The 72,089-nt window shown below is 38.5% G+C and overlaps 2 protein-coding genes across 6 annotated transcripts; one reads left to right on the forward strand and one right to left on the reverse strand.

The window, feature by feature from the left end:
- Window positions 1–5,051: 5,051 nt before the first annotated feature.
- On the forward strand, window positions 5,052–9,093 carry LOC122023890 (pentatricopeptide repeat-containing protein At2g19280-like). 5 transcript variants are annotated; one of them, XM_042582308.1, is made up of 5 exons: window positions 5,052–7,311; window positions 7,376–7,479; window positions 7,683–7,908; window positions 8,562–8,622; window positions 8,739–9,093. In XM_042582308.1, exon 1 carries the CDS (start codon window positions 5,142–5,144, stop codon window positions 7,215–7,217), a length of 2,076 nt encoding a protein of 691 aa, XP_042438242.1. In that variant the 5' UTR covers window positions 5,052–5,141; the 3' UTR covers window positions 7,218–7,311; window positions 7,376–7,479; window positions 7,683–7,908; window positions 8,562–8,622; window positions 8,739–9,093. The 5 variants fall into 5 exon arrangements, with proteins under 5 accessions (XP_042438242.1, XP_042438245.1, XP_042438246.1 ...); XM_042582311.1 differs by having other exon boundaries at window positions 7,691–7,908; XM_042582312.1 differs by having other exon boundaries at window positions 5,052–6,223; window positions 6,311–7,479.
- A 523-nt stretch (window positions 9,094–9,616) lies between these two features.
- Window positions 9,617–19,437, reverse strand: LOC122023692 (sterol 3-beta-glucosyltransferase UGT80A2-like). The gene is made up of 14 exons (XM_042581953.1): window positions 19,175–19,437; window positions 17,407–17,588; window positions 16,586–16,828; window positions 14,605–14,716; window positions 14,338–14,508; window positions 13,083–13,146; window positions 12,887–12,944; window positions 11,743–11,920; window positions 11,447–11,577; window positions 10,655–10,757; window positions 10,492–10,568; window positions 10,291–10,338; window positions 10,058–10,207; window positions 9,617–9,984 (listed from the first exon to the last, which is right to left on the reverse strand). The coding sequence occupies exons 1-14, from the start codon at window positions 19,248–19,250 to the stop codon at window positions 9,805–9,807; spliced, it is 1,773 nt and encodes a 590-aa protein (XP_042437887.1). The 5' UTR covers window positions 19,251–19,437; the 3' UTR covers window positions 9,617–9,804.
- Window positions 19,438–72,089: the final 52,652 nt, after the last annotated feature.

Here is a 72,089-nt window from a genome sequence, read left to right on the forward strand (position 1 = left end):
GAGTGAAGCTAGGCAGATGAAAGTCCTAGTAAGTAAAGCCAGACATTTGAAAGTCCAAGTGGGTCAAGGCTAATTAGACACTTGGCACGAGAAGAAAAGTCCAGAATGGTCAATGGTTAATTAGACATCTGGTGATTGGAAAGTCAAAATGGATCAAAGAATTGACCGGACACTTGACATGAGGAGAAAAGTCTGTTGGAGCAATCCCAATGGTCCGTGCGACCATGTGTTTTGGTGTTTGGGCAAAGGGTTTAAGTTAGGTTCACCCTTGTATTTGATATGTGTATTTGAGTTGTGCAGGTTTGCAGGATACACATATGACTCAGGTTGATGGCTTCGGGTCTGGTGAAGGATGGAACATCTGAGGGACCGTGGACAAGGCAGCGAGGACAAGGGCCGAGGGAAGCGACTTCGAGGCATACGCGAAGGATGACATTGGGGACGAGCCGCGGGCTTGAATGCATCCGAGGGACGAGAGCCAAAGGAAGTAGGCTTGAAGGTAAAAGGTCAAAGCTGCAAAGGAAGCATCAAGTGAGTCATAAGGGTGAGGGTACGAGTGCACGAGAGATTGTACTCGGAGTAAAATCCTAGTTTTTAGGGTTTTACTGTAGCAGTACTGTAGCGCTACTGTAGCAGTACTGTAGCGCTACTGTAGCAGTCGACTGCATGTTTTAGCAGTCGACTGGTGCAGTCGACTGATACAGTAACGGTCGAATTTCCACAGAGGGCAGTCGACTGCATGTTTTAGCATGTTTTAGCAGTCGACTGGTAGGCGGGGTTTTCCAACCCGTGGCCTATAAAACCAAAGCTTGGAAGCTTGGTTTGAGTTGACGAAATAGAGGTGGTTAATCTCTATTAGTAGTCTACCTGTGCCCTAGCGTCAAAAGAGCTCTTGTGAGGGTTGTGGTGAGGTTTCTCCACCCACAAGGAGGTTTGAGCTAGCCGGAAGTTTTCCAGGGAATAATCCACCGAAGGATCGGGATCGTCCACCTTACGGACACGCCGTGGAGTAGGAGCTTTATCTCCGAACCACGTAAATGATCGTGTAGCTTGGTTTGCATTCTTTCCTTTAGTATTTAGCTTTCTACTTGTTTTGTTTGCATTTCCGCTTGCGCGCTAACGTTGTAGAAAGAAGCGAGTATTTGAGGGTGTCGTCTATCCAACCCCCCTTCAAGCCGGCCGTCCGATCCCCAACAAAGTCCAAGTGAATTAAAGGATTGACCAAACACTTGGCATGAGGAGAAAAGTCTATGTAAATCAAAGGATTGACCGGCACTTGGCACGAGGAGAAAAGACCAAGAGGGTTAAATGATTGATCGGACACTTAGTGATGAAGTCCCAACAGGTCAAGGTTGGCCGGATACTAGGTAAGGAGGAGTTTCAATAGGTCACGATTGACCAGATATTGGGCAAGGGAACCCTAGAGTTGAGTTGAGCAAGTTAGGGTTGGTCAATCGATCGATCAATCGATTAAACTAGGTCTCAGATGATCAATTATGAGAGTGCTACGAGCAAAGGCAGCCCAATCAATCAGTTGATCGATTGGGGGGGATCACGAAGCATAATGTGCTCCCCAATCGATTAGGGTACTCCAATGGATCAGTCGATCGATTGGAGCGAGTTTTCTCATGAAGACGTAAGGGAGTTCAAATCGATTGGTCAATTGATTCCGGGGCTTCTGCGAGAGCACAGAGGCATTTTGAATCGATTAGTTGATTGATTGAAAGTTTCCCCAATCGATTGGTCAATCGATTGAGATATGATTGTTGCACAGGTTGTGAGCTTTGGACGTATGTGATCGCTAGGATCTGACGTGACAATCGATTAGAAGCAGATCCAATCGATTGGGAGCCCTAAAAGTGATATAAAGGCGATAGCGAGTTCAAACGCAGGTGCTCTTCTCCGCAACTCTTCACTGAATCTTCTTTGCCAGTTCTTTAAAGCTTAAGGCTGAGGTGCTGCTGCATTTCCAAACTTACAAGAGAAATCTACAAACTACAATAGATTAAGCAAGAAGAGGTTTTCATTTGTATTCTTGTACATTTACTTCTTGTTTTGAGTTGTATTCTTGTGTAAGCTTGTACAAGATTTTTCCACCTCTAGATTGTTCCGAAAAGGAGTGTTTTCATAGTTGAGAGTGTGTTCGGGTGTGGATCTTTATATTAGCCACCTCATCTTGAGGTGGATACCAAGTAAATCTTTTGTATTAGCATTGAAGAGTTCGCTTCAAAGTTATCATCCGCTGCAAAAGATCATCATCGATGCCCCCCCCCCCCCCCCTCTAGCTCTGAAGTGTCCCAACAAAGAAGATTTGATGGGGAAGAAAGTTTATGTGGAAAAAGAATATGAGTTGATGTATATATAGTTTATTTTGAAAAAACTTGTTTAACTTTTAAGAATATTAGACTTGTATAATTTCTTAGAGTGTTGGAATTGTATAACTTCTTGGAGTGTTGGACTTGTATAACTTCTTGGAGTCTTGAAGAAGAAAGTTCTTGTATAACTTTTTGAGAATTTATATTATTGTAGAATTGATTTCAAATATTAATAGATGTGTATATATATGTTAAATAGGATGCGATAATGTTAATTAGGATGTGTTGAATGTTTATGATGTATTATTTACATAGGTTTATATATGTATTTGATTGGATTAAATTGCAGAAACAAACTTGTTTTGGCTAATTTTTTGAGATTTAGAGATAAATTTGGTGATAAAAAAAATTTATCATCAAATTACTGTGTATCGATAATTTTACAACAAATTAATTTTTGTCCCAGTTTTAGGGCAAATCAATGGATTTGTCCCAGAATCCGGGATGAAAATTAATTTATCGCAAATCATAATTTTTTAAAAAATTATTATTTTTGTCGTCAAATTCGTTGTAAATTCTGTAACAAAAATAATATTCGTCACAAAAGTTATTTTTGTCACAAAGTTAGTTATGACAATTTTGTGATGAATATTATTTTGTTACAGATTTGGCGACGAATTTGGTGACGAAATTATAATTCATTGTCAATTTTGTCACTGAATTCGTCTCCAATTTTGTAACAAAAATAATATTCGTCGTAAAAATAGTTTTTGTGAATTTTGGGACGAAAATTTTTTTTGTCCAGAATTCATCCCAAAAAAATTTATGATAATTTTTTTTATATAAATTTATCCCAAAACACTACATTTTTTTTGTAGTGACATCGTTTTATCCCATTACTGCTCATTATACTCCATATGAGAAATGCTTTTTTCAAATTACCATCTCTAGCACAACCATGGATTAAATTGTTATAGGTGATTCTATTAGGAGTAAAACCTCTCCTAACATGCTCATTAAAAATTTATCTTGTTTGCAGGATGACCTCTCTCAACGAGACCATACAATTAGGACGTATTTGGCTCGGGATTATCACGTATAACCTTAGGCATCCATCTATAATTATCCATGATAACTATGTTTGGTTTAAGGTTTTTTTGGATTCCGAAGTTTTTCTCGATTCTTACACGTCATCAATTTGGGCATCTGATCTGAAATCTGAAAACCTTCGTCGGCCTTGATTTTTCTTAATTCCGGAGGTTAAGCAAAAGGTATTCTGAAATTAACCTCTGAACAGAGCACGATCGGAGCGAGTAGAGGTGCGGTCGTCGAGCTGGGCGATGGCAGGTAGTGGGAGTGAGAGCGGGCGGCGAGCAACGTGAGTGGGAACGGAGTCGAAGCGACCGATGAGAGCAAGCAAAATCTGTGGAGGATGATGATGAAGAATTTTTTTTAACTTTATTATTTTAATTAAAATCTTAATAAATTAAATCAATCAACTCTTAATCTAAACAAATTTCTAAAATAATAATAAAAAATTAAATATTATCCAATTTTATTTATTTATATATATTACTATTAATAAAACATTATCATTATTAAACTAAAGATAATATGATAAAATATCATACTAGTTAGCTATGTACTAAAACCTCTCAATAAATAATGTTTTATATTTCATTCTATATAATCAAAGTTTATGTGATTATCTGATAATTATATAATCAAAGTTATACGTGATAATTTGAACAAATGCATCCTTATAATAAAAGGTAATTTCACTCATCTCTCTCATAGTCCATGTCCTCCAGTTATGTGAAAAGAAATAAATAATAGGGTCAATTTATATTTGACCGTTAAGAGGTAGAGATAATATGGTAAGTGATGACATCAATTAGACCATCTTTTTCAGTCCTGTCCTTCAACTCGTATGTCTTCTACATATATTCCTCGTTGTTTTAACCATTGTGTTATATGCGACAATATCCAATTGAATGCCCTTAAGTTTCATCAGACTAGTTATTGCTCTCTGAGCCGGAAAGATCATGCTGCGACAATACTCTTCTAGCAATGTTGTATACGTCACAATAGTTGGCCTAATCCCTCTTGTTAGTATAAGGGCAAACATCATCCTTCACATCATACACTTTACTTAAAAGTTAAATCATCAATAATAATCCTATAATTGGACACAACTTGAGAGCTTCTGTCATATTACCATTAAAAAGCTATTTACATGAAAGCATCAGTACCTCCATTTAAGTAAGTCCAAAGATTGTGAGCTTTATTCTCGGGGCAATAAGACAATGGCATATAGTTAGATGGATTTCCCTAGTAATAAGGATTTAAAATTCATCCGGAGCATATTACACTTGAGAAATTTAAATTATTTGTGACGTAAATCTCCTGTCATGATTTATATATATATTTTAATTTATCTTGATATTTGGTAAATTTTTTATAGAATTAAATTGATCATCTTAAAAATTAGTTGATTCAAAAATTAATGACTAAATTAATGAAAAAAAAGATAGTTAGCTTTTGTAACCTTCTAGTTTTGAGTTAACTTTCAATTATCAAACCGACTGAAGTTCCATTCAGTTATTTTAAAATTTTATTTTTTTTAAATATAAATATTAATTATTTTAATTAATTCAGATTGATTTTAATGCTAAAATTCATAATTTAATTAAACCAAACAAATCTAATAAACGGAATAAGCGGATAAAACCCCTGATCCCTAATCCATAATTCCAATAGTCTTCGAGGTCCCGAACCCCGACTCCGGCGCCGCCGCCGTCGCCGCCTCCGTCGCGGCCGACGCCGATGCTGTGTTTCCCACTGAGGTTCACCGTGCGGCAGTCCTCCTATGTCTCCCTCCCTCTCCTCCCCCGCCGATGCCGTGCCTTTCCCTCCCCGTCCCTCCTTTCAGACGACAGCGATTCTTCCTCCTCGTACCCTGACGACCACCGGGACCGCCGCCCCTGCCTCCGCAGAGTCATCCAAAAGGTCAGATATCCCCCTCTCCATCTCTCGGATTCCCTCAAAATGGACTCCTTTGCTCGACAATGGTTCTCCGTAAACGAATTGAGGGAAAGGATGCGCGCCTGCCTCTTGCTCCGGGGTTGGGATCTGGAATCCTCCAGCATCGAGCTTGACGAGCGCAATGTTGTCGACATTCTCAACGACTTGTTCGATGCGAGCTCCGACGCGGCGTTGGCTTTCTACTTCTTCGGGTTATCGAAGAGGTGTAATGGCCGCAAGCATGGCATCCTCGCAGTTAGCACTATGGTGCACATTGCCGTATTAGGTAATATGAATCACATCGCTGTGACTCTTCTCATGAGGACCGTTAGCGATTCGGAAGATCACTGCAGTGATGAGATGCAAAAGTTACTTTTTGATTCGTTGAGAGAAACTAGCAGGAGTAGGGAAGTTCTTGAAATCGTATATAGTATGCTTGTTAAGTGTTATGCAGATAAAAAGATGACAAAGGTGATGGTTAAGTCAGTGGACGATATGAGGAACCTCGGTCTGTTCCTGCCCATGGAGGTGTATAATTCTCTCATGAGGGTTCTACTTGAGTTCAAAGACTTCAACTTGGCATGGGAAGTGTTCACCAATATACCAAGTAGATTCATTGGCACAAAACGGTCCATTCTAAGCTTATTTATATCTGAACTAGCTGTTCATAGTCACTTCGAATGTGCCTATAAATTGCTATTCGAGATGCAGAAATACTGCGGCCAAGCTGATGTTGCTGTGTATACAATAGTGATTCATTCTTTGTGCAAGTGGGGGTTCCTCAAAGAGGCAACCGTGCTTTTTCATAAAATGCTGCAGTTAGGGATTCCTCATGACAATGTTTTGGTTAATTCGATAATTGAAGGTTACCGCAAAGCTGGACGGTTAGTAGAAGCTGACCATCTCTTGAACTACTTAAATGGAGCTCCTGATGTTTTCCTGTATAATAGTTTTTTAATGGAGTGTTGCAGGAATGGTAATATGGCAAAAGCTCTCAAACTGTTCGACCAGATGTTTCAAGTGGGGTTGGCTCCTGACTGCTCCAATTATACGACTATTATTTGTGGTTTTTGTAAAGTGTGTAATCTGGAGCATGCATCGATGATATTTGCTCTTATGCTGAAAAGAGGGATTAAGCCGACTATTATGACATATACAACATTGCTAGAAGGCTATTGTCGCAAACATGATCTTCCCGGCGCAGAGACCATACTTAGTCTGATGAAAATGGAGGGTATTCAACCGGATGTTGTCGCTTATAACACGTTGATCAATGGTTACAGCAACTATGGCCATATGCAGAAAGCATGCGAGTTGAAGGATAGGATGGAAAAAGATGGTGTAACTGCAGATCTTGCCACTTACAACCTTATCTTGCATGGACTTGTTGAGACAGGGGCCATCATGCAATCAAGAGAAATTTTTAAGGAGCTTGTTAGGAGAGGGCTTACTCCTAATAGAATCACCTATACCAATTTAATCGCCGGTTGTTCTAGAGATGGTAATTTGGAAGAAGCATTTCTCATATGGAGTAGCATGAACAATAATGGGATAAAACCTGACGTTGTCACCTGCAGTGCTCTCCTTAAATGTTTTTGCAAAAGAAGACTCATGTTCGATGCGAATGCTCTATTTCACAAGATGTTGGATGCTGGCTTGGAGCCTGACCTGAGACTTTACAACATGCTCATTTGTGGATTCTGTAAAGAGGGAAATATTAGAGAAGCTCGTAGTTTATTGGCCATGATGAAAGCAAATGGTATTTTTCCTAATTACAAGACAATGGAGGTTCTTGTTTGCTGCCTTCAGAAAATTGGAACGAAAAGTGCAGCTGAAAGTGTTGCCATGGAGCTTGTGAAATCCATCTTTGGATCATAGAAAGAAAATTAAAGATGCATGGTGTTTGCTAAAACTTAAAATAAGAGTTCATCAAATGCCTGAGATGAGATAGGAGAAGTCAAATGCTAATGATGTTGGTACCTTGATTCATTTTTTTTTAAGTCCATTGTGATCACTAATAGACAACCTCTGTGCAGCTAAAAAGAATTCAGGAAGTCTGGACAATGACTGAAAGAAAGGCTCGTTTTGTGATGCAGCATGATCGGCGCTGTTACTTTGCAAATCTCCTTTTACAAATGAGGTAAATATGTTTATAAATCATGACTGTCAAAGGTATAGTTCTATCTCTAATGTTGAATTAGCGTCGAGCTCATTTCATCCCAAACTGACTAGTGAAGTCTTCTGGCATATAATAACGGATAATACTTATTGGAGTGTTCTAGCTTCGAAATAAGAGGATTTACTTCGCTAGTTATTACTGTAACTAAAGTTTCTTTTTTTTAGTTATGCAGTCCCCTCTGTAACTTCTGGGCAAATTGGATGGCTGAGTGAGTTGCACAGACAAGGCAAAATGAACAGGTTGAACTAGCAAGATAGACCAAACAAACAAAACCAACCAACAAACAAGATGGAGGCCAAGTGAGTTGGCCAGCCAAACTAGCAGATAGAAGTAAATGGGCAATGCAGGCTAAGGGTTCAACTGTAATAAACGATTCCAACAATTCGTCAGGTAAGTCATTGACAACATCTTCCAAAGCCTGCAAGGGGAAATTACTATTTTCATTGCTTAGTTATAAGGGAAAATCCTCGATTGATTGAAAAATTCAATTTGCCACATTCAACAACCCAAAGAATCATTTATATTTGTAAAGGAGATGTGCATATACAAGACTCATATGTTTTCTCATTTCAGTTGTCCTCCTATTTCTCGTTGCACTATTTTTGTAATTACGAAATATGACATGCTGGTGAATCTCATATCTTCAGCTCTTGAGGTTGTTCAATTGGGAAACTTTAAGCACAGCTTTTGTTGTTGAGTTAAATGGGCATGCATGTTTGGCATACATATATATTAAGAATTAAGACCTATTAGTTGGAAGCCTTTCATTGTCTGACCTTCTTTAGTCATAATAGTGATATACAATACTGGAATTATCCTGTGTATCACTAGTGTTTGTTAAACTTTCCTTCTTATGATATCCATTACTTGGAAATTGAATTTGATCTGTGGTCATCAATTTAGGACTGGGTAATATGGCCACAGGAGTCCCACATAAATGGTTGCATATATTGTATCTTGATCTTAATTTCTGAATGATGTATTTCCTTTCTGGTTTGTGAAATGATTGTGTATGTCCTTTATCTTTTCTTGTCTTAATGCAGAATCTCACTCTAACCAACAGTGTTGATGTAAACCATTGAATCAGGAACCCTGCTCACATTGGTAATTTGCTATTATTCACCAATATTTCATTAAAAAAAAGAGATAATGAGGGGTTCAAATTTATGGTTACTACTAAAGCATGTTCCATGGTGAAAGATTTGATATGATGTTTACAGGTCAAGTGATGGATTCAAGAATCCTCCAAAAGATGTGTTCTCATAGGGAGCTGATGTCTGTTTCTTTATCACTTCCACTCGTGTTTGTTCTGCAATGTCTTGGATAGCAACAAAAAATCTGGAAGTAATTTGTGAAGCTTCTGAAGGTGCACATCACTAATGCTGACAGAATTAAGATGCAATTTTTGTACAACTGGGAGACTTCTGCTTGAAACTTTTTCCAGCAACTATGCGTTAGTTGTTTTTGAGTGCAATGTATATTTTTTTGTACAGTGAATGATACTTTATTATGGACAATGTAAGCCCGTATTCAATTTGTATAAGATCAGTTTTGCTCCAACAAAATTTCCTCATTAGCATGCTATAAAAATTACAGCATGGGATTGTCTCCTAGAAATATTAGAAAGGATGATGTTGTATATGAAATTCAAAAGGGTAATTTAGTTTTGCTTTTTTACCATCCCAGGTTGATTTGCTTCAGAGCTGTTTGCCTGAGAGTTTGTCTGATCGTTGTAATTGTACCGCTCAATGGAAAATTTCTCATGATTTTGCTCATACAACATAGTCTAGCTCATACAAAAATATAAATTGACTGATCCTTTTATGAGATACATCAGCTCACAAGTTATTTCTTTTCGATATGTTGTTTGTGATCAGTTCAGTTAAGATCAAGTACTCATTAGTTGAGTTAACTATTGTAACTTCATCTTTCACTTTCACTGCAGGCTGAGGGTTCAGCTGCAATAAACGATTCCAACTATTCGTCAGATGAGTCGTTGGCAACATCTTCCAACGCCCTCAAGGGAAAAATTATTCTTTTCATTGCATAGAGAAATGTAAAAAATCTTCGTTCATTAATCATAAGGGAAAATCCATGATTGATAAAGAAAATTGATAAGCACTAGGGTTTAGAACAAGAGTTCGATCAGTGCTTTATATCAAGCATTATGAATAATAACCTTGTGATAGGAAATAAAGAGGATGATACAACCATAACCTTATACATACAAAATTACATAACCGAGGGAGACCAATTTATACACGAACTGGGAGAGAACATGAAGATTTAGGAACAACCAAAACATCTTCTAAAAGGGCCAAGCAAAGGACCGAATATGCCCGGTGCTTCAACTGCAGCCTGGGGCGACTTCTTTTTGGGAAGATGTTTTAAGAATGCTTTCACTGCTCCTGAAACACCATCTTCTGTTTCCATAGCCTTAGCCAGTTCTACTGCATTTTCCTTCACCTACATTTTTTTTCTTTCCAGCATGGAGTTCAACGTAGTAAAGAAAAACACTTAAGTTCAAGCTTGCACGCACCTTTGGGTCCATCATGAACCTTATAGAATCCACCAACTTTTGCAGCGAAAATTGATCAACGGGGATGGGTGGTGGTCCAAGCCCTCTAGCATGCACTCGATCGCCCCAGAAAGGTTGATCGCCGAAGAATGGTACAATAGTAGTTGGGCACTACAAAACCAACATTAATATTAGGCGAAATGTTATTGTAGACTGCTATTACACAAAGAAGAAGAGAGGTGTAGAGGAAGTACAGCAGCCTTAAGCCCAGCAGCTGTTGTTCCAGCTCCACCATGGTGCACCTGAGCACACAAAACACAGCAACTTGTTAAAAATAAAGTAAAAGATTGCCGATCAAGTAGTTATATATTTTCGGCTTGCTAGGACACATTCATGGATCCAATGCGCAAGCCAAAATTAGAGACCACATGAAAATGGCATATCAAAAAGCGTACCACTGCCTTGCACTGCAGGAACAACCAATCATGAGGAACATTATCCAGTAGATAAACGTAGTCCTTTGGTTCTGCCACTAATAAAAAACAAAGTTTTAAAAAACATTAAAAAAAAACTGTTTAAGAAAAAAACAAATAAATCAGTCATGCAAAATAAGCTTACAGTTCCCAAGTCCTCCCCATCCCTTGTTAATGATGCCTCTTTGTCCAGTTATTTTCAATGCTTCCACAATTATCTCGGTCATTTTTTGCGGTTCTTGAACAGGCTATACTTGCAGAAAACATTCAAATAAAAGAATCCATGAAATTTCCCAAAAAAACAAAGGACTACGATCATATTCATGAAACTTCATATAAGACTGAATGTAAATAAAAAGGAAGAGTTTGCATAACAGGAGAGGATTCATAAAGAAACTAATAACTGTCCTAAATGTCAAACATGGACTCCTCATAATTGAGAAAAATAAAACATACATTCAAAGGTTATATATACATAGAGTTGAAAATCCTTTTTATGAAATAAAGGCACACATAGCTAAAGTTAATTTAAAAAATCTTGAGTACTAGATTTTTACAACATTATAGAAGTCTTGCTTATCTAGGGGTCTTTTAGTTTTATGTTTTTAACAAACATATCTGATCAAAGAGTCATTTAGATAAAATAAAGATGTGCATTAACTGATGTTAAATTTGATTAAATAGACAACTATGTGCTAAAGTGGATATTCTAGGGGAGAAAATCGGGGTACATGTAGTGTCACTAAACCACATGACACATTGGGTGTACATATATTTTCTGAGTCAGAGAATACCAACCATATGGCGGGATAAAATGCAAAATAAAATCAATGGAGATGTTTACAATGGACATGTTAGAAAAACAAAATTTTATAAGAGAGCAAGTATAGTGATTTAAGAGATACTAAAGCATTTAATAATAACAAAATGAACATACAAGACTACCAAACCCAATATAGATAGGCTTTTCACCAGCTCCAAGCCATTCCACAAGTTCTTTAGGAGGTTCATACGTGGATGCAAGGTCAAGGAAGCAAAACCCAACCACGTCAATTTTAGGGCCCCAATCTGAAAATGAGTAACCACAATCATGAATCATCACACTGAAGCCAGCCATATCAAACACATTGCTGATGATGACTGGGTGAATTTACTATAATAAAATTTATCCACTATACATGTGTTTAGAGCATTCAGGCCAAAAGATTGAACTGATGTTAAAGACAGAGAGACCTTTTGGTTTTGGAACAAGATGGGGGCTCCAGATATACCCATGAGGTATGTCAGAAGTAGAAGCTTGTGAACCACTCAAGTAAGTCACAGGTCGCAGTTTCAATCTTTTTTTCCTGAATTCATTTATCATATCCCGTATTCCAAGCCAAATCATTGAATCGACAATTTGATATGATAGCTGCACAAAACAAAATTCATAAATCATGAATAGGTATATTTTTATGACCTGGATATTCAAAAAAGGAATAAGGCTAATTAGGGAAAAAACGATAACAACTCCAAAATGACGCATGGAATATAAACTTCAACATACAGACTAAAAGAGAACACTGGCAGATTGCTAAGGGATTATACAATATGATAATAAAAATGCAATTATGTAACTCTATTTCAATATCAGATGTCAAATTGCAACACAGAAGAATGCCAGCTTCGCCGGCTTCATGTGGTAAGGTCAATAAATGCAATCATGGGTTTGGAGTCATTAAAAAATAATTTAATTATTAAGAATTTAATCAAAATAAACTGTCATAAGAAAAGGTAACACACACATAAAGATACAAAATACACGTGGCTTGAGTTTTTAACACTTAAAAATAAACAAATCATGCAGTGCTTATGCAAAAAAACTACATCAGCTGATGTGCAGAAATTGCCAAACAATATGCTTTAGGAAGCATAGTTATCTTGGATTCAATGAAATCATCATATCCCTCTTTAGGAAGCAAAAGTGAAACTGGGGACTTTTCATGGAGATAACTCATTAGTTCTTGGGAAAATTTTACCTTCTTATTCAATTGATTCTTTATATTTATATTAAAGAAAAGATAATCCAAAATTTTCATTTTCTGGTCTAATTTATTGTATAGATGGGACTAAATTGGGTCAAACTAATAAGTCAGTTTGATATTGGGGGTTCAATTGAAGATTAAAGCACTATATAGTTGCATTTGCATATGCAGGCAATGAGATTAAGCATGCACATGCTCGTGTCTTTATAGACAACTTTCTAGAACAATGGCATGCAATGTAGACTGCTTTTTAGAACAATGACACGTTATTGATTTAGGTAATTAGGTTACATATGCAAACATATAGAAAAACAATAACAGACCAGATTAAAGTGCCAGTTGATTTCTCTTACCCTATATCCAGCAGGTTGCTTGACACGGGAAAGAGGATGTGGAAATTCACTAGTTGGCCTGAAATCAGGAAACAGAAAAGCATTAAACAGGTCTCATCTAAAGAGGTTGTGCATATACTGCCATTAGAGAATTACTATTTCTAAAGTATCAGCATACTGAAACAGTATCAGAGAGAAAAGGAAGATAATATCTCACGTCCATGGCATTGTGAAAAATATGTGAATCGGTATGTTCAATGCCTCAGCCACATGTGTATGTCCTGATCAATCATCCATCGAGATTGATAGTTAGAGGAAATTTCAACTTGAAAAACTAGCAAATCACTAACTTATGAAACATAAACTACAAAAACCAATACAGATGAGGGCGAGATGGCACATTAGAAAATCACAGGAATAATTAATGCAAGTAACCAACCCATTGAGAACAAATTATAGCAACTAAATGAGACCAGAAAAGACACAAAAAAACAATGGGCGTTAATCATGTGAAGTTCAGTAACAAGATAGTTGTTTTTTTGTTGTAGCTTGAAATGGTTAAGAATATGGATATGTGATTAGAGTAAGATGATGGTTGTTATTGTCTGCTGTGAATGGTTCAACACTGATGTTTTCAACCTTCCAACATCTTTGACATTGCTTTATCAAATTACAAATGTCTCAACCAAGCAATTTAGAAGAAGATGATTTTAAACCGTCCAATCAAGAAGGACAAGATTTTGATATTGCTTTATCAAAGTGCAAATTAGTCTCAAGCGATTTACAAGAAGATGATGATGGATTGTTGCCATCGGCACTGATCAGGGAAGAACATGATGTTGGAAGAAGAAGATGAAGATGGTGATGATGATGCTGAGAATACCACGCTCTGGCATGTTCTGGTTGGCCTTCAAGTTTTTTTTTTTCAGAATACCACTCTCTGGCATGTTCTGGTTGGCCTTGAAGACAATCAGTTATATGAATTAAGTTAGGTGTTGCAATCTGCAATCTAATTCCATTGCTAATTAATTGCACACTGAAATTACTGTCCCTTGGGAATAGCCATTTCTCATTTGAATTGCCCACATGACTCATTATCCTTGTTCCATTTTTGTCTTAGGAAAGTAAAACATTTACTTTGCAAAAATGAACATGAAATGTATTTATCATAATCTCGTCGAACATTTGCAATATATATTCAATTATGACAGCCTGAACTAGAAACATGGTTCTGTGCTTCCTAACAGTGGATTTGAGATACGACAGCAGGTGCTTATTCTGTCATCGGCTATAATATCACAAGGCAACTGTCAACAGATCAGTATTAGACTGCATGCACAAAGAACATAAATACTTTTTATTCATTACTAAAAATTAATAAGTAAACTTGGTGCAAGATATCAATGGCCGAGAGAAGAAAAACAGAAAAGTTACTTTCAGCTGATTGCATTGAGATTCAGATGAAATCTAACCATAAGCAGGTGGATTTGCAATTATAGCATCTGCTTTGAAAGGGATACCAGTGTCAACATCAGGATCCTTGCATGCTGGGAGCAAAGAAAAGATAATTTCCCGAATCTGTTTACGTTGGATAGATATTTCCGAAGGTGCAGAAGGTAAGAAACCTTTATTCTTCACCATATCTGGAAAGTTGGCAATCCATAAACAAAGAAAAGATGAGAAACTATAGGAATACATGCACAATCAATGTCGATGACAGCAACAGTTCGTGTTCATACATTCAGCAAGAATCTTAGGGTCTCCACCTAGAGGATAAAATTCCAGGCCAGCAGTCAATACAAACTCCTTGAAATTTGCATGAGTTGCTAGTCTAACACGATGTCCATAATCCTGAAATGAGTTTAATCCATTGGAGTGATGCTGATGTAAACAAGAGATCAGATACTAAAATATTATATGTTATTACTTCTCCTTGAAAAATTAAATAATGAGCTAATGAACCTGACACTGAATCTAACAAAAAAAATGGAAATCTTTTCACAGAGAGAAAAATAGTTTCTGATAAATTTATTCTAATATAATCTAACTGGAATGAAAAAGAAAATTTGATTTCCTCCATTTTTCCAAATTACAATTGAAACACAGACCACACATTTTTCTGACTTCAGAAATGGCCCGATCGTGTAAACAAATCACCTCCACCAATAATTCTATAAATGAAGGGCGGAAAACTTGGTCCTTGAATATTCTTTATTTGAAGTATAGACACTGATTGCTGTCCCGTGGGGTATAATTTATATGTGGCTACTGCAAAAGCTATTCAAATGAGGATTGCAGTAATGCATGAAGTAGTAAAATAACTTTCTATTACCAGCATGCATTAGAACCTTTCGAGATCAAAGGTTTACCAAAATACATCGGCAAACTGTTACATTGAATAAACTAGCTCAGCCCCAGACACTTCTTTGTCATTTATTAACTCATGGAACTTTGTAGTTAGGATGTATTTGGCCATCTTGTTAGAATACAAGAAAAACATGTTAGCAACCAATCTGACATTGCTGAAGAAAAGGAAAGAATATGAGAAGAAGAAGAAACAATAGCAGCACTGCAGTGAGCTAAAAAGAGAGGGGAAAGATAGATAAGTGTACTCAACCTATTGACCTAACAGAAAGAGCTTCAGGATCAATGAATCCCGCTTCTTTGAACGTAAGTGTGTCCATTTTTTATTTTAAATTTTTGAAACAAAAAAAAGTTTTAGATGCCACTATGTGACAATATTTTGGTTATTTACTGTAATATCTTTCTTTGTTGGAACTACAAATTAAATAACTTTGGCAGCAACACTCGATAAGACCTCATATTCTACATAAATTTAGTTTTAGATTTGTAATATAGACATCCTTCTTTCCTTTTGGCCAATGGCATCATAATTCTTTTGAATGGCAGTCCACTACCTAGTTGGTAAAGATGTTTCCAACTACTGACTTGATAAATGTGTGACCTACTCCATACTATCCTCTTTTGACTTATTTATTTAGCCTCCCTTGGTTTTCTTTTTGGGTCAAACACTTCTCTAATTGCTATCACAAATGGAAATAAGAGCTTTGAATAGATGAAACCTAATAAAAGCTAAAATGATCTGGTACACACGTGGCCTTGTGCTAAAAACACAGTATGTGCCATTAGCATAATGTTTGTTGTACTGCATACATCAGAAACAATGCTCGACACCATAGTGTTAAATGACTTTCTGTTAATTGTGGAGGCACAAACAGCATTGCTGAGAAAGAAATCTTAAAAGGATTCCCAAAGCCGTCATGTTACTTTTCATCGTGCTCTGAAATGACAAGTTTCCATTGAAGTTCACAAAATTGCCAAGGAAGAAACTGTCATGAAAAGAAATAGAAAGGATGTTAAGTGACAGGTAATAAAACACTGTCAGAAAAAGTTTCTTGGAACCTTGGCAAAGAAGCATAGAAAAATATTGAAATGGTCAATGGTTTGATTCATCTAACAGTCTGAGATCCTAGTGGAAACTCCAGGAGCGAAATTTGAGGTGATTATGTGGGTGTTGGGCAACAGGAGTACTGGAGTTAATTGTGCATGTGAAACTCACAAGTGTTAAAAACAAATAAACCTAAGTATCACTATTGAGTGCTTCTAAAAGTTCAAATTCAATCATATAGTGGATTGGGTTGAATTGAGCCGCCTTGCTGACGAAAATGAATCCTGAGACTAAATATTGAGATAGCTAACCTGCAAGCATTTTCCAATAGCGACAAATGGTTGTACATCACCTCGTGTACCAACAATAAGGATGACTATCTGCATAGGAGGTCGGTATTGGGTATCTATCAAATCAAATGGCTCATCATCAGGCGCTTCACCATTTCGATTCTCTGACCCCAATTCTGAGTGTGCAGTTTCAAGATTGCTAGGAACCTCAACAACAACAGTTCCATCATCTTTGACGGTAGCTATTCGATTTAGTACCCTGATCTGTGCCAAGCAAGATAATAGATGAAAATAAATTTATAAAAAAATAAATTGCCTTGGAAAGGCAACATGAAGCAACCTTTAAGAAAAGGAAAAATGGGAGAAGAAAAACACAAGTATACCTAGACAAAAGAACAGTTATTAAGAATTTAAGAAAAAATTGACAAAATCCAAATGATGATGATAAATATGTGGTAAGTTTTTAATTTCCCCTTTTTATGACATCTAAAGTTATTCCAAAAGCTAAATGATGTAGAAGCTAAACATAGTTCAAAAAAGTTGAAGATGGACAATCTACAATCAAACATTAATAACATAGTTCATATCTGATATTTGCTTTAACGTTTTACATCTCACATCCCTAGAAAATTGTGTTCTGATTGATCATGCTGAAAAATGCAAAGATAGCAAACAATAAGTCCTGACTCTTGGTTACTAAGTCAAGAGAAATATATATAATCAAGACAGCACTAAATGGTGTTGTAGGCTTGCAGCATTACAAAAACAACAGTCACAGTCTCACATCAACCAAATGCTATGACAAAGATAAATTCACAAGAAGAGTGAAAGAAAAACCAAACCTTTTCTTTATCAGGAACCTTATCACTGAACAATTTAGCCGTTGGGTCTTCATGGGGATTCTGTCTACGTTTCTCAGTTCTTGACCTTTCTAGGTTCTCTTTTTGTAAAGGAGCTTCTGATTTTTCAGCACATTCTGTTATTCCACCAGGCATAGTATTTGCCCTAGGAAGTCCTCTATCGACTGAAACAACAAATAGAAAATACTGGTGTATATCATTGTAATACATCAAATATTTGATTTAAAACAAAATTCAGATATTTGCACTTCCCATTTGTGGATGTCTATAATTATAATAGTAATTCTGCATCTGTTATCTGACCACAACCAGTATTATCCAATTCATTATCTGAGTCCATTCATTATCCAATTCTCTCTCTCTCTCTCTCTCTCTCTCTCTCTCTATATATATATATATATATATATATATATATTTCCATCTTCATTTCCTCTGTGCATACAAATGTCCTCCTAAACTTCTAGAAGCCCAGTTACCATATAAGATAGCAGGAAATGTGTAGTGGTAACATTTCACAATCTAAGTAGGACACTGGCACTAATAATCTTCTCATATAGGGTAGCCTGGTGCACGAAACTCCCGCTATGCGGGGTCCCGGGGAAGAATCCATTGTACGCAGCCTTACCCTGCTTTTTGCAAGTTGTTTCTAGGATTCGAGCCCATGACCTTTTAGTCACAAAGCAACAACTTTACTGTTGAGCCAAGGCTCCCCTTCAATAATCTTCATATAGCATGTATGATTTATTATCAGCGCTTAAATTTTCTGTTATTTGATCATATAACAGCGCTCATTTAGTGGGTCCACACTCCACAGGTCAATTAGTACAAAATTGTATAACAAGTACAGTGTGTATCTACATCAACTAGTCAGCATCCTTAAAAATGGAGAATAGTTGCAAATAAATAAGAAATAAACAACATGCCAACAACCAAAAGCCAAAGTATTGAGGAGCGTTAATACACCCATTAAGTATAGTAGCCATGAAGATTTTTTCATGTTTTAATCAGCATGCCTACTGGAGTAACTGCTTGACTGTATTGATAAGAAAGGAAACAACACTGCAGCATCAACACTAACAATAAATCACTATCGCCTGCTTGGTAAGAAGGGAATAACAACCTTGTAAAGAGACATGACACAAAAGGGTTCATTTAATAACTAGTCCGCTATCGCCTGCTTGATAAGTTAATCACTTTGAACATAGGAAAGAGACATGATGACAAAAGGGGTTATTGATTCATTGATTAACTATTTCTCTATCGTCTGCTTGATAACTTCTACTCCCAATGGTTTTCCATATCAACAATATTTGATAGATCAATGAACTAGCAGTAGACCTTGAAAAAAATAGTTGGTGCAACATCGAGCAACAGTATCACAACGTAAAACCAGCGGAATCAGTATTTAAAAAAAAAAAGTTTGAACTGACAGGCTTCACGAGAGCCCGACGCTAAGAAGAATTACATGCATCCTTATGGGACCAAATCCACTCAGTTACTTGCCCGATGATTAATGCAATAACCATCCAGCAAACAACGATTCTTCAGAATCCACTCGGTCATTTGCCCCATCATCAATGCCAAATTAAAAGTTTCCTTTCACACGAAAACCTATCAATAGAATCGCCACACACGACCAATCCACTAGATCTCCAAAACACTGCTCACAAAAAAATTCCAGCCGCCAATACGAAGCCAGAGGACCAGTATCCAAACCACAAAAATAGGAAGCAAAAACCGCGACGATTACCCTGGGGGGAGTCCGCCAATCTGTCGCTTTCCCCGTTCCCCTCGCTCTCCTCCACGCTGGTTCCGTTCTCCGCCATTTTTGGCCGAGGAAGTAGACGGTGAGGAGGCGAGGAACGAATCTGATGCTTCGCTGTAAGAAGAGACGGATTTAAGGACCTGCAAGTTGCAACGATCGTTACCGTGCAAGTCTGCAAGAATCGTGTGCCCCCGGTTTACAGTCTGTTCGTCGAAGGACACGTAACGGTGCCAGCACCGACTCCACTGCCCAAAGTGCGAAAAGGTTAAGCGATGCAACCGGTTTCTTAACACGCGGCCCACTGCGAACCTGTAGATATGTGAATGGTCCATCTGGTCCAAACTCAATCGATTCGATTCGACGAATTCAACAAAATAGGAATTTGTACATTGTTTTTTTTTTAAATATATGACTTGAAATTGAATTAGTTTACAGTTTTGATTTTTATATGTTTAATTGTATTAATTTAAAAAATAAATACTCTTATATCACAGCTACTTTTAAATGAAAGGATATTATTATACTATTTAAGTAGAAAGCTAGTTAATAATTATTATTATGTATGTTATATATTTAATATATACCATAATATACAAATTCAGGGAGTGATATGCTCTCCGAGTCATTGTCCATCCCGCTCATTCGTGATTGAGTAATTTGTCTCGTTCATCTGTGATTGGGTAGTCAGGGCATTTGGAAGAAATATGGACCTTTCGAATGCATTCACTTTAGAACGTTCGGATCACTTTCGCATGCTCCGATCACTTAGTCATGAACAAGCGAGACGAACGATGAGTCAAAAGCACATCAACTCCCTACGAACATAATCTAAATGTGGTACCACCACACTAGTGACCGCCTCATGATCGTCTCACGCCATTAAGAGGGAGTTCAACAGAAATCGAAATTAGCAAGTGCATGGGTGAGGTCCATAGAGGTGATGAAATCCTCTGTCGAATCTAAAATATAATCTAAGAACTATATTTATGTTGAGTTATCAATTTGAATGGATCGAATCGAGTTGAAAATAAAATTTATAAAAAATATTAACCCGAACTCAAATACGAAACTCCTAAATCCGAATTCGAACTCGACCAATTCGTATCGAACCCTAATGACCCAATTAAAATAACTTTTTTTAATTATTTTTTCTATAATTTTTTATTTTTATCTTAATATTTTATTATTATCAAAGTAAGATTGATATTGAGTATCTTAATTTTAAATTAAAATTTGATTTAATCCTAAAATCTACTAAATCTAAATTTGAGTCAACCCGAATTAACTCGAGTCAACCCAAATTAATCTGAATCAGATTCAAAAGTCTTCCACATGAAAATCCTCCAATTTAAATCCAACCTAAATCCAAAAATTTCTAATCTAAATTTGATATTTTTCACATCCAATCGGATCGTGATTTATTTTTGACATCCTATTTATACGTGGCATTTAGACGATAAAATATTGATGATTGCTTGGCGACATAGATTTTATGGGATATACATTCTTAATATAAAATTATACATACTGTTTTGCATTAATGGTAGTGTGTGTGGTAAGGTAAAATTGTAATTCTTGAGATCTACCTTATAATGTTTCAAATGCAATTATTGTGAAATAACTTTTCTTGTTTATCTCATTTAAAAAAAAAATTGCACAAATATTTTATGAACTTCAAGTTGTCATTAAAAATAGTTATATAGTATTGTGCGTCCATATAAAATACATCGAGTGATGCGGTATTATTGAAAGACATAACAACTCTACTTTGTATAAATATTTTTTCCTAAATATTACAAACTCTAAAAATGCACGCTCACAATAAATGACCTTTTTATTTCCCATAATATAAATTTTTTATGATAAATTTGTAGATCTAGAAGGACGGTGACAATGAGATTTCAATTGACTAATCGTTGAACACTAACGAATCAAATAGTATAAAAATATTAATTGATCCGAAGCATGATCAATAAATACCATATAAATAAGATAATATTGAAAAAAAAATTATTGAGGTAGTTCCAACAAAGAAACTTTCGGGCCTCCCGACCTTAACTTTCGGGTTGTTCGGATCTTCGGCTTCTTAGATTCTTAATTCTCGGATCTCTCGGTTCCTTAGCATCTCCACTCTCGACTCTTGGGGCATTGTTCCTTTGATTTCCGACCTCTTGGTGGCATAGAACGTAGAACCATTTTAAAAAAAAAAAATCATCATGTGAATCTTAGATTATTTCGGGAAAGAATAATCATCACGTAAATTTCAGATTATTTAAAAAAAAAAAACAATGGCGAGAAGTATTATTTAAGAAATTAAATAATAACAACGTGGAAAAAGGAATAGAAGGAAACAGTCTCTGACTCCTTATAAAAGTAATCCTTTTTTTGTATCTAGGTATATATGCACACCTAAGTACATCGAAACCCTAATACTCATTTTCTTCATCCTCTAACTTGAGCGTCAAAGTGGCTGCGCCAGGGAACCCCTAACCATTATGTTGGATCGTAGAGACACTAGGGGGGTTTGAATAGCGTTTGTCTAAAATAGTAATTTAAAACAAGTTACGCAATGGAATAAAGAAAATAAAAACACACATTAACACAAGTAATATTTTACTTGGTTTGAAGCCTTCGACGACTCCTACTCCAAGGTCCGCACTCGTCGAATACTTTCGTTGGATAATCACTAATAGTTCAAAAGAATTATAATGAAAAGTTATCGACAACAAAGAAAACTAAGTAAAGCTTGATGTCCGATTGTCGGTGGAGTGTTACAACGTCGTAGGAGCTTTTTCGAAGTAGCGCACAGGAATGAAAGTTGTAGTAGTTGTCCTTCTGAAGCTGTCGGTCAAAGACCTTTATATAAGCACATTCCAGGCACCTGGACTGTTGTTGACGTGACGATCTCTTGTTGAAACTTGATCTGTCAAGTTTATCCGCCTCTGGGCACCCGGACCCCCTCCGGATGCCTGGACCATTGACATGGGTTCGACTAGTCGTCGCACTCCAACTTAACTTTAGGATGAAATTTCTGGTCTAGACGCCTAGACCAACTCCAAGTGCACGAACCGCCTAGGTGCTTGGAAGGCCACCCTGGTGAGGTTGGTCCGAGCGCCCGGAGCTTTCGGGCGTCCAGACACTCTTCCCTGCAAAAAAGAGTTAGTCCTGGACAACAAAAATATGTTTATTCTATAAAATAAAGTTAGCATAATACAGTAAAATAGGAGTAGTAATTAGATCTTGTCTCTTCAAGACCAGGATCTAGTCAAGGTCTCAACTCCTACACACTTGATAAAGTAATTAGACCACAAACACTATAACTTTAATTCACTTGTTATTCATTAAAATCTGAGTTAGATCATTAGTGCAAATTTCACCAACATATTATTCTAATCCTCTTCTTCTTGTTTATGTTCATCTAGCCTCCTAACCACATCATTATCCTCTTTGTTACTCAACGATTTACAATTAAGTTAGCAACAGAGCCAACTCATCGATAATTCACTCATCGACGTTCATTGGAAGGATCAAAATTGGTGTCATTTGTGGGAATATTGAGTTAAGACCTGAACCAAAATGTGAAGATGGATTATGCCGAAGACCTAATTATTGGCGCAGATCAAATATGAGTTTTGATAAATGATAAGTGAATTAAAGTTAGATGTGTTGTTGATCTAACCCTGTTATGGAATGCGCAAGTTGACTAACTTGACGGGTCAAGAGGATCAGACACTAGACAAGAAGTCTAGTCGGGATGTGCGATTCCTGATTGGCGAAGTCCAAATATGGGATCCTAGTAGGAGGTCGGGATGTTTGATTCCCAATGGGTTGAAGTCCGGATGTGCGATTCTGGTAGGAAAAGATGTTCGATTCTCTATTGGCGAAGTCCAGATGTGTGATTTTGCCAAGAAGACCTGGTGGGTCAAATTGGACGTTGAGAAAGTAATTTGATATTTGGTAAGTGGAGGTAAGTCACTGGAGGAGAGTAACTTAGTGAGGACATAGGCGTTGGTCCAATTTAGGTCCATTTTGAAAAACCTAAATTGAGACCATGACTAAATCTGGGTCTAGATGACAGAATCTAATTAATACTATTTTTATTATGCTAACTTTGTTTTACAAGTTATACTTTATTTTATTGGACTAACACTTTTTACAGAGCGAAAAGAGTACAAATTACCTCAGGTGAACAGTACCCGAGGCACCTTCCATGCGATAGAAGGCGCCTTGGGTTGGGCAATGGAAGGCACCTTCGGGAGCTTGAAAGGTGCCTTCAGTCGGATAAAATTAGACTTCATCAACTATAGGAAACGAGCTGTTTGAGATAAAAGTTTGCTTATGGAAGGCGCCTTCAGTGCTTTGGAAAAGCACCTTCAACCCTCTTTAAAAGTGTTACTCGACCAAAGCTTTAACACAACTCAAGTGCAACTCTTCTACAAGCTTCTACGCATTCATTCGACATTCCAACTGCTCTGACTTCGTGTAGGTCCCCAGGCGGCCGAAAAAAGGGGGTGAATTACCTGAAATTAAAAAAAAACCTTTCTTAATCTTTGAATTAAGTTAAACAAACACTTGTTAAACAATATAAAGTAGATGCATAAAAGTAAAGAAAGAGACAAGAATATTTACTTGATTTGCAATAAGAAGATTGCTAATCTAAAGTAAGAATATGTACCTACTGGATTAATTAGAAATTTTGTTGAAATGTACTTCTTTGTTACTTTTCTGATTTGACCCTTGTGGAATCTATAACATCAATTTAATCATTGATAATTTCTAAAATTTGAAGTAGCAAAATTTGAACTTATAATTTTTTAAAAAAATTTCTATTTGTTCTTTCAACTTAGCATTTTCAATTTTAAATTTAGCAAAATCTTCTATTAAACATGATTTTGCAAAGATTAATTTTATTTCTAAATTATTATTTTTTAATTTTTATTTTCAATTTACACATTGACTTAGGTATGGATTTTATACCAAAATACAATTGATCAGGAGGTAAGAGATATACCTCACTTACCCTATCAAATATGAAGCTAGATTTCCCCCCTACATTGTTGTATTCATTTAATGTGGCTCCCCCTTCATCAATGCTAGCTTCTGAGTTATTTGATTCTTCATGACTAGCCATCACTGCTAACCAAGCATATGCTTCTATTTCAGACTTGAATGACGAACTCTCATCCCAAGTGGCCTTGAGATTTTTGTTCTTGATTCGCTTTACCCCTTTGTCTTTCACCTTCTTGAGCTCTGGATAATCTTTCTTTATATGTCCTTTTTGGTAACGGTAGTATCAGACATTTCTCTTATTTTTTGGATTTTTTTCTGGTATGCATTTCTTTAAATTTGTTAGATTTAAAATACTTTTCCAATTTTCTTACCATATAAGCTTCTTGGTCTGCATCAATATCTGAGTCTAACTCAGGTTCATCCTTCTTGGTGGCTCTTAGTGTCAGGTTTTGGCTTGACTCTTTACTTGTCCCTACACATTTGGATTTATGTAATTCTAAAGTCGAAAAAAGTTCTTCTAAAGTACTTACCTCCAAGTCCTTAGAGATGTAGTAGGCGTCTATGATCGAAATCCATTCTGGGGTCCTAGGAAAGGCATTGAGCGCGTAGCATACCAAGTCCCGATTGGTTACCATTTTACTGAGGTTGACCAGTCTGGTGATTAGCTCCATGATCTTCGCGTGTAGTTGGGCTACCTTCTCACCTTTTTCCATACAGATATTTGTTAGTTGGTTCTGAAGATTATCTCATCATGTGAGCTTTGCTTCAAATGTGTCTTCATGGAGATCTAGGAATTTTTCCCAGAGTTCTTTGGCTGAGGAGTAACTTCTGATACGGTTGACTTCTTGAGACAGTAATACACTTAGCAAGTGGTATTCTGCTCTGCTGTTTGCTACAAAATCACTTTGTTCATTCTTTGTCCATTGATTTCCTTTTTTCTCTTCTCCTTGTTGATTCTTAGGAACTACAAAATCATACTTTATTACTAAAAGAATTTTGAAATCAGTTCGTAGGAATACATCCATTCAGCGTTTCTAGTGTACGGACTCTCCCTCAAACTTTGGTGGGTTGAGGCTTGGTCTAACCATTGATTTCTTTGCTTCAATCGGTGGTTAGTCCTTCTAAATCATCCCTTCTCTGATACCAATTGTAGATCCCCGGGATGCCAAAAAGAGGGGGTGAATTGCTTAAAATTAAAAGAATACCCTTTCTCGATCTTTGGACTAAGTTAGGCAAACATTTGTTAAGAAACAGAAAGTTAAATGCATAAAAGTAAAGAAAAAGGCAAGAATATTTACTTGGTTTGTAATCAGAAGATTGTTAATCTAAGACAAATATAGCTTACTAAAATCTCTTTCCAAAGGTGGTGTAGCCTCTTACAATGTTGAAAGCTCAGAAAAGTAAAGAATAGAACTAGAAACTGAAGTACATAACTCGTTTACAAGTGTTGTTCTGAACTATCGAGAGCAGAACTCTATTTATAGTCTTCTAGTCAAATCTAACTATTTATTGACATGGCAGCTCCAGGCATCTGGATCGGGTCTGAATGTCTGGACGTGTATAAAACTTTATCCACACCAACAATGGTTCACAAAGGATAAACTTATTCTGGTCTGGGCGCCCAGACCAGTCCAGGCACCCGAACGTGGTTGACGTGCCCTCGCTTAGCATCGCGTCGAGGAGGCACCCCTGGGGGTGCCCGGGGGTCCGGGCGCTCGGACGGTCTGGGTGCCTAGACTTGGTGCAGACGCCCACACAATCAACAACAAGTTTACTATCCAGTTTCTCCTCTGTCCTGGCTTCATTTACTTGGGTGATTTCGGCCATCTGGAATTGGATTCACCCGAACCCATCTTTCGACATTCTCCTTGAGAAATCTTCCGCTCTTGCTTCTTATCCCTCGGAAACACCACGCGCTTCCTTCTCATCTGTCGACATACTCTTCCATAGCACCTCATCCCTTGGATGCACCGAGCCCATCTACTTTCTCTCATGTCATCCTTCTTACTAGTTGTGTCTTTCGCTCGACTTCTTGTGCTCCTAAGTTCCTGCACACTTAGACACAAGGCATCAAACATACACAGGACCTAACTTAACTTGGTTGATCACATCAAAATCATCACAGGGTACTTACACTTCATGCTACTGCTCTGCTACGATACTACAATGCCTGACTACCGTTGAGAACCCGTCTAACATTGAGCTTGATCCGTTAAAGCTACAAGTGTTGGGTAATGAAGTTTCATTTTGTACTTAAGTTTTGCATAAACGAAAGTGTAGCTTGGTATACTTTTCCTATTTTTTTTATTGTACTCGATCCCCTCTTCCGACAGTTTCGGAAGAGGTCTTTCGTGGATTACCCATCGATAAGTCCGCGAGACCTGAGTCTCGGAGTATGAGTCACTGAAGGCTTTGAACTAAGTAAAATCAACCGAGTTTGCGTACTTATGTTTTTGCTTTCTATTTATGTGTTTAATTCCACTGCATACTTTTGATTTCAAAGAAAAAAAAATAAGTTTTCTAAAACCACGTGATTCACCCTCTCTCACGTGTGTAACAATCCAAGAAGTGGTATCAAAGCACTGCTAGCTCTAAATTAGTGTAACCAACAATTAAGGCGGGGGAATTGTTCTAGTTTTTTTCGAAATTTAGTTTTTCATATTGTATTTGAACTGGTAAAATTTACCACTTCAAATAATTTTTCTCATTCAGTTTTTACTCGAAGTTGGTGCAACACCACTAAGTTATCAATATATTTTTTTTACTTCAAACTCTGTTAATCCAAGACATAGTCTTAGAATATTTTTTATTTGTTTTTATAAGATAATTCAAATGGTCTAACTCGAAAGGTACAGTACCGCTCGCCCTCCTCTCTTTAATGGAAATGACTTTCCGTATTAGAAGTGTAACGACCCACCTTCCACTACTAGGCTGTAAGGCGAATCGCTATGGTTACTGTGCTAAGCTGCGCGGAAAAACTGATCTAATTTGAGTTTTTATGCTACTGATATCTGACCTAATATATGTTATTGGTTCTACCTATGCTAAGGGAGATGATCTAAGGGATACCTGGTGTATCCTACATCCCCTACGGTCAAGGAGCTGGACTGATAAGTTTTTTGGACGAAACCTGAGCTTCCCAATCGATCCGAGCTGGACTGGATCGATTGCTCTTGGTTGGATCGGCCCGTGGATCGATCGGAGCTGGGGAACGTTCTGTTCACGACTGGATCGGTCGGCAGACCGATCCAGGTGTGGCTGGATCGGTCGGCTGACCGATCCAGGCACCTGTAATCTCCTGGGACGCTATTGTATCGTGCTGGATCGGTCGGCTGAACGATCCAGGAGGATACAGTGGCATACTGTATCTGGCTGGATCGGTCGGCTGACCGATCTAGTGACACAGCCAGGCCCTGATCGGTCGGGAGACCGATCAGAGTCTGATTTCACCCGGGGACTCGGATTTCAGCACTTTGGCGTGCCAAAACCCCACTTAACACCTAACTAATGCATCATAACTATTCTAACAACATATAATAACATTCCAACGACATAAACTAGTAATCTGACTTAACATAGGGCATAGTTCAGGAATTCATGGCAACACATAACCAAAAGTGCCTAGAACATGGAAACCAAAACCAATAAATAAAATGCTAAAGTAAATGCTAAAGAGTCTAATGCTCAATTTGCTACGTCCCCTAAGGACCTTTGATTCCAGTTCCATACACACACATCCTCATCTGCATTGACCTCCAGCCTCCACTGCTAGTCCACTTTTCCTTTACCTTTATCTGCAGTATAAGAAAAGTAGTATCTGTAAGCTAACAAGCTTAGTAAGAAACCATCTACCTCACAAAAACATGCATTCGGTGCAATATGGTTTTTAAAGCATGCTATTTGAAAATATGCACTGAACTTGCTAAGTCATGGTATACTGAAATCATAAAGCATAACACATAAGCATGGCATGAGCACTGAATCATATCGTAGCAAGCAATAAAACACTGAGCTGAACATAAGCTAAACTAACTGAAACTAAATCTGTAACTGGAAACAACTCAACTAGCATAATTGATTTTGAGTTTTGAAATCTAATACATAATAGGTGAAAATACTAAACATGCTGTTGGGCCCGGCAACTGTACTTGCTGTGCGCGCATCCCTACTAGACCCGGGGTTGCAAGTCCCGAATTTAGCAGGGTTGTCTAGGCTATCTGAACCTAGGGACGACTGTGGGAGTCCAACCCAATGGATATCTAATCCAGTACAGTGCCACTGAAAATAAAATACTGAATATAGCTAACTGTTTTAACTTGCTGTTTCTAGGTTATCTGAACCTAGAGCTAGGTTATCTGAACCTAGAGGCGACTGTGGGAGCCCACCCATTGGACCGCAGTCCCATAAAATTGAACTAAACTAATGTGCTGGTTTAAATGCTTCTAATGCATTTAACTGAGCTATTAAACATAACTGAGGTGGTATTTAGCTACACTAACATTTTACCGAACACTTGGTGTGCTCCAACTCTCTCCTCTAATAGGGAGATCACCTCTAGGCACCCGACAACGTCTAGAATCTCCAACTAAAGGAGAACAACGTGTCCGGCCCGTCTAGAGGTGTTCAACTAGATCCCTAAATCCTCGAGGAGGGTTTAAACATACCCTATGTGCCGGAAAAACCTGCATATAGCTAAAACTAATGCGTAGGAAACCAACCGGAGCTATTATACCGCAGGTGAGGGGTTTCTTACCTCGTACGCTAAATCCCTTACAATTCTATTCGCTAGAATTCCGGTGGAGATGACCTTCTCGACGACCCGCTCACGTCTTCGCGTTCCTCTCGCGGAGAAGAACCTCTTTCGTGTTGGAGTCGTTGCCGGAAGATGAGCCGAGAGTCCTTGGGTTTGGGCGCCGAGAGAGGAGGAGGAGGAGGAGGTGGCGTCGGCGTTGAGGGTTTGGAGAGGGAGGAGTTTGCCGAACCAAGCAAAATAAACCAAACCCACTTAACCCTTCTATTTATATTAAGTGGTAACTCCGGTCAACTCTAACATAAATATAGATGTTTCTCCTTTCTCTCAGCATGGCCCTGCTGGGTTCACTGGTTACTAACGTTATCCCTTAAACCATAGGTCTCGGGTTCGATTCCCGCTTAGGCCGTTTTCGTTTATATTTATTTTTGCTACTTCCGCTACTCGGAAAATTCCGGAAAAATATCTAAAAATTCCAGAAAAATCATACTATATTTCTAAAACAGTTTTGAGAATTTTCGGGCGTTACAAGAAGAATAGAATAGAAATCTACATGAAGACTGACATCGAGTAGTGGTTCTCAATCCGATGTGAGTACCAGGCATTGGTTGATGAAGCAACCAAAACACCTATCGACCCGGAGGATTAGAACCCGAATATGAAGAAAAAGGCCCAAACTAAAAACAAGGCACTTAATACCCTCCAATGTAGGCTCTAAGGAAGAGCTAAACAAAGTCAGACCATTCAACAATGCAAAGGAGCTATGGAACAAACTGGTCGAACTACATGAGGGAACGACCGACTCAAGGGTAATGAAATGTGACCTCCTATTAAATTCTTTATTTAATATCAAAATACAAGATGGAAAAATCATAAGTCAACTACACACGAGGATCAAGGATATCCTCAATGACCTACATATGATTGAACATCAACTCGAGGACTGCAACATCATTAGGTATGCTCTAAATTTATTTCCTCAAATTGCACTGTGGGCATTGATCATAGATGCCTATAAAGTTTCGAAAAACCTTTCAAAGTTAAAATTAGACAAGCTATTTTGTGAATTGGAATTGCACGAACAAACTAACGCCACAAAGGTCGAGAAAGGGATAGCTTTTCTTACAGATACTTGAAAGGAAGCCAAAGCATGAACTCGAGCCAATCCTAAGCTGGAGACGGAGTCCAACTCGAAGTCTGACGAAGAAGAGAAGCTAGTGAACATGGTAAGAAAAATGTTCACTAGACGCAAGAGAAACTTCTCCAGGCATGACATGAAGAAGTTATTCAAGTCCACATCTAACAACCCAAAGGCAAATGTCACGTGCTACAGTTGCAACAAGAAGGGACACTTTAAACACTAATGCCTGAACGAAGACAAGACAAAGAAGACAAAGCAAAAGAAGGCATTTCAAGCGACGTGTGACAAGTCTTCCTAAGATGGATCAAAAGTCGACAAACCAAATCAAGCAAGTTACCTCACATTGATGGCAGTCAGAGGTGAATCGGATCAAGAAGACAAGTCAGAATATGAGTCGAGCAATAGATCTACATCTGATTTAGATGAACCAAATGGAGGAAATTTTAATTATACTGCAAAGTTTTTCAAGATAATTTCTTGCTTGAACAAAAATAGAGGAACATACTAAACTCCTCCTTAAGGAAAATAACACCCTTAAGGAACAACTGAACTTAACCTCTTTAACTAATCAAGTTCAAGATAGAAATTCAACTCAAGTTACAAGACTTGAGGAAGAAAACTCTATTTTAAAAAGTCAAGTCAAATAACTAAAAGATCAATTGGAAAAGTTTACCTCGAGAACCAAGTATCTAAATATGATACTTAGATCCCAAAGAACTGTGTATAATAAATCTGGACTCGGATATAAGTCTAACTCTAACCTTAAATCATTTCTAGCCCTAACTCAAAATAAAAAATTGACTAAAGCTTGGGTTCCTAAAACTTATTTAACCAACAATGTAGGATAAAATCAATATTATGTACCTAAAGATAAAATTCATATTATTAAAAATAAAACCTAAAATAATTTAAATCAACCAAGAAAATTAAAAAAATCAAAACATAAATCCAATCAAAATTAAAAAACCCACAAACAAAACTATAATCAAGCTTACTATAACTATAAACCTAAATAAAAACTTAAAAGAAAAATCTATGATTCAAGGGGAGGCTCCAAATTAGTTGGCATCTCAAAAACATAAACCTTACCTATTAAGGGTAATTAGGACTAAAATAATTAGGGATAAAATTTAACTTGACAAATAATACTAGAGAAGTTTAGGATGATAGTGTTAGGATCCTTTGTACGGCTAGAGAGGGGGGTGTGAATAGCCGACCCCAAATCGCTCGCGTTTCTTCCTACAATTCGTTAGCGCAGCGGAAAAATAAACTAGAAACGAAAGGAAGAATATCAAAACCTTAACACAGCGATGTACGAGGTTCGGAGATGATGCTCCTACTCCTCGGCGTGTCCGTAAGGTGGACGAACCCAATCAATCCGTCGGTGGATGAGTCCCCGGAAACCCGGCTAATAGATACTCCTTGTGGGTGGAGAAACCTCACCACAATCTTTGCAACAGCAATAGGAGTACAAATAGGAACAAGAAAACAAGAACAGAAATGTAAACAAAACTTGCTTGCCTTCTTGAAGTCAGCAGGAACCCTGGTGAAGCAGCAGCTTCTCGGATCCAAGCCTAGCTAGAAAACCAGCAACAGGAAGAAGCTCACGCGAAGCTTTAGCACCCAACGAGCTCAACAAAGCTCAGCAGGAAGAAGAAGCAGAAGCTTCTGGCAGGAGAGAACTTCCAGAAGGAAGAAGAAGTAGCTTCAGAGAGAGAGTCTCACCGAAGTCCTGTAGCCCTCTTTTATACCTGCGAAGAAGAAGAGCAGAGAACTAGCCGTTGCGTCGCAACGGCTAGATTCCTGATCGGTCCACAGACCGATCAGGCTTCGGTCCCTCGTCTGATCGGCGTCTCCTGATCGGTCTTGTGGACCGATCAGGGAACATCCTGATCGGTCCATAGACCGATCAGGCTTCGGTTCTTCCGCCACTGATCTATGCCTGATCGGTCTGCCGGACCGATCAGGCCATGGGTGGATCGGTCAGCAGACCGATCCACGGCTTTCTTCTCGCGAGGTTGCGTTGCCTCCTGATCGGTCTCCAGACCGATCAGATTACAATCAGTGAGCCACTGATCTGATTCTGATCGGTCACCAGACCGATCAGGGCAAACGCAGTATCACTGGATCGGTCACCAGACCGATCCAACCTTCTCAGCCCTAAACCTAAGGCTTCCACACCAACATCCGGTCAACCTTGACCTGTTGGTACATCATCCCTAGCATCTGGTCACTCCCTTGACCTGCTTGGACTTTCCAACACCAGAAGTCCGATCATCCCTGATCCATCTGGATTTTCCCTTGCCTGGTTTCACTCACCGGGACTCTCCAACTGCCTAACGTCCCAGTTAGGACTTTCCACACTGCCTAACATCCCAGTTAGGACTTTCCCACTGCCTGGCTTAACTCACCAGGGCTTTCCAACTGCCTAACATCCCAGTTAGGACTTTCCCATTGCCTGGCTTCACTCACCAGGACTTTCCAACTGCCTAACATACCAGTTAGGACTTTCCCTCGTGCCAAGCTCCCTGTTTGGACTTTTCCAGTGCCAAGTCTCCATACTTGGACTTTTCGCGTGCCAAGCTCCCTGCTTGGACTTTTCCAGTGCCAAGTCTCCATACTTGGACTTTTCCAGTGCCAAGCTCCCTGCTTGGACTTTTCAGGTCAACCAGGTCAACCTTGACCTACGGTTGCACCAACAATCTCCCAAGTTCGTATTCTTGTCAACACATCATAATACAACTTTTCTACTCTCGTCAAACATTGTCAAACATCAAAATACAACTCGAGTCAGGTCACCCTTGACCAACTCGAGTCAGTTCAACCAAGTCAACCTTGACCTAAGGTTGCACCAACAATCTCCCCCTTTTTGATGTTTGACAAAATCCACAATCAAGTTAGGTTAACCCGATAACCTAACTTAGGTTTTCTAACCATCTCCCAATGTCCAATGTTCTTTCCTTGAACATTCTCTGGACATTCTCCCCTTAGGTTAACCCGATAACCTAACTTGGGTTCTCCAATAATTCTCCCCCTTTTTGACACACATCAAAAAGAATTCCAATGTTCTTCCTTGAACATTCCTTGACATTCTTCCCCTAGCTTAGGTTAACCCGATAATCTAACTTGGGTTCTCCAATAATTCTCCAATGAACACTCTCCGCTTTTTGACACACATCAAAAAGAAAAAGGAGGGTATCAAGGTCAAGAGTTTCTTCCTAATGAAAGTCCCATACCTTTCATTGAAACTCTTAATTTCTCCCTTGATACTAAACTCAACAATCAACTTAGTGATAATCCCATATCACTAATGAAAGTCTTAAGGAGTAAAACTCCCCTAAAAGTCAACTCCCCTTGACAATTAGGTAAAACTCCCCTAAAGGTCAACTCCCCTTGACCATTGCACCAACAATGTCTTTGTGAGTTCCAAACCTTTAGAAATCCACAAAACCCAACTTCCACTGAAATTTCAGACAACAGTGAAATCGAAATTCGGCACGCCGTCGACTGGCACGCCCTGATCGGTCACCAGACCGATCAGGTCTTCCTTGGATCGGTCTCAGGACCGATCCACACAGACCTGGACCGATCAGGGACCTCCTGATCGGTCCCCAGACCTGATTCTGATTTCTAAATTTCCTTCCCGAAATTCAGAAACTCCTAGAAAATTCCAGAAAATTCAAAAATTGTGAAATTTTGAGGATACATTCCTCATAACATATACTATCATGGAAAAATAGTTTTCTATGAAAATAACTTCCATTTTTCAATCTTGATACAAAGTTCAAAAACTTTGAAATAGTTCAAGTTTAACTCAACTTTGTATCACAATGTTCAATGATGAATGCTATCACTAGGAAAGCTTCATCAAGGTTTTTCAAAACAATTTTAAAATGCTTTTAAAACCATTTGAATTTAGGACCATAATCTTAGGGCTAGATGTACATGACTTGTACACAAGCTTTCCCTATGATCCTTAATTTCTTGAATTAGGGTCATCTAGGTACAAGGACAATGCACCTTGATCCTAACTCATGATCCTAATATCTCACACACATCTAAGGTGTATCAAACCACATTCAAGTCAATTTGATGTGAGATATGGGTTAAGGTCAACTTAGGCTAAGTTCTCATGCATTTTCTAAACACCAATTTGATCTCAATATCAAATTATATGTTTGTCCTCAAATCAATTTCATTGATTATAATGCAAGAGATGATGACATGGCATATAATGATATCATAAGTAAAAACATGTGCCAATGTCATGATGTCATGGCATAAAGTTTGAAAACTTAAATAAAGCATGACATATAAACTAGCCTAAACATTATCATGACATTTCAAATGATAATAAAATAAGTATGATGTCATGGCATGGCATATGACAACCAATCATGGCAAGTTAGCACAAATAAAATACCTAAATTCCCTATCTAAGTATCCTTAGCCTTAGCTAACTTAAAATCTAACCCTAGATTGCCCATATATCCCTAAGAGAAAACCAAAATCCCAATTATGGTATTTCTCTAGGTTTTCTTAAATTGTGCCAAATAAGATTAAAATCGATATTTTTCAAATATGGCACAATTTACTCTTCAAGGAGTAAATAATAATTCTTTTTCATTTTCAAAGGTTATCAAAACCTTGAAAATGCTCCTTGAGTGTCAATTTCCTCAAACTTGGGTTAACTACCCTTCTAATTGGAGTTGACACTCTCTAACCCATCTATGGGATAGAGAAGATACTCCTAGGAACCCAATATCTATGTGAGCTCATTGGGTTCACTAAATATTCACTAGGGATGACTTCCCTAGCAACCCTCCTAATGACCCTCTTAGGCTTTGAAGCCTTGGTCATTTGGGTCTCATCAAGGTCAACTATAGGGGTGACTCCCCTTGTAACCTTGGTAATGGTCTTCCTAGCCCTAGGTTTTGTTCCATAATCAAATGGAACATTGTGATAAGTGGGCTTGATCGTTTGGGACTTAGGTTTGTGACCCAAACCTTTCTTGTCCTTGGACTTGGATTTTTGACCCTTAAACCCTAGAGATGACTTCTCCAAGTTCTTAAGAGCATTTTCCAAAGTATCAAGTCTTGACCTCAAGACTTGATTCTCCTTTTCTAATACCTCAAGTTTTAATTTGTCATTGTTCCTTGAGGTACTCCTAGGCATATGTCGAGTAGTTTTGGGATTTCTACCTAGATTTTCCTTAGCCTTAGATGAGTTGATCCTAGGGTTGGCTTTCCTAGTGTTATCCTTATCTAGGCTAACATGTTTAGCACCTAAGCACATATATTGGTTCCTAAAGTTAACATGCTTATCATTCTTGACAATTGCAATAAGACTACTAGCATGTATCTTATTAGAAGTGCAAGAATGAACCTTAGAGGATACCTTAGGGTTTGCCTTCGCTCCCCCTTTACACGTGCTTGGTCTTTTGTCCTTGTGAGATTGCCTCCCCCTTGGACATTGACTCCTATAGTGTCCCCGTTGCTTGCATTGGAAGCACACCACGTGCTCCTTGCCCTTGCGTTTTGGGACTCCGACTTCCTTGATCTTTGGCGCCGGTGGAGTCTTCTTAATCTTCTTTGGACATTTACTCTTGTAATGTCCAAATTCCCTACACTCAAAACACATTATATGCAATTTACTTGAACTTAAAGTGTTTGAGTTACCTAGGGTTGAGGATGGATGGATGCTCTCTTCTTCATCCCTCTCGGAGGTAGAAGCTTCTTCTTCGTGCTTCGAACTTGAACAAGAGGAACTCTCCTCCTCTTCTTCCTTGGATGTTGAGTAGCCCTCAACTCCCAATTCGCTCCCTCCATGATGTGAGCTACTTGGCTCACTAGGCTCCTCTTCATGGCTTGAAGTGGAGCTCTCCTCATGGTACTTGGCCAAGTTATCCCACAACTCCTTGGCATTGTTGTATTTACCTATCTTACACAAAACATTAGTAGGTAATGAAAGTTCAATTGTTTTAGTTACCTCATTGTTGATCGTGGATTGGTGGACTTGTTCCTTCGTCCACTTGTTCTTCTCTAGAGGCTCTCCTTCTTTATCCATTGGAGGAGTAAACCCTTCTTGTACACAAAACCAGTTCCACATATTAGTCCTAAGAAAATACATCATCCTTACCTTCCAATATGCGAAGTTGTCGTTGTAGAAGGGTGGAATGGTGATGTCTTCTCCGAATTGATCCATCTCTAGCTTGTGCTCCCACGGGTGTGAATCCGTCGAAGAGCGGCCTCGCTCTGATACCACTTGTTAGGATCCTTTGTACGGCTAGAGAGGGGGGTGTGAATAGCCGACCCCAAATCGCTCGCGTTTCTTCCTACAATTCGTTAGCGCAGCGGAAAAATAAACTAGAAACGAAAGGAAGAATATCAAACCTTAACACAGCGATGTACGAGGTTCGGAGATGATGCTTCTACTCCTCGGCGTGTCCGTAAGGTGGACGAACCCAATCAATCCGTCGGTGGATGAGTCCCCGGAAACCCGGCTAATAGATACTCCTTGTGGGTGGAGAAACCTCACCACAATCTTTGCAACAGCAATAGGAGTACAAATAGGAACAAGAAAACAAGAACAGAAATGTAAACAACACTTGCTTGCCTTCTTGAAGTCAGCAGGAACCCTGGTGAAGCAGCAGCTTCTCGGATCCAAGCCTAGCTAGAAAACCAGCAACAGGAAGAAGCTCACGCGAAGCTTTAGCACCCAACGAGCTCAACAAAGCTCAGCAGGAAGAAGAAGCAGAAGCTTCTGGCAGGAGAGAACTTCCAGAAGGAAGAAGAAGTAGCTTCAGAGAGAGAGTCTCACCGAAGTCCTGTAGCCCTCTTTTATACCTGCGAAGAAGAAGAGCAGAGAACTAGCCGTTGCGTCGCAACGGCTAGATTCCTGATCGGTCCATGGACCGATCAGGGAACCTCCTGATCGGTCCACAGACCGATCAGGCTTCGGTCCCTCGTCTGATCGGCGTCTCCTGATCGGTCTTGTGGACCGATCAGGGAACATCCTGATCGGTCCATAGACCGATCAGGGAACATCCTGATCGGTCCATCGACCGCATGAGTGGATCGGTCAGCAGACCGATCCACGGCTTTCTTCTCGCGAGGTTGCGTTGCCTCCTGATCGGTCTCCAGACCGATCAGATTACAATCAGTGAGCCACTGATCTGATTCTGATCGGTCACCAGACCGATCAGGGCAAACGCAGTATCATTGGATCGGTCACCAGACCGATCCAACCTTCTCAGCCCTAAACCTAAGGCTTCCACACCAACATCCAGTCAACCTTGACCTGTTGGTACATCATCCCTAGCATCTGGTCACTCCCTTGACCTGCTTGGACTTTCCAACACTAGAAGTCCGATCATCCCTGATCCATCTGGATTTTCCCTTGCCTGGTTTCACTCACCAGGACTCTCCAACTGCCTAACGTCCCAGTTAGGACTTTCCCACTGCCTGGCTTCACTTACCAGGACTTTCCACACTGCCTAACATCCCAGTTAGGACTTTCCCACTGCCTGGCTTCACTCACCAGGGCTTTCCAACTGCCTAACATCCCAGTTAGGACTTTCCCATTGCCTGGCTTCACTCACCAGGACTTTCCAATTGCCTAACATCCTAGTTAGGACTTTCCCTCGTGCCAAGCTCCCTGTTTGGACTTTTCCAGTGCCAAGTCTCCATACTTGGACTTTTCGCGTGCCAAGCTCCCTGCTTGGACTTTTTCAGTGCCAAGTCTCCATACTTGGACTTTTCCAGTGCCAAGCTCCCTGCTTGGACTTTTCAGGTCAACCAGGTCAACCTTGACCTACGGTTGCACCAACAATCTCCCAAGTTCGTATTCTTGTCAACACATCAGAATACAACTTTTCTACTCTCGTCAAACATTGTCAAATATCAAAATACAACTCGAGTCAGGTCACCCTTGACCAACTCGAGTCAGTTCAACCAAGTCAACCTTGACCTAAGGTTGCACCAACAGATAGTAGGTTAGAAAAGCTCTATCTATGTGTCTAAGAAGATATGACTTCAACTTGGTATATTTGACTTAGTGGAACTAACTGAAGCTACCCCTTACTAATCACAGCTAGTTAGATCAAAGTTTTATACTAAGTTCCGTGGGCAGGACTACTTGAAAAATTTTGGCACACGTGATTACTCTAATGATGTCTAAGTGACTCAGCACAGCCTAGACGTTTATCCAAAGAATGCTTGGTTGTTGGATCCAAAACTAAACTTGACTCTAACACAAGTTAAACTAAATCCTGAAATTCAACTTAGCGCATCTTACAAAATTATAGGATTCTCTTAATTGAAAATATAGATCGGATGAGATGAATAAAGATTAATTAAAATAAAATAAAATAAATAAAAACTATAATTAAACCTAAATTTAAAATTAACTTAAAAATTAAAATTAAATTAAAATTTAAACTTAAGTTGAAATTAAAATCAAAATAAAATAACTTAAACAAAGTTAAGGTAACACTTAAGCTAAACTTTTTACTCCTATTCTTTGTAGAAATCTAAATGGCAATGGTTGCTCCCAACACATAACCGAGGATCAAACAATGTTCACAAAATTGATATTCAAAAGACTAGGAACAGTTGTCTTTGAAAACAACGACAAACTTAAGGTAATTGGAATAGATAACGTTGAACTAGAATTTAATTTCATTATTCATAAAGTATTACTGATTGAAAATTTTAAATTCAACTTACTCAGTGTTAGTCAATTATGTGATTCAGAGTATAAGGTTAGATTTATATTCATTAAATGTTTAAACATATGAAAGACCCCATAATAAAATTAAAAGGATTTAGGAATAATAATATTTACACAAGTAACCTAGCCAGCTCCTCACTTAAGTGTCACTTGATACAAAAGGAGGAAACCTGGTTATGGCACAGAAGACTGTCCCACACTTACTTTAGAAACCTCACCAAACTAAATAGCTTAGTTAGAGGACTACTAAAACACCAAACTTAGACTCAACAATTTATAATGCTTGTCAACAAGGAAAACCAGTAGATCTAAAATATTATAGGAGTATCATAGGCAGCCTCTTATACTTAACTATAAGTCGACCTGATATCTTATTTGTAGTTAGTATGTATGCTAGATAACAAACTAAATGTTAAAAGAATTTTTAGATATTTAAAAGGCACAAAAAATATGTGAATGTAGTACCCTAGAACACCCAATTTTGAACTAATATGTTACTCTGACTCAGATTATGTCGGCTATAAACTAGATCATAAAAGTATAAGGGGTAGATATTGTTGGTGCAAGGAATACAAGATGATTGAACCTGTATTTTGATAATGGCAAAAGGGTTCAAAGTTAAGTTGTCTTGTTGTCTAATAAGTTGAACTAAATGTGCAGGAAAGTCCTATGTGATCTTAGGCAAAGGAAAGTCTTAGTTGTGACTAGGCAAGTGGAAAGTCCTAGTTGTGGTTAGACAATAAAGTCCTGGTCTAGAGGACTGGGCAAAGGTTTGGCGGGTCAAGAATGTTGGGCAAAATCCTAGAATCGAGGATGCTAGGTGAAAATCCTGGGGTCACGGACACTAGGTAAAGATCGAACGTCCAGCATGAAGTCCTGACGTCTCGAATATTGAGCAAAAGTCCAGTCAATCTAGAGGATCAGTCTAGCAAAAGGTAAACTCTCCTGAGAAAAATTGGTGAGGACACATTTCCCATAGAGGGAACAGTAGGCGTCAGTTCGACCTAGGATTTTCAAAAAAATCTAAAAGTTTAAATCGGGCAGTTTGAAAACTGTCAAGTAGTTTTGTTAATCATATTTTATTGTCTTAACTTTGTTCTATAGAGTATGTTTGGTATTTTGGACTAACGTATCTTACAGGGAGTGAAAAGCACAAGATAAGCTCGAATGAATAGTTTTCAAGGTGTCACCGGGGATGTTGGAGGGGCCTCAGGTGGCTTGGTGAAGGCTTGCGCGGAGAGGCGTAGAGGTGTCTTCCATGCACCTGAAGGCGCCTTGGATGCTGGATGGAAGGCTCCTTCCATGATCTTGAAGGCGCCTTCGAAGGGATAACTTTTACAAATTGCGGAAGTTATCATCTCCGACACTGCGGGGATAAGTTGCACTATTGGAGGCGCCTTCAATGGGGTTGAAGGCGCCTTCAACCACCCATAAAAGGAGACCATGAGTAGTGCATTGAATACAACTCATCTTTGTGATCTTTTTCTTGCGCGCAACTCCAAAGACGATCTGAAGAAGCCGTAACACTGCTCTAACGACTAAAAGTTCTACTTTTAGAATTCCACATTGTTGGTATAATTTTAAATTACTGTACTTAAGTTCTACACTTGTAATTTGTAAAGCTTTTCCAAAATTATAGTGATTGCCCAACGAAAGTGATCAACGATCGCGGGCCTTGAAGTACGAGTCGTTGTAGACTCCGAACCAAGTAAAATTTAGTCTTCTTAGGGTTGCTTCTCTTTTCTTTCTTTCCGCTACGTTATTCTCTATTTTCTAAAAAGTATGAAAAAGTCACGAGCGCTATTCACCCCCTCTAGTGCATCTCGATCCTACAGATGTTAATTACTTAGACCATCACTTGTTAGCTAGTTTAGTAGAAAATAATACTATGTTGCTTTATCTACTACTGAAGCCGAGTACATAGTAATGGGTGAGCGTGTAGAACAATTATTATAGATGATGCAAATATTAAAAGATTTTAACATAGAATATAAAAATATAAAAAACCTTATTGATAATATTAGGTCAATCAACTTAACTAAAAATTCAGTGCATCATTCAAGAACCAAATATCACTTCATTAGAGATTACGTCGCCAAAGGAGATAATGAACTCAACTATGTTGAGTCTAAGTTCAATTTGGTTGACATCTTCACTAAACCACTACCAAAATCTGAATTTAGTAACCTACGAAGATGACTGGGAATGCACATGATAGACTAGGACTCTTATTATCAAATCAATTTTCAAGTGATTTGCAAATTCTATGAAAATTTATTACTTTTGTTTTCTAAAAATTCTCCTTTCCCTAGTATTTCAAAATATATTTTAGCCTTAGTCTAGGACAAATCCTTAGAAAGCATGATCATATAGATCTAGATAACGAACATCTCACAAACATGCTAAGTCAACCTTGATTATGTATTCAAAAAACTTAGAATGGTGTGAGATGCATATGCTTTTTGCCTGAACTTCAGATGCTTATATCAGTGCATCAACATAAATCTGGGTGAAAAATATAATAGTACATTGATCAAGTTAAGTAGTCATTTTTCAGTAAATTTTTAACTGAACATTATTACTTAACTTGACTAACCAAGTGAATACTATTATTTTCTGATAGTTAGTTAGTAACTAATGATAAGATATTTAAGGATAATTTTTAGATGAATATTATTTTTATAGTAATATCCGGTTCAGGAGGAGGATATTTGAAAACTACTTTCAAAATGTCTTATTTCAAAAATACTTTGAAACTTACTTTAATTTTTTTATTTGTTTGAAAAATATTTTGAATAGATACTTCCAAATTATTTCACTTTGTTCTAAAATATATTTTCAAAATATTTTCAAAATGAATTTGCTTACTTGGTTTTAAAAACTCTTTTCAAAATTTGTTTTGAAACAGTTACTTTTAAAAGTTACACTGAAAATCAAACTTAAAAAAATTACTTTGCTTAATCTTTGTAAAAAATATTTTACAAAACTTGTTTTGTAAAATACTCTTATATATTTTTTAAATGTCTTATATTTTACAAGTGTTTTTAAAAAATACTTTAAAAACTTACTTTAGGAAGAAAATGTATTGCAAAAATATTTTAAAAAATCTTTTGAAAAGTATTTTATCCTTTTGGAAATTATTTTGAAAATTACTTTAAAAATCAATTTTAAAATATTTTAAAAAATTATTCTATTTTAAAATTACTTTGAAAATATTTTTAAAAAAATTTTAAAAACTCTTTTCAAAAGTTGTTTTGCAAAATCACACTTTAAAATTGTCTTTGACAAGTGTTTCGAAATTTCTCTTGAAAAATAGGTTAAAGAATTATTAGAAAATTTACAAAATGATTTATTTTTGTAAAATTTAATTTTTAAAATTTTGAAAACCAGTTATAAATTTTGACAATTCCTTTAAAATTACTTTGAAAATTTTTCTTATCATTAACTCCTCCCTACAATAAACCTACAAGTTTTTATGCTCACTTTGACAAATTTATTACTTGATATACTTACTTATGTGTTTCAACATTTCTTACTTTCATATACTTATATGCATATTTTTTTATGAAAGCCAATGGGAGAGGGTTAGGGTTTAAGTAAGAAAACCAAATGAAAATCTAAAAAACTTAATCCTAAAATGATCATGAGAATAAAACTTACTCATTTCATGTTAAATTTCTCTTTTTCTATATATATTTATATATTTTTTTCTAACTTTAACCCAGATTGCCATTGCATCAAAAAGACGGAGATTGTTGGTATAGTTGCACCAATGATCAAACCTAAGTTTTGATAAATGACAAGTGGATTAAAGTTAGATGTGTTGTTGATCTAATCATGTTACCGAGTGCGTAGGGTTAACTAACTTGACGGGTCAAGAGGACCAGACACCAGGTAGGAAGTCTAGTTGGGATGAGCAATTCCTGATTGGCAAAGTCTTGATGTGGAATTTATTGGTGCAGCAGGATTGGGAAGAGGAGGGGGTGAATTGCCTACAAGAAAAAAATAACCCCTTCTTGTTCTTTTGATTTGATTAGTAGCACAATAAAAATAACAATAATAAAAGAAAAACAACTTAAAGAAAGTAGTTAAAAAACTAGAGTTTTACTTGGTTACAACCTAGGTGGTTATTAATCTAAGGCATTGATAAGCACTAGAAGATCTCCTTCGTTGAAGGAGGAGAAGTCTTTTACACACGTTGACAACTCAGAAATGACTAGGAAAGTTAATACAGAAGTTGTTGAATATTTCCTACGTCCAAGGTTCTTTTTATAGTCCTTGGAAAATATTATCTATAGCTTGAAGGCGCCTTCAAGGTGGTCCAAGGTGCCTTCCATCGGATAAATTCTATCTCCCGAGAATAAAACTTTATCCTCAGGTAATGGCTAGGGAAGGAGCCTTCAAGGGCTGGAAGGTGCATTCATACTATTCATCAAAGAGGCCTTCCAGCCATGGAAGGTGTCTTCCAAGTGGTAGATCAGCTCCTTAGTAGCTGATCTCTTCACTTGTGTGATTATCCGACTAACTGGAGTTGAGCTCACCACAACCCAACTCTGACCTTCTCCTAGAGCAGGCTTCCTCCCCAGCTTCTAATCCCTCGAACGTCATGCATGTCCTTCTAGTCCACCGACATACTCTTCCGCAACATCTCTATTGGACCCCTTGGCGGCCAGCTAGAGGGGGGGGGCGGGGGTGAATAGCCCCTGTGCAAAACAAACACAAAAACTACCTTTCTCGGATGACTAACTTAAATAAAGAACACTTGCATAAGAAATGATAAATAAACCGAAAAGACGGAGGCACAGAAGTTTTACTTCGTTACAACCAGGGAGGTTGTTAATCTAAGGAAATGAAGTGCACTAATATCTCCTTCAGGTGGAGAAGCCTCTTTACAGTAGTGAACGCACAGAAAATAAGAAGCTAAACTAGAAAGGAAGGTTCACAAGTGTTGTATCAAGAATTGCATATTCTATTTTAGCTTATGGACTAAAGCTGTATTTATAGTCTTGGTTGGGGCGCCTGGAAGCATTCCAGGCACCTAGAAGGGAATAAAATTTTATCCCTTTCGCATAGATCGTGTTTCACTGCGTTCTGGATAAAATCCAAGTTTGGGCGCCCGGAAGGGTTCCGGGCACCTCGAAACGGTCCGTGCGCCCGGAAGGGTTTTGGGCACCTCGGACTGGTCCGTGCGCCCGAAAGGGTTCCGGGCACCTCAGAATGGCCCGGGCGCCCCGTAATAGTCCGGGCACTGGGATAAAGAAAGTCCAGGCCTTCTGCTCCGAATCTCCTTGCCTCGGTCCGGGGTCTTCCGTTCCGACTCTCCGCTCGCTTGGGTGATCTCAGCTATCCGGAATAGGGCTCACCTAAACCCAACTTCCGGTCTTCTCCTCGAGCAAGCTTCCGCTCCGGCTTCTCGTACGTCGGAGTCGTCGCATGCTTGCTTCTCCTCCACCAGCGTACACTTTCACAGCTTCGTCCCTCGGACGCACCGAGCTCGTCGGCTCTCTCCTATGCCGACCTTCTCGTTAGCTGCGTCTTTTGCTCCCTGAGCAATCTTCCGCTACAGCTTCTCATCCCTCAGAAACATCGCATGCCTCCTTCTCATTCGCCGGTATACTCTTCCGCAGCACTGCGTCTTTTGCTCGACTTCCTGTGCTCCTAAGTTCCTGTATACATAGACACTGGGTTAAACACAATAGGACCTAACTTAACTTGTTTGATCACATCAAAATAACCTTGAGGTTCCAACAATCTCCCCCTTTTTGATGTGAGAAACCCTAGTTAAGTTAGGGTAAACTAATATAAAATTAAGGAAATAAATTTTGCAATAAAGTACAAAATAATGTAAAAAATTTAAATTTGCTACCTCCCCCTAGACTTAAACTTTTCTTCTCCCCCTTTGATCACATAAAAAATGGGGTAAAAAAAATCTAAGGGTTACTAATAAAAAAAAAAATTAAGTCATTTAACAAAAAAATTTATGAATTTATAAGGTTAAAATGGCTTAGACGAAGAAAAAATTTACTAAATTTAACAAGATATTTGAAAAATTGATATCACAAAATTTCTAGCATGCATTTCTTTGACTACTAAGATTAAGATACTCAATTTCTAGACCACCAATTAAGTTTTTGAAAATATTTGTAAGTTCTTTTCTGGTTCTTTTAACATATTTGAGCATGCATTGTCTTTTTCTATCAAATTTATTTTATTTTTTAATTTAACATTTTCAACTTTCAATTTTTCAAGATTTTTTGGGCAACATGTAATTTTTGAAGTCAATTTCAACTTTGCTTTTTCTTTTTCTAAATTCATCGTATTCTTAGAAAGTATTTTTGGACAATATGTATTTAAAGTTAATTTTAACTTTGCAATTTCTAAATCCATCATAATTTTAGAAAGTGCTTCAGAAGGTCGAGAACATACCTTACTTACCTTTGCAATTTCATTGTCTGATACTCCCGCTTCGTTACAGCTTTCTTCCGAAGACTCACATCCTTTATTGATACTTATATCGGATGTTACTTCGTCTTTAGGTAGGTCTTCAGCTATGATAGATGTTTTGGCAATTTCCTCAGTCTCAGATTCTTCTGATGATGACTTAGTGTCCATTGAGGAGTTAGATTTGGCATCGATTGGTTCTTCATGGAGCTTCAAGAATTTTTCCCAAAGTTCTTTTGCATTTTGATAGTCATCAATTCTATAGAGATCTTCAGCCGCTAGTATGCTTAGAAGGTGAAATTTAGCTCGACCGTTTGCCATAAACTCGTCACGTTGATTATTGGTCCAAAGGTGTTTATTGAGTTCTTCTCCATTCGTTGTCTTTAGTTCTTCATAACTAAATTTCATTATTAATAAAATATTAAAATTTGTGTTAAGAAATACCTCCATTTGTTGTTTCCAAAAGGTGAGCTCCCCCTCTAATCCTGGTGGGTAGACGTTAGCTCTGGCCATTGTCTTGCTGCTTCAGTCAACGGTTAGTCCTTCTGAGGCATCCTGACTCTGATACCACTTGTTGAGACCGTTGGCGGCCAGCTAGAGGGGGGGGGGGACAAAACAAACACAAAAACTACCTTTCTCGGACGACTAACTTAAATAAAGAACACTTGCATAGGAAATGATAAATAAACTAAAAAGACGGAGACACAGAAGTTTTATTTGGTTACAACCAGGGAGGTTGTTAATCCAAGGAAATGAAGCACACTAATATCTCCTTTAGGCGGAGAAGCCTCTTTACAACAGTGAACGCACAGAAAATAAGAAGCTAAACTAGAAAGGAAGGTTCACAAGTGTTGTATCAAGAATTACAGGTTCTATTTTAGCTTCTGGACCAAGGCTGTATTTATAGCCTTGGTCAGGACGTTTAGAAGCATTCCAGGTGCCTAGAAGGGAATAAAACTTTATCCCTTTCACATAGATCATGTTTGACTGCGTTCTGGATAAAATCCAGGTCCGAGTGCCCGGAAGGGTTCCGGGCGCCCCGGACTAGTTCAGGCGCCCTGGACTGGTCTGGGCGCTCGGACTGGTCCGGGCACCTCAGACTGGTCTGGGTGCTCGAACTGGTCCAGGCCTTCTGTTCCAGATCTCCTTGCCTCAGTCCGGGGTCTTCCGTTCTGACTCCGCTCGCTTGGGTGATCTCGGCTATCCGGAATAGGACTCATCCGAACCCAACTTCCGGTCTTCTCCTGAAGCAAGCTTTCTCTCCGGCTTCTCGTACCTTGGAGTCGTCGCATGCTTCCTTCTTGTCTGCCAGCGTACTCTTCCACAGCTTCGTCCCTCGGACGCACCGAGCCTGTCGGCTCTCTCCTGTGCTGACCTTCTTGCTAGCTGCGTCTTTTGCTCCCCAAGCAATCTTCCGCTGTAGCTTCTCGTCCCTTGAAAACATCGCACGCCTCCTTCTCATTCATCTGTGTACTCTTCCGCAACACTGCGTCTTTTGCTAGACTTCCTGTGCTCCTATGTTCTTGCACACTTAGACACAGAGTTAAACACAATAGGACCTAACTTAACTTGTTTAATCACATCAAAACAACCTTGGGGTTCCAACAATCTCATCCTTCGGATGCACCAAGCTAATCAACTCCTTTCCCATGCCATCTTTCTCTCGACTTTTTATGTTCTAAGCTCCAACACACTTAAACACAAAGATCAAATACAATAGGGTTTAACTTAACTTAGTTGGCCACATTAAAATTACTATGGGATACTACAATATTCCCCTTTTTTTTATGTGCATCAACCCAAATTAAAGTTAAGGTTAAACAGAAGATAATAAGATGATAAATTAATTAAGAAATATCATATTTATAATAAAATATTACATTCTAATGAATTAAGCAATAAAATTGTAGTGAAAGAAAATGTCCTTAATGTCCTTACTCCCCCTTAACTTGTATCTATTTCTTCCCCTTTGATCATATAAAAAAAGGGGAAAAATAAAATAAACTGTTTGAAATATTTGTCTAGGGGTAAAAATAGGAATTATCAGCAAGATAATAGTTTTATGTAACTTTTTGTCAAATATAAAAAAAAATAATTTATATAAGTAGAAGACTTTTTATAGAAAAAAAAATTAGTTTAATTAATAGAATTGATTTATTTTATCAAAATAACTATATTTTTGAAGGTAAATCTTAAAAATATATTTAAACACTGGAAATTCTTTCAAAATTTTCTGGATATGGACAAAGTTCCTGAATTTCTATTTTTCTAAATTTTTAACATTAAAAATTAACTTTTAAAAAAATAATTCATAATAATTCAGATAAAAAAATATCAAAATTTTTTATTATTGATAGAAGGCATCATGTTTTATCCCAAAAAATAAATGATTTCAAAGATAAGCATTAAATTTTTTTTTAATTTTCAAAAATACCTTTTTCGTTAACAAATTCATTGGAAATAACTTAATAGTAAAAAATATTTTTAAAATTATTTGTTTTGAAAGAGAATATTATATTTTATCATAAAAAATAATTTCCCAAAAAATAAGTCTATAGAATAATTTTAAATTTTAAAATATAATTTTCATTGATAATTTTATAGAAAATAATTCAATAGAAATTTTTTTTCTTTAACAGAAATACTGCTTTTCTATTAGTAGAAAAATGTTGAGTAAGAGATTCGAATAGAAAAAAATTACTAAAATAATTTCTATCCTAATCATTCAAAACTTTGGGAATTTTAATCTATAAAAGTTTTTGGAACCCAATATAGGTTCCTACCTACTAAATTTACAAAAAATTTAGAGGAAGATAATATCTAGGGATTTTCTTAATTTGGCCTTGGTGTGTTCTAATGTACCAGTTAATTCTACCATTATTTTTTAATTAAGATTTTTGAAAATTATTCGAATTCAAACATGCATAGTCATTTTCTAGGTTTTCTATTTATGCTTTCAATTTTTTATTTTTAGATTATCAAACATATCTAAGGGGCATGACTTTGCTAAGTTTAATTTTAATCTAGCATTTTCTTTTTCTAATTGTACTATGTTCTTTGATAGCATTTTAATAAATTGGAAAGACTGTTTGGGAGAAAGTGCACATACCTCGTGTTCTGATGCTCCCCCTTTATTTAATCTTTCTTCTAAAGATCCTCCCTCTTCATTGATGCTCATCTTCGATGAGCTTTCAGTGCCCTTCTGGTGGTTTGCCATTAGGGCTAATCTGGCGTAAACTTCAATCTTTGACTCAGAGAATGACAATTCATCCCACGTAGCTTTCAAGTTCTTATGTTTCAACTTTGTTGGTCTATTGCTCTTGTCTTTTTCCTTCTTCTTTAGTTTAGGACAGTCGTCCTTAATGTGCCCTTTTTCTTGGCAGTTGTAGCATTGAACTTTTCTTTTGCTCCGAAAGTGTTTTTTCGCCTGCATCTTATTAAATTTAATAAATTTTCTAAACTTTCTCACCAATAATGCTACTTTATCTCATCGATTGATTCTTCAGAGTCTGGATCTAGTTCCCCTTTTTGGTTAGCTTTAGTGCTATATTGTGGGCTATCTTTTCTTTTTTGTTTTGTAAGTCTGCACATCTTGATTCGTGAAGTTCAAAAGTGGAAAAGAGATTTTCTAATGAACTAACTTCTAGGTTTTTAGATATATAACATGAATCGACTATAGATGTCCACTTGGGTGTCCTAGGGAATGCATTTAAAGCGTACCTTAATGAATCTCAATTTGTTACCTTTTCTCCGAGATTTGTGAGTCTGGTGATGAGTTTTTTTATGCTTGAGTGCAGATGTGCAACTGTTTCACCTTCTTCCATTCGGAGGTTCGTCATTTGGTTCCGGAGTAGCTCCCGTCTCGAGGGCTTTGCTTCGAACATTTCTTCGTATAGCTCCAAGAACTTCTCCCAAAGTTCCTTTGCTGATTCGTAATCTTTGATCCAATTGACTTCCTAGGGTGGAAGTGTTGGAGCAATCTGGGTAACCCTAGGTTTTGATGTTTGAGCAAAGGTTTAAGTTAGGTTTATTGTTGTATTTGATATGCATTGTGAGTGTGCAGGATACAGGGACAACAAGGAAAGTCCAAGGGTGAGTCTTGGTGGTGTAAGTCCAAGCATGTAGTCTTTGCAACGTAAGTCAAAGTGTGATCTTGGCAAAGGAGGAAAGTCCAAGGATGAGTCTTGGTGGTGTAAGTCCAAGCATGTAGTCTTGGCAACGTAAGTCCAAGTGTGACTTAGCAATGGATGAAGTCCCGGAGGTGCGACCTCTTGGCAAAGGAAGACCCGACAATAATGATAAGTCCGATGGAAGCTCCAGAAGGCAAGACGTGAAGGATGGGGAGGCATCCGAGGGACACAAGGCTGATGAAGAAGGCTAGGTCTAGTTTGGTCGGGCGAGAACAAGTGCTGAGTGAATGTACTCGGGGTAAAATCTCAAAATTAGGTGTTACTGTAGCAGTACTGTAGCAGTCGACTGGTGGTTTCATCAGTCGACTGGTGGTTTCATCAGTCGACTGGTGCAGTCGATTGGTGCAGTCGACTGGTAGCGAACAGAGGGTTGGTATCGAGCCGTTGGGCTGCAACGGTCGAATTTCCACGAAGGGCAGTCGACTGCATGTTTTGGCAGTCGACTGGTAGGTGAGGTTTTCTAACCCGTGGCCTATATAACCAAGCATTGGAAGCTTGGTTAAAGTTGACGAAATTAGTGGTGGCTAACCCTAATTAGAGTCTTCAAGTGGCCAAGTGATCTAGCGTGCTTGTACGAGGTTGTGGCGAGGTTTCTCCACCCACAAGGAGCTACGCGAGCTAGTCGGAAGTTCTCCGGGGAATCATCCACCGACGGATCGGGATCGTCCACCTTACGGACAGCCGTGAAGTAGGAGCTTTATCTCCGAACCATGTTAAATCAACGTGTTAGGTTTGCTTTCTATTGTTAGTGTTTATCTTGTATTTCCGCTGTGCACACTAACCATTGTAGGAAGCGACAATTTGGGTGAGACGCTATTCACCCCCCCTCTAGCGGACGTCAAGGTCCCAACAAGTGGTATCAGAGCAAGGTGAGCTCTTGTTGGACTAATCGCCAAGAGAGCGGCTAGAGGAAGAAGATGGAGTCGGAGGGACCTCTCGGTTGGGGCATCCAAATCCCACCTCCATACGAGCGTGAGGACTTCGACTATTGGAGGAAGCGCATGGAGATGTGGTTCCAAATGAATTGGGACCAATGGATTGCGTTGGAGGAACCGTTTAAAACTCCAACGGACAAGAAGGGAAAACGTCTCCGACGTCGATTTTGGACCAAGGAGCAAAGGGAGCAATCGAAGACGGACAAGGAGGTAACTAGAATTTTAATTAATTTATTACCTCTTAATGCGATATTGAATGTAGGTGAATACGAGAACGCAAGTGACCTTTGGAAAAAGGTAATTGCGCTTCATGAGAATCCTACACCAATCCAAGGAGAGGAGGAGCCCAAGGAGAATGACTCATTGGTCTAAGAGGAGAATGACCAATCAGATGTTGATACGTGTTCAACATCCGAGGTGGAGAAGGACGATGAGGAGGTATCATCTACATCTTCAACGGAGGAAGAAGTGGAGCCGTCCACATCTTCAAGTGAAGAGGAAGAAGAGCAATCTAAGGAAGAGGAGATTTTGGAAGCTCAACCCTCCACCTCAACTACCAATAAGAGCACAAATGACCACATCAAATGTTTTGAGTGTGGTAAGATGGGGCACTACAAGAGTAGGTGTCCTTCGCTCAAGAAGGTAAAGGAGGTAAACCCTAAACTCACTAAAGTTAATTTAGAAACTAATGTGAGTTGTAGGAAGAAGAAGAAGGAGAAGAAGCACATTAGGTGTTTCACGTGTGGTGAGTGGGGACACTACCACACAAAGTGCCCAAGGAGAGGAGAGCTCAAGAAATTGGCGCACTTGAAGAAGTGGGAGAAGAAATGGAGGAAGAATGGAGGCTTATGTCAAGGGGGAGCTCCAAAGGTAAAGGGTAAGGTAAACCCTAATTTGAATTTAGGTTCAAATTCAAATTCCTCCATACATGTTAAAAATAATATGAATTATTTTCCCATGCATATTTATGGTTTTAGATATAATGATAGGAATAGGGTTAATGTAGGTGATAACCCTAGGAAATCATTTTCAAATGATAGACCTAAAAGGAAACAACCTATCTTACCTAAGTAGAAGAAGGTGGTTGAAAACCTAGGCATTAATCCCAAGAAAGGGAGATATATGCCTAGGAAGGTGGGTAGGTCTAGGGATGTCCAAGGTGGACATGTTGACTTTAGGGTTAGAACCCTAGAATTAAAAAATCAAGCCTTGAAGACAAAGCTTGAGGAAATGGAGAAAATCCTAGAGAGGTTCATTATTGGACCTAAAGGACTTGACATGTATTTGGGTGTTCAAAGACCCAAAAATGTCAAATTATGTCCCTCCAAGACCAAAAAGAGGTCAAGTGCTAAGGTAGCACATGACATTGGTAAGAGAGGTGTGACCAAAGACAAGGGAGAGTCATCCAAGGCCAATAAGAAGGAATATGCTAGGGTGGCATATAATTATGGCAAGGATGAGATGTCCAAGGTTAAGGACAAGAAGAAATTAACCAAAGACAATGTGTCTAAGGTTAAGAAGGTGAGTTTTGTAGGTCAAGTATCACCCGAGGTGCACCGAAGTGGCCTAACCATAGTGGATGAGTCACCAAGGGAGGTGACTAAGGTTAAGATTCCTAAGGTTAGGAAGAGCCTTTGGGACCCATGGTAGATGGGTTATCAAATGTGCCAAGTTGTTAGGAGACAGACTTAAGCCTCTAACCTAGTGGGTTGGCACAATTAGGATATGTTTTGTGCATGGAAATATGAATTGGGTTCATATTGCATGAAAATCAGTTTTTGATGTATATATGTCATATAAACTAATGCTAGGGATGCATTATGGTTTAGTATGGGCAGATACATCAAGAGGAAGCCAAAACTAGGACTTTAGGTCAAGGTTCAATTGAACCATTTAGCTAGTTTTGAATTTTGTGTCAATCTTGGGATCTGTGATAAATATATTTTTATATATATTTTTCCCAAGTAGACATAGATAAAATAGACCTCTCCACAAAATTTGAGATTTTTTGGAGGTCTGTGGAATTTTTGGCGCATTTATGAAAGTAGGTAAAAAAGGCTGATTTTTGCCCAAAAAGAGTACCAGTCGACTGGTACAGTTACCAGTCGACTGGTAACAGTAATTTTCAGCACAGAGGACCTCTGTAAGCTCATTTTGACGAGGCCAGTCGACTGGTAACACTGTTCATGAGCACAGAATGTCTCTGTAAGCTCATTTTGACGATTGCAGTCGACTGGTACTTATAGCAGTCGAATGATACGGTCTGAAAATGTTTTTCAAGCATTAGAAAATGACCAAAAGAGTGGTGAACATGTATATAATCTTATGGGGGATTAATACATGATGTTTATGGTCATTAGAGATCAAAGAGTCCAATAATTGGGATATTGTTGGAGCTCTTTTTGATGTATGGAAAAGGGGGAGAAGTTTAGGTTTAAGTGGGAAACTTACATACCTTTGAAAGAAATCCTAGCTCAAGGGGGAGCTTAGGTGAAGGGGGAGCGATTGCTCATTTATTAGCAAAAGGGGAGAAGTTTACCTTTGCAAGAAATCTTAGCTCAAGGGGGAGCTTAGGTGAAGGGGGAGCCTAGGATTAGGTTCCATGATTTATACATGTGTAGATTACATATATTTATTTGCATATGTATTGCTATATTGTTTCCCTAACTTAAACGGGTTGCCAAACATCAAAAAGGGGAAGATTGTTGGAGCAATCTGGGTACCCTAGGTTTTGATGTTCGGCAAAGGTTTAAGTTAGGTTAATTGTTGTATTTGATATGCGTTGTGAGTGTGCAAGATACAGGTACAACAAGGAAAGTCCAAGGGTGAGTCTTGGCGGTGTAAGTCCAAGCATGTGGTCTTGGCAACGTAAGTCAAAGTGTGATCTTGGCAAAGGAGGAAAGTCCAAGGATGAGTCTTGGCGGTGTAAGTCCAAGCATGTAGTCTTGGCAACGTAAGTCCAAGTGTGACTTGGAAATGGATGAAGTCCCAGAGGTGCGACCTCTTGGCAAAGGAAGACCCGACAACAATGATAAGGCCGATGGAAGCTCCAGAAGGCAAGACGTGAAGGATGGGGAGACATCCGAGGGACGCAAGGCTGATGGAGGAGGCTAGAAGGCTAGGTCTAGTTTGGTCGGGCGAGAACGAGTGCTGAGTGAATGTACTCGGGGTAAAATCCCAAAATTAGGTGTTACTGTAGCAGTACTGTAGCAGTCGACTGGTGGTTTCATTAGTCGACTGGTGCAGTCGATTGGTGCAGTCGACTGGTAGCGAACAGAGGGTTGGTATCGAGCCGTTGGGCTGCAACGGTCGAATTTCCATGAAGGGCAGTCGACTGCATGTTTTGGCAGTCGACTGGTAGGCGGGGTTTTCTAACCCGTGGCCTATATAACCAAGCATTGGAAGCTTGGTTGAAGTTGACGAAATTAGTGGTGATTAACCCTAATTAGAGTCTCCAAGTGGCCAAGTGATCTAGCGTACTTGTACGAGGTTGTGGCGAGGTTTCTCCACCCACAAGGAACTACGCGAGCTAGCCAGAAGTTCTCCGGGGAATCATCCACCGACGGATCGGGATCGTCTACCTTACGGACAGCCGTGGAGTAGGAGCTTTATCTCCGAACCACGTTAAATCAACGTGTTAGGTTTGCTTTCTATTGTTAGTGTATATCTTGTATTTCCGATGTGCACACTAACCATTGTAGGAAGCGACGATTTGGGTGAGATGCTATTCACCCCCCCCTCTAGCAGACGTCAAGGTCCCAACAGGAAGTACTCTTAGCAGGTGGAACTCGGTTCATCTGTTCGCTACAAAGTCACCTTGATCCTTTTTGGTTCATTGGTACTCTTCTTTTTCGATTCCTTATTGGTCTTTGGGGGCTGCAAAATCATATTTAATAATTAAGAGTAATTTAAAGTTTGTTTTGAAAATACCTCTATACATTTTTTCATGTCGTGAAATCCCCCTCGAACTTCAATGGGTAGATTGTTGATTCGATCATCGTCTCGGTGCTTCAGTCGGCGGTTAGTCCTTCTGAGGTGTTCTGACTCCTTTCCTATTGAAAAGCCTTTTACACACGTTGACAGCTCAGAAATGACTAAAAAATTTCATACAAAAGTTGTTGAATATTTTCTAGGTCCAGGGGTCTTTTTATAACCCCTGGAAAATGTTATCCACAACTTGAAGGTGCCTTCAAGGTGGTCCATGGTGTCTTCTATCGGATAAATTCTATTCTCGAGGATAAAACTTTATTCTCGGGTAACGGCTAGGGAAGACACCTTCAAGGGCTAGCAGATACCTTCGTACTATTCATCGAAGGCGCCTTCCAGCCATGGAACGTGCCTTCCAAGTGGCATATCAGCTCCTTATTAGTTGATCTCTTCACTTGGGCGATTCTCCGGCTAACTGGAGTTGAGCTCACTAGAACCCAACTCTGACCTTCTCCTCAAGTAGGCTTCCTCTCCCTGACTTCTCATCTCTCAAATGTCGTGCACATCCTTCTAGTCTACCGGTGTACTCTTCCATAGTATCCGAGCCCGTTGACTACTTTCCTGTGTCATCATTCTCGCTAGTTGTATCTTTTGCTCGACTTCTTGTGTTCCTAAGTTCCTGCACACTTAGACACAAGGATCAAATACAATCGAACCTAACTTAACTTGGTTGACCACATCAAAACTACCATGGGGGTACTTATAGAATTCTGGCAAGAGGTTGGGATGTTCGATTCTTGATGGACTAAAGTATGGATGTGCAATTCTGGTAGGAGGTTGGGATGTTCAATTCTCAATTGGTGAAATCCAGATGTACAATCTCAGAAGGAAGACCTGGTGGATCAGATTGGACATTGAGGAAGTAACTTGATATTTGGTAAATGAAAGCAAATCACTGTAGGAGAGTGACTCAGTGAGGACATAGGATTATGACTAGATCCAGGTCTGTAGGATAGGATCTAATTAACACTATTTTTATTGTGCTAACTTTATCTTGTAGGGTATATTTTATTTTGTTAGACTAACACTTTTTGTAGGGTGAAAGGTGCACAAATTACCTTGAGTGAACAACACTCGAGGCACCTTCCATACGACCGAAGGAGCCTTGAGTTGGGCAATGGAAGACGCCTTTGGGAGCTTGGAAGGTGTCATTGGTCAAATAAAATTGGACGTTGTCAATGATAAGAAGCAAGTTGTTCGGGATAAAATTTTGCCTATGGAAGGCGCCTTCAACCCTCTTTTAAGGGGCTACTCGACCAAAGCTTTGACACAACTCAAGTACAACTCTTCTACAAGCTTCTACGCATTCATTTGACATTCCGACTGCTCTGATTTCATGATGTTGCTCTACTACGACACTACTACGCACAACTGGCGCTTAGAAGCCATCTAACACCGAGCTCGATTCGTTAAAACTATAAGTGTCAGGTAACAAAGTTTCATTTTGTACTTAAGCTTTGTATAAAGAAAAGTGTAGTTTGTTACACTTTTCTTATTCTTTTTATTGTACTCAATCCTTTCTTTCAGCGGTTCCGGAAGAGCTCTCTAGTGGATTACCCATCGATAGGTCTGTGGAACTTAGGTCTTGGAGTAGGAGTCATCGAAGGCTCTGAACCAAATAAAATCGATCGAGTTCATGTACTTATATTTTTTGCTTTCTATTTCTATGTTTAATTCCGTTGTGTACTTTTGATTTCAAAAGAAAAAGATAAATTTTCTAAAATCATGTGATTCACTCCCTCTCATGTGTGTAACGATCCAACACTAATGTCATTGCTATAGCAATAGAGAACTTTAACAAATTAGTAGCGATGATGGTAAAAGTGGTCTTAAATGGACAAACCTCGCATCTTCCAATGATTAATAATCCTTTATCCAAACCGCCGCCCTAGTCGGTTGAAGCGACATCAATATATCAGAAGGTACCTTGGCCTACAAGAACACTGTAAACTGTTTCTCCCATACTGATTGCTAAGTCCATTGCTAGAGAGCCTTCTATAGAAGCTTCTAGTGAAACCCCTTATCGAGGTTTTCCAAAGGGAACAAACCCTAAATTCGGTGGATCGAAGGCCCCTCAAGGTTCTCCGTTCTCAAAAGATGTCCTTTAGGATGAATTACCAAAACACTTTTGGATATTGCAGATCGAGGAATATAATGGTACTACAAATCCAGAAGATCGTATCTACAAGTTTGAGAACACTTCTTTGTTATACCAGTATGCAGATGGCGTCAAGTGTCGAAGATATTAGAAAATATTACATGATTTTTTTGCTCTTAGGTAGAAAATCAAAGAACCCCTAAAAGAATACTCGTAACAGTTTAATCGAGTAGTCATGGATGCTCCCTTGATTACTCTAAAAGTGCAAGTTAGTGTTTTCTCTCAAAACATTGGTTGATGGAGATTTTTTTAGATCCTTAGAAAAAAAAGTCTCTAGCTAATTTTGAAGGGTTACAAGTCTGGACACTTAAGTATATTCAAGTCGAGTAAGCCCAATCAGCTAAGAGAAAAGAAACACCTACTCTAACTCCTATCCCCACTCATCAAGATTAGAGAGCTCCTCCCCCACCCTTGCGAAATTAGGAATTCATAAATCAGAGGGGAGAAAAAGTGGTACAAGCTATAGAGGTAGACTTGACTCCTGCTCCCAAATTCGGTCGACGATCTCCCTGAAGTGACTCAGTACTGTGCCTACCATTAATTAAGCAATCATTCCATTTTAGATTGTTAGCAATATGCAAGGGAGTTGAAACGAATAGCAGACCAACGAAACACCAATTGGAGTGAGTCGAGTAAGAGGAAGTCTCTTGAACCCTACAAATGCCATCGCCACTATGATATCGACCGAACCGCGAGTCATCAATCTCGTTCTCCCTTAAAAGAACTCCATGGCTCTTTTCGATCTCATCAAAAAACTAAAGAAAAAGATACATAGGACAAGATTGACTCCTGAGGGACTGTAAATATAATCTCAGGTGGACCCACAGATGACGACTGCACTCAAGCCCGAAGGGCTTATAATAGAAGGCTGGAAAGTTACACTGTTAACACTAGTTGGGGAAGAGGACAAGATTCTTCTATACATTTCAAACCCATAAATCTAGCAGGAGTCAAGGCCCCTCATGATGATATTTTGGTAATTAAAGCCTTCATCTCTAATTATCGAATAAAAAGAGTATCCATTGGCATCGACAGTTCTATCAACATCATCTTTAAAAACTACTTTCGACAACGAGGAGCTTCATCACATACGTACTCTCCTATATCGTTTGATGAGGCACGAAGTACAACCTATAAGTCAAATTAACCTCTCCCTTTCCTTAGGACAGAAGTCACTAATGTGAACTAAACAAACATCATTTATAATTGTAAACACTGCCTCAGCCTATATTGTTATACTATGGAAGCCGACACTTAGTACCTTCCAAGCGGTAGTCTCCACATTTCATCAGAAAATTAAATTTCCAGTGGGGAGCCAAGTCGGTTGTGGTAAAAAAAACTGTGGATATAATCTGAACCCACTTATGTAAAATCCCCCAAACTCAAGATAATGCTATTCAAGTCATCCAAAAGACACCAATATCCTTACCTGAGGAGAATCACAAAAATGTATGGATCCATCCCAACTGACCAGACGGGGCCACTTGACTAGTGTCCAACCTCCCTTCAGAGCTAAAATAAGAACTAATTGCATGTTTTTAACACAATTATGATATCTTCGTCTAGTCCTCCAAGGATTTTACAGGTGTTTCACCTACTCTAATGGTTCATCAGCTGAACACATTGTTAGAAGTGTGACGTGTTCGGCAAAAGAAGCACAACCTCTCATTAGAACATGATCAAGTAATTCAAATAGAGATTACCAAGTTAATGGAAGCTAGGCACATATGGGAAGTTTAATTTCCCCCTTAGCTCACTAATGTGGTGTTGGTATCTAAACCGGGAAGTAAATGAAGAGTTTGCATCAAATTTTGTAATCTCAATAAAGTTTACTAAAAAAATTGCCACCCCTATCCTGTATTGATTAACTGGTAGATTTGACTTTCGGTTGTGAAATCATATGCATGTTAGATGTTTATCAAGGATATCATCATATTCTCTTAGCTTCTGAAGATAAAGAAAAGGTTAGTTTGGTAACCGCTAATGGAAACTATTGTTAGACTATCATGTTATTTGGATTAAAGAATGTAGTGATAACCTATCAATGACTCATGTATCGAGTATTTAAACATCAAATCAAGAGAAATATTGAGATGTATGTTGATGATATTTTAAGCAACTTTGCCCAATTTGATAGATCTTAGATATCGAGGAGACATGTTACACACTCTGACAATATGAGCTTAAACTTAACCCCAATAAGTGCCTATTTTGGGTCAAAAGTAAAAAATTTCTTGAATACATTGTAACTGAACGAGGAATCGAAACAAATCCTGAGAAGATCCAGATGCTACAGAACATGCCTCCCATTGTAATCTCAAGGAGGTACAATGATTGGTCGAGCATATTACAACACTTTCTCGATTCATTTCTTGTTCAGATGATCAAAGTTTATCCTTTTTTAAGATATTGAGAAAAACTTCTAAGTTTGAGTGGAACACAAAGTGCGATGAAGCTTTCACTAAATTAAAGAAATATTTGTCTTGACTTGTAACGACCACCCTTCTTACTATACTATACCACTCTCTAAGGATGACCGTTACTTAACTACTAACTCTACTTAACCGGTATGATTAAATCCAAATGGAAACCCTACCAAAAAATTTCGGCAAAATCTCCCCAGTACCGGTGACCTTAAACTGATATACATACAAAGTATACATCAGCCACAGGCGGCTGGAACATATATCAACAACTCACGTAGTAAATAATCCAAAACAAAAGAGAACTATATTACTCAAGATCCCAAATCATCTACTATGTCCTAATAACATCAAAATAACATATATCATCCCAATTACTAAAATGCGGAAACTTAATAATGAAATACAACTTCTTACTTCCTAATTTTCTTATCATCCTAAATAAAGAATTAATCTAGACAAATCCTTAACTAAGTCCCAAGGCTTCCATAGTCCTGCCATCACTGTAAAATACCGGAAAAATGACGAATAATGATAAGGGAATTTTCCCAAAATTTTAGAAATTTTTCGAGAATTTTTCGGAGCTCGTATGGACGTGTTTACGGGGATAACAATGGGGCTCGGAAATGCCTGTTTAGACTACCCTTTTAAACGAGGAAATGTTTATTTTTATTAATTCCTTTTCTTTTTATTTTTCTTTTATTTTTTATTCTCCTTCGTTTCCTTCCCCGAACTTGCGCCCGAGTCTTCTTCCCCCGCCGATTTCCCTGCCCTAACTACTCCCCCAACCGGCGCCGCACGACCATTTCTTCTCCTTTTTTCTTTTTCTCCCGACGCCGATCTCACCTCTTCCCTTTCCTCTCGGTGCCGACCACTTATTCCTTTTCCCCCGAGCCTGATCGATTTCCTCTCCCACACGAACAAAGGCTCGGCAAAAGGGAGAAATCAAGCACTCTCCCATCTTCCCTTGGTGCTGCAGCCGACACTGATGCACTGCCCAAGTGCGGCAACGCTCGAGCCCTGCCGGCCGAGCCCTTCGCCTGATCACCTTCAGCCACTCTTGCTCTGGGTCATCTCCCTTACGGGAGTGATCTTCGGCCAGGAAAAAGGGAAAAGCCCAAGCAGCTCTTCTACCCGTGCCCTAGCCCAGGATCGTCGGAGTGGAGGGTGTTCCAGATTCAGAGGGTAAGTTGCTTCGACTAACTCTTCTTCTTTTGCTTCTCTCCGAGCTATGCTCTATTCACTGCTTGCTGCCACCAGATTCTACCGATCCACCGTCGGCGCACCTGTGCCCTAACACTGTTACCGGATCCTTGACCACCTCCGGCCATTTCAAGCGCCAACCTCCAGTGCTAAGCCCTCTCCTCGATTCGTTGAAGCAGTGCCTTGATGTCGAGACAGTCCAGCGCTGCTAGAGGTGGCTTTGGGCAGCAATAGACACACCGGTGATTTCCAGCCGTGGGCTACACTCTGATCATGAGGCATCAGTGACTATCATCAGATTTGGTGAGTTTTAAGGTTGAAGTTATTGCTAAGATTTAAAATGATGGATTATTGTTTAGAGGATTGATTAAGTTGTTGGAGGAATTATGTGAGTTGGATTCATGACATGTTGAATATTAAGTAAGTAATTGATTCTTATGAGGTAATTGATTCATGATGGAAATCTTATTGATTGATTGATGTAGAAGGTCACATGATCATTTATAAGATTATGGGATTAATATCATGATTTGTTATGATGGTTTGTTAATTAAATTGACATCGTGATAAATAGAAGAGTTTATGAATGATATAATCATTGGATTGATTATAAAATGTGGAGTGTCTTGGAAAGATTAAAGGGTTCATGGATGGTTTGATTTGGGTTTTCCCTAATTAGGTTGAGTTGAGGTTTAGCTAATTATTGCATATGTAATTAGATAAATTATAATCATGTGATTTGCAGGACGTTGATTCGGGACGAGCATTTCGACATAGAGGTTGATTAGCTCGATCTACATTGGAGGCGGGTACCTTGACTTATCTTTTTTTATATGTCTTGTTGATATGTCTAGTAGGTTATAGCCTTTAGTAATAATTATGTTCATCCTTATTTTGGTACGTCACTACCGGATACTCGTTATCTGCTTGTTTGCTCACCTGTTATACATTTTATGCTAGTATCCATATGATTATATATATGCTCAGTGAGGTAGTGACATACCATGCTTGTTATGTTCAGGACTTAGGTTTTTGATATCCTTTCTGACCTGTGTACTTTAGTTTTTCGTATTTGACCATCGATACTACAATACTTATGTTATATATATGGATATGGTTATGCTGATCAATTTATTGCTATGCTTAGTGTCATGCATCATGATTACATGCTGCGCGATTGTCGGCTCCACTATGGTAGAGCACATCGCCAGTTACATATACTGCACACACCACCACTCATGGATTAGTGGTATATCAGACAGGTGTGTGGCGGTTCTGCTGTTTGGCTCCGTTGGTCTGAGGACTCAGCGTGGTAGCCACAGTTCCGCTCTGTTTGACTCCGGGCATTTAGTGTAGTAGCCGGCAGACGGTGGACTCTGTTTGGCTCCGTTGGTCAGGTGACTCAGCGTGGTAGCCGGGAGAGATACCTCCCCGTCATCGTGTACCGGGAGATGAGAGCATTGAGCTCCCCCATTTATGATTTGGGGTCAAAGGACAGGAGTACTCCGACAGCATCCCGTCCACTCACTCACTCATCAGGTGTAGTGACGACAGAGTGCACGGTTGTCACAGCCCTACCCACTCGACCTCACTATTGTGCGTGAGATGACTGACTGGCGTCAGGGGTGACCAGGACGCATCATTGGCATCATACACATTTATGCATTTACTGCTTGTGTTTGCTGCACTTATATGCTGCATTTGGATGGATGCATATGTTTGACATGCATACAGGATTTATGACACTTCCAATCGGACGACCTGATTATTCTGATAGGTGGCCCTGGTGAGTACAGTACTCTTCAGTCTTTTCTATTGTGCATTACCTTCTTTTGTTCAGGAGACTGTACTCCATAGTTATTACTATTTGTTATAGTTTACTATACATGCCAACTAGGTATCTGCTGAGTTGTTGAACTCACCCCCATGGACACTATCTTTTTCAGGTACTAGGTTATTTATGGAGACGCTTGGAGTATCCTGGCTGTCGGTCCCCACGTCACATCAGAAGCCCTGTCTCTGCCTTTGTTTATTGTTATTTTTGGTATATGTATTTGTGTACTTAGCTTTGTGTTCCGGTTTTATGTTCGGAGTGTTGTTTTGTTTGTGTGGTGTAAGCCTAGCCGGCTAGCAGTGTTTTATTTGGTTTTGTATGGGCTTGTATTTTATGTTTATCCGCTGTATTGGTTTTGTTTCAGCCGTGTAGGCTGATTATATATATTTAACTGCGTAGTTGTGTGTATATTCCAGCCGCCTGTGGCTGATGTATATTATGCCTGTAGAAATGCTTCAGATTGTCACCCGTACAGGGGAGGTGCTGTCGAAATTTCTTCGGACAGGGACTCCTCTGGGGCGTGACAATCACACATCCTTCGAACACCTCCTTGTCGCCTTCCTTTCTATATCTTTTCCTTTCCTGTATCTGCAGTAAGAGGAAATGCAATCTATAAGCAAAATGCTTAGTAAGCGCTATCTAACTCACAAAACACGAATGTGCATGTATACGAAAAGAACTAGAAATTGAATGCCTTAAAAGAAGACATATAAAGCTGCTCGTGTCAAAAGTACTGAAACTAGAAATAAAACTGCTCATGCATAATCAATAGCAAAGCACTATAAACTGTATACTCATGATATACAAGGATAAAACTGCATGCTAGGAATAAAGCTAAACATATGAAAGCTGCTCATCTAATAGGTAAATATGAAAAACTACTCATCTACTAGATAAACATGGTAGAATAAAGAACTAAACTTGCTGATTTTTAGAACTATATGAAACTTATTTCATTTGTTCTAAACTTATTCTTTAACACTTTATACTTATGTAAAACTTACTTTACTTATTCAAAAACTTATACTTATAATACTTCAAAATAGTAATCAACTTCTCTTGGGCCCGACAACTGTACTTGCTTTTACTTTTGTAACGACCCGACCCATTTGGCGACCCTCGGGTCGTCGACCGTCGACCGTCGGTCGTGCCGTTACTACTAGGTTATCTAAACCTAGGGACGACTATGGGAGCCCAACCCAAGGACAACTGAGAGTCCAGCACAGTGCCACTGATAAAAGTAAAATACTTGTTATCTTTTAATACTTCTATATAATGTCTCGGCATTTTCTTTAGCACCTTGTGTGCCAAAATCCCTAAAGTCTTGACTTTGGGATCTACTTAAGGCCTTGGCCTTTTTCTTTCTTTTCTTTATCTTTCTTATATTTTTCTTAAACTCTTAAAAAGAATATAGGCATGCTACAACAGAATTAAATCAAAGGAAAGAAAATCTGACTTCTATAAGCATGCTATATCAGAAACAAATCGAAAGAAAGCAAATCTAACTTCTTCAAACATGCTACAACAGATTTAAAACAAAGGAAAACAATTCTAGAATCTTTAAGCATGCTAGAACAAAAGCTGTTCAGCCTGGTTAAAATGCAAAGGAAAATCGAAACTGCAATGTGGACTTATATAGCTGTTCCTACTCATTGAAGCTACATAAATTTGAAATTTGCCTTCATCAAAACTAATAAGGAAGGATCTATATCGAAAATTAAACAACTGAAATGCTAACAGCATAAAACAGCTCTACTGCATGCTTATTTAGAAGCCTATTCCTACACATGGCAGCAAAGAAGAGAACAACCAAAACTGAGATACTACATGTATATAAGCATTTCTATTCATTGCAATGACCACAACATGAAACTACATGCTCAAAGAAAGATCTAAACCGTTCCATGTTCATTGCCATAAATTCTTCAACAGAAACTAATAAAACCCACACCGCATTCATCCTATAACCCTCTAAATCTGTTTAGAGAATTAGTCATCATGAGGAAACAGATACAACATTGGAATCAAGTGAAAGCACACAAATCTGTCCAAATCCTAATTCATTAAACATGCTACTGCCGAATTAAAAAGGAGAAAGCAAATCTCTTAAACCTCTAGCAACATTTCTTTAAACATACTACTGCCGAACGCAAGGAAGGGAGAAGAAACCGAAGCTCGAAACTCATCAACTCACAATTCCTACAGCATATTCCGAAATATGAAGAAATCCAAACCATATGCCTAACTCAACAATTCATTTCTTTCTTCTAAACTAAGATGCTACCCAGTGCCATTAAACTGCATGCTCCGAATTAAACCATTTCATGTTCTTCCTTGAACCTCACAGCAGCAAACAAAATCCCTAACATGCTTCACAGTAAAACTCGAAAAAACAAGAAAACACCAAACGAATCGGAACTACTCTTACCACAGGTGAGTAGCAACTTACCTTGGGGTTTTTGGACTTACAAACCGAGAAGGAGGAGCTGTTAGGGTTCCGATGGCTTGCGATTTTGGCTTCCTCTTTGTGCTCACAGCCTTCTTCTTGACGAGGGGAGCTTGGATCCGAGAAGAGCTCGCGGAAGGATCCCCTTTGGCCGGAGACGAAGCTAGGTCTTCGTTTTCGTTCTCGCTCGGGCAGAAACGGCGCACGCGAGAGGTGAGGAGAATGGTTCCGAATAATACCTAAGTTCCTTTCTCTTATACTAGGGTTTCATTACAACTTAACTATATTTCGTTATAGGTTAAGTTAAGAAAAGTTCGGCTGGTCTGTTGGTTAAGCGAATCTCTGCTTAACCCGAGGTTTCCGGTTCAAACTTCGTCTTGGACATTATTTTTGTCAAAACTTCTTTCGTTTTGTAAAAATATCAAACGAATTCTAAAAATTTCTAAAAATCTCTAGAATATTTTAAAAGCATTTCCAAATATTTTTAAGGATATTTAGAACTCGAAATAGGGAAATTTGGGTTGTTACATGACTACCCTTGCTCTTCAAACCTGTAGTGACAAGAGAAATACTAAGGGTATATTTAGCGACATTCGAAGGAGCAGTTGTCATAGTCCTACTTTGACAGGAAGATGGTATTACCACCCCATTTATTTCTTGGGACATTTATTAAAGGATGAAAAAAATAGATACACTAACTTAGAAAAATTAGCTCGTGGACTGACCCTCCCTGCCTGTCTATAAGGTCATACTTCCTCGCTTATTAGATCACAGTCCTCACCAATAGTAATTTGGGTCGGGTGTTAACTAACCCTGAAGCCTCAAGGAGGTTGATTAAGTGGACTACCGAGTTCAGTGAATACGATATCCAATATCAGCCACAAACGATGATTAAAGCTCAGGTCTTAACGATTTTTTTAAAAGATGTTCCTGACCAAGAAGAAGACAAGACTTGGAAGATTTATATGAACAACTCTTCCACTAAACAAGGCAGCGGAGTAAAAATATTACTAATATTCCCTAGATAAGATATGCTCCAACTTTTTGTTTGACTCGATTTTCAAGCATCCAACAACAAAGTTGAGTATGAGACCTTACTCATAAGACTTCAAATAGTAAAGCAAGTTAGAGCCTCTCAAGTGATCATTTACTCAGACTCTCAGTTGGTAGATCGAGAGCTAGAAGAAAGTTTTGAAATTAAAAATGATTGATTGTAGTAATTCACAGATGTTTTTGAAAAGCTACAAGACAATTTTTCAAGAAATCACTCTACAAAGGATTCCCCAAGTAGATAATCAAAAGGCAGACGAATTAGCCAAACTAGCAAACGCACTGACAGGATGGAGAATGGATGATTGTGTCTCAAACTCTACTAGTTTCCATATCGAACAAGATTTAAGTCATGATGAACCCATCAATTAGAGAGCACCCATCATTACTTATCTCAAACAAGGAATTCTGTCTGTCGATCCTGAACAAACTCGACTACTCAAAAGAAAGGTTTCCCACTTCACTTTAGTTGGGGATATGTTGTAATCAGCGATCCTTCTTGCGATCTCCTCCTCAAGTGTCTCAATCCAGAGGATGCTAATTATATAATGAGGGAGGTTCAGAAAGGTATCTATGGAAATCATATTGCAGGAAGGACGCATGCTTGGAAGATATTATTAGTTGGGTACTTCTGGCCAACAATGCAAGTCGATACTTCTTAATTCATCACAACCTACATTCATTGTCAAAGGCATCAAAACATCTCTCACTGTTCGACAAAGTTTTTAAAAACTTCCACTATATCAATCTCCTTTGATCAATGGGGCTCTTCTCGATCGAGCCTCAACAGAAGAAATTTCTCTTGGTAGCTGTTGATTATTTTTCTAAGTGGATCGAGGCGGAAGAATTGACCTGAATAACTAAAGATGTAGGTGAGAAATTTTTGTGGAAGAATATCGTTTGTCGAATTGACATCCTTCGTAAGCTTGTCTCTGATAATGATAGATAATTTCAGGGTTGACGACTAAAAAAATAGTGTAAAGGATTCAGAATCCAACAATCCTTCACTTGGTAGCCTACCCATAGAGCAATGACCAAACCAAGGTGGTTAATTCATAAATAGTTCATGGTCTCAAAATCAAATTAGATCATGTCAAGAGTAGTTGGGTGGATGAGTTGCCAAATATCCTAGGCCTTACCGAACCACACCATGAGAAAACACCAGAATGATTTTTTTTTCATCTGGTTTATGGAGGGGAGCCAATCGTCCAGTAGAAATTGGAGAAGAGTCAATTTGAATGAGCACCTATGGACAGGATAATTCTGATTAATGACTCCTGAATCTTGATTTGATCACTAAGACTCAAGAACAAGTGACTATTCGACTCAAGGTGTAGCGACAATGGACGTGTATCAAGTATAATAAATGAGTAATTCCTCGTACTTTTCAAGTCAAAGATCTAGTCTGGAAGAAGGTTAAACCGATAGGAGATGAGAGCAAATTGGAGCCACAATAGGGAGGACCCTTCCGGATGATTAGCAAGCAAAGCTTAGGATTATATTATCTAGAAGATATAGATAGTTAAAAACACTCGATCGACCATGGAGCGTCAATCACCTGAAACCTTACTTTACTTAAGAATCACTTTACAACTTTAAGATTATCTATTCATGGCTTATTAAGTTTCATAGTTTCTTATCGAATAAAATGTCGAAGTAATAGATATAGGGAATAAATATAATAGAGAATAATTCTTTTGTATCGTGTTATTAATAAAGTCAATAGGCTTATTTATACAAGTTGTCCAAACAATAATGGAAAGATTAAATATGATAAACAATCATAATAATTATAATCATAGTAATGAATATAATAAATTTAGATATATTATTTTTTACTATTGATTCATGTCAATCTTGATTATGATGCCAAATATGATAAATCTCTATGGATTAAAATCAAATCTAGATTATTTTCCATTATTATTATTACACCCGATAAGCTCAATGGGAGTGGTTGTGTTAGTGCAGTTGGCACAAATAATCAAACTTGAGTTTTGATGAATGACAAATGAATTAAAGTCAGATATATTGTGTGATCTAACCTCAAGTGTGAATGATTTGATTGGTCTGACACCAGGATGAAATCTAGCTAGGTCTAGAGGACCTAATAGCTGATGTAGAAGTCCAGATAGGTCAAGAAGCGACCCGATTTCTGGTGGAGAGTCTGGTTGGGTCTACAGAACCTAATTATTGGTCGAGGTCCAGTTGGGTCTGTGGACCTGACAACTAGTGGGAAGACCTAGTGGATCATGAGGGAGTCAAGCGATTCTGCATGGTAAGTAAGTCATTGGAAGAGAGTGTTCTAGTGAGGAAGAGTCCTATTTGGGGACTTTAGGTGCAGGTCCAATTTAGGTCTATTTTGAAAATATAAATTGAACCCCTGACTAGATCTCGGTCTCAGATAGATAAGATCTAATTAATGCTATTTATTTTTATTGTGCAAACTTTGTCTTGTAGGGTATAATTTATTTTATTAGACTATCACATTTTATAGGACGAAAGGAGCATAAAATACCTCGGGTGAACTGTACATGAGGCACCTTCCATGAGAAGGAAGGCACCTTGAGCTAGGCGATGGAAGGCGCCTTGGAGAGACTTGAAGGCGCCTTGGAGAGGCTTGAAGGCACCTTCGGTCGAATAAGGTAGAAGGCTTCATCGACGATAAGAACTGATTTTGCTAGGATAAAACTTGGTGTTAAAGGTGTCTCCAGTGGTGTTGAAGGCACATTCAACCCTCTTTAAAAAGGCTACTCGACCAAGGCTTAAATGTAACTCATTCGCAACTCTTCTACAAGCCTTTTCACGACCGTTCGACAATCTGACTGCTCTAATTTCATGCTGCTATTCTGCTATGATGCTTCTGCCCTTGACTACTGCTGAGAAGTCATCCAACACTAAGCTAGATCCGACAATCTATAAGTATTGGGTAATGAAGTTTTATTTGTGTACTTAATTACTGCATAAAGGAAAGTGTAGCTTATTACACTTCTCCTATCTTTACTATTGTACTCGATTCCCTCTTTTGGTAGTTCCAAAAGAGTATTATAAGAGATTGTCCATTGATACGGTCTGAGGGATCATAGATCTTGGAGTAGGAGTTGCCGAAGGCTCCAAACCAAGTAACCGACCGAGTTTTTTTTTCACCTTCATACTTAGTTTTTTTTGCTGTGTACTTGTTTTCAAAATTGAAAAAAATAGAGTTTTCAAAACCATGTGATTCACCCACCCCTCTCATGTATGTTACGATCCTACAAGTGGTATTAAAGCCTATTAGCTCTGAATTGGTGCAACCACCAATCAAGCAGGGGGTTTATTTTCTATTATTTTTTCTCTTTAATTTCCTCAAGTTTTTTCTATATTGTTCTTCCTTCTCCCACACTACTTACCCTAAGACCAAGTCTTGGTATTTTTTTTTTTATTTTTCTCTTAGTTATCACATAGCCCAAAGCGAAGGATGAAAGTGTACCTCTCTCTTCAACGGAGATGACTTCTCATATTGGAAGAAATGGATGAAAGTGTACCTCAAAACCGACATCCACTAGTGGCTCTCGATTCGACGAGGATACAAGGCGCTAATGGACGATGCTACAAAAACACCTCTCGATCTTGAGAATTTGAACCCAGAGATGAAGAAGAAGGCGCAAATTAAGTTTAAAGTCATAAACACACTTCAGTGCAGACTCACGAAAGAAGAATTGAACTGCGTCAGCCCACACAGGAACGCAAAGAAATTGTGAGACAAACTCATTGAGTTACACGAAGGAATGACTGATGCCAAGGTAACAAAATGTGATCTTTTATTAAATAAGTTATTTAAATCAAAATGCAGGAAGGAGAGATGGCTAACCAACTACATGCGAGGATCAAAGACATCCTCAATGGACTCCATACGATTGGCCACTAGATGGAAAATTGAGACATCATCAGGTATGCCCTAAACTCATTTCCTTGAAATGCGTTATAGCCATCCATTGTGGATGCCTATAAAATTTCCAAGAACCTCTTAAAATTAAAATTAGATGAGTTATTTTATAAATTAGAACTACAAGAGCAAACTAACTCCAAACTGGCCGAGAAAGGAATCACTCTTCTTACAGGTTCATCCAAAGAATCCAAGTACAAAAAAAATTTAAACCAAAAGCTGGATTTGACTCAGACTCAGATACTGAAGAACTCCTAGTGAACTTTGTAAGAAAAATGTTCACTAGGAAAAAGAAAGATTTCTCTAAGAAGGATCTGCAAAAGATAAAGTCTACCTTCAACAACAACAAGGCCAACGTCACATGCTACGGGTGTAATAAGAAAGGGCACTACAAGCATGAGTGTCCAAAAACCAATGAGGACCAACCAAATACAACTAAAAGAAAGAAGGCACTCAGAGCGACTTGGGACGAGTCATCTTAGGAAGAATCGGACGTCGAAGAACTAAAGCAACACAACTACCTCATGCTGATGACATCCGAACCAGAATCAGAAACGAGGCGAATCAAGATGACGAGTCTGAATACAATTCAAGCCACAAGTCTATACTCATTTTTGAAGGTCCCAACGAGATAAATTCTAACTTGTCTACTACCTTCTTTAAAATTATAGCATGCATGAATAGAAAATTAGTAAAATCAGAAACTCAAATTAATCAACTCCTTAATGAAAATCAAAATCTAAAAGAATAAAAAAAAATCAAGCTCAACAACTGAACCAATTCAATATGGAAATCCAACTCAAGTTGCAAAACTTGAGGAGAAAAATTCCAAATTGAAAAGTGAAGCTGTTGAATTGAGAGAACTTTTAGAAAAATTTATAACAAGATCCAAGTGCTTAGATATGATACTGGGATTACAATGAGCTGTATACAATAAATCCAAACATGAATATAAGTCCAATTCTATAAGTAAAATATTTATATCACTAGTAATCCAAAATAAGAAAAACAAACAAAAGCTTGGGTTCCAAAAGCTTGTCTAACCAAGCAAGTAAGACTCAATTAATATTATATACCTAAAAATAAAATCCACTACTAACACCAAATCAAAATAAACCAAGTAATTCAAACTCAAACCTGAATACAAAAGTTCAAACTACTAATTCAAATCCAACCTAAAAATGTAAAACTAAATCAAATTCCCATTAAAAACCTAAATTTAAATCAAATAACTATAAATTCAATTTAAACTCAAACTATAATCAATTTTATTACAACTATAAAATAGATCGACATAAATCAAAAACTTGAAACAAACCCAAGTTTAAAAATTCAGGGGGAGACACTAAACTAGTTGGCACCTCCAAAATAACAATTTACCTACCTAGGTAATTAGTGATGGATCGTTTGAAGCGATAGAGGGGTGAATATCGCGCGCTTTAAAACTATTCTTTTCTTTTGAAACCAAAGTCGTGCAGCGGAAAATAAAGAGAGACAAGGTATTTTACTTCGTTCAGAGCCTAGCTCGACTCTTACTCGAAGGCCCGCAGTCCTTGACTGCACTGATGGGCAAAGCACTAAAACTCTTCTCTCCGAACTCCTCGGAGAGAAGCAGATCGTACAAGTACAAGAGATATAAGATAGTAACAGCTCTACTATCTTATATAATTTAAGTGCAACAATAATAAATTTACCGACAAATGAATTTGAAAGTCGAAGCTTGTGGTCGGCGTGAATGCAGAGATTGATGGAGACTTGTTGCTTCAAGCAGCTTGCAGAACAGCAATTTTTTGATCAGTAGAGTTGTTACTGGCCTCTGACCTCGAGCCTTAATTTATAGGTGCACTGAGGTTTGGTCGATCGATCCCTCTGTTCGATCGACCTAACCAGCTCCGATCACCCACAGCTGGAGTCTGACGCTGGCTCGTAAATTCTGCATTAACTAGCCTTCAATGGTTCGGTCGACCGAACCCTTTTATCGGTCGACCGAACAAACTTTTACCTTGTTCGTCGAAGTCTGCCAGAATCTTGAATTAATGCGCGTTTTATGTTGATTGGATCGGTCGACCGATCCTCTTGTTCCGTCGATCGATCAGCCCTTCTTTCCTTTGCTTGCTGATCGTGTCTGATGCACTGGCTGTGCTGAGTCACCAAGGTTCGGTCGACCGATCAAGCTTTAATCGGCCTCAGTCTGTTTTGGTCTGATCTGAAACACTGCTTTGATAACTTCTGTTTCGGTCGACCGATCCTCTGGTTCGGTCGACCAATCAAGCCTGACCTGCAAAACAGTGTTAGAACAAAAACATCCTGCAACATAAAGGTTAGCACAGTAATATATGATGCATGAGTATAACAGTTAGGACTGTTTTGATCTCAACTTGAAAATCTTCCCGATTTCTTTAGTTGGATCAGCGACCTTACGCTGTTCCCTTTAGGAACCCGACCTCACTGTCGCTCTTCCAGTTGCATACCTCAACTTACCTGCCAAACATGATCCTCCAGACATGTTTGGTCTTTTGTCTGCTCAGTGTCTGATCGCCTGATCCACTAAGACTTTTCCTGTAATACCATATTAGCCAACAGCAATAATAGTAATACAGAAAATAATAATAAACCTAAACTTAGATTTACCGAGATCCACTGGTCCGGTCGACCGCGCTCGGTCGACGGGAAACCA

The sequence above is a fragment of the Zingiber officinale genome, chromosome 9B, assembly GCF_018446385.1.
Source record: "Zingiber officinale cultivar Zhangliang chromosome 9B, Zo_v1.1, whole genome shotgun sequence".
Lineage (NCBI taxonomy): Eukaryota > Viridiplantae > Streptophyta > Magnoliopsida > Zingiberales > Zingiberaceae > Zingiber > Zingiber officinale.

Bases quoted from the DNA above. Each gene is read 5' to 3' on its own strand.
- LOC122023692 (XM_042581953.1), bottom strand. From the start codon at position 19,250: ATGGCGGAGAACGGAACCAGCGTGGAGGAGAGCGAGGGGAACGGGGAA. The intron at 10,208-10,290 runs GTACTTCCTCTA...TTGGTTTTGTAG, and splicing joins CTGCTGGGCTTAAGGCTGCT to TGCCCAACTACTATTGTACC. The intron at 9,985-10,057 runs GTGCGTGCAAGC...AAAAAAATGTAG, and splicing joins GGTTCATGATGGACCCAAAG to GTGAAGGAAAATGCAGTAGA.
- LOC122023890 (XM_042582307.1), top strand. From the start codon at position 5,142: ATGCTGTGTTTCCCACTGAGGTTCACCGTGCGGCAGTCCTCCTATGTC.